This window comes from Momordica charantia (genome assembly GCF_013281855.1).
Source record: "Momordica charantia cultivar OHB3-1 chromosome 9 unlocalized genomic scaffold, Mcharantia_2.0 BLBB01000009.1, whole genome shotgun sequence".
Taxonomy (NCBI): domain Eukaryota; kingdom Viridiplantae; phylum Streptophyta; class Magnoliopsida; order Cucurbitales; family Cucurbitaceae; genus Momordica; species Momordica charantia.
The window spans coordinates 6,409,634-6,481,722 of NW_028275167.1; the positions used below are offsets into that span (position 1 = coordinate 6,409,634).

Sequence of the window (72,089 nt, forward strand, 5' to 3'; positions counted from 1 at the left end):
ATCTCATTGCTATGCTATCGCTCAGATCTTGTCGCTCTCCCTCCCTCACTCTTGCTCTCGCTTACTCAGCTCACTCTCTTTCTTCAATTCCCCCTCCCCTCTAGATGTGGACAAACTTATTTTGATCTAAGTAAAATTTGGATAAAACTTGACTCCTCACCGGTAAGGAGCAACCTTGTCCTTACCATCATTGATTATTTGACAACTCATTATATTTTAAAATAAAATTTTGCTTTTGCATTTCTCTCTCTTGATTGTCAAATATTTAAGGGTGGTAAGGACAATGTTGCTTACTAATGAGGAGCCAAGTTTTATCCGTAAAGTTTTATAATTTTTTTTTGGGTATTATGTGCATTAATACTTGAAAGCAAGTATGAAGAGAATTTTCATACTTGGCGCAAGAGATGTAATTTCATGTAATAAGTGACTCAGCAAAAGAGTAGAAAAACAAGATTCAAAAAATGGGACAAATCTACACAAAAAATTAGGCCCAATTTTCTAGTTTTAAAAGCTTGCCATGGGTCAGTTTCACAAAAAAGGTTTTAGGTTATTTTTCGCAATTCCCCGGTTATTTGCTCAAAAACCCCTTACAAGTTACAAGTTGCGATAGCTCGCCGTCGCCGACCCAAGAATCGCCGGAATCTCCGCCGTCGCAAAGTTCGCTTCCTCCTTCGAGGTATGCTCTTCACGCCCCGAACGCTCTTCTCTTATCTGCGCAGCTTCAGATCTGCTCAGTCGTCTTCCATAAGCCCAGAAATTATCTTCCAAATCAGATCAATTTCGAGTTTGAAGGTAGTTTGGCGTAAGGATCCCAGATTGGACGAAGCCATCGAGAGCGACAAGCGGTACAAACTATGCGCCCGGGTCGTGAGGGAGGTTCTCAACGAGCCAGGCCAAGTGATTCCACTCCGATATCTGGAAAAACGACGGCCGAGATTGCGCCTCAATGTGAAAATCGAGACGTTTATGAATCGGAATCCGGGTTTGTTTGATACTTACTATGATAGAATTAAACCTAAATCCGAACCCGTTTTGTTTATACGTGCGAGCGATCGGCTTAGGGAGTTTCTCGAAGAAGAGGAGAGGATTACGACCGAAAACGAAGCGTTGATCGTGTCGAAATTGTGTAAATTATTGATGATATCGAAGGATAAAGTGCTTAGCGTTGATAAATTGGTGCATGTGAAGAGGGAATTTGGGTTTCCGAATGATTTTCTGGTCAATCTGGTGCCGAAGTATCCGGAATATTTTCAGCTAGTTGGAAGTCCCGGAGAAGGCAAATCGTTTCTTCAATTGGTTTCGCGAAACCCTAATTTTTCGAAATCAGTAATCGAGACAAGAGCCGATGACGAATCCAGATTAACAGGCATTCGTGTTCGCCCCAATTTTGACTACAAGCTTCCTCCTGGATTCATCTTGAGGAAGGAAATGAGGGAATGGGTTAGAGATTGGCTAGAGCTAGACTACATATCACCATACGAGGACGTGACCCATTTGGCCCAAGCTTCGCCGGAGATGGAGAAGAGAACAGTTGCAGTTTTCCACGAATTGCTATCGCTTTCGCTACACAAGAGGATTCCGGTGCCGATATTGGGAAAATTTAGTGATGAGTATCGATTTTCAAACGCATTCTCCAGCATATTCACAAGGCATTCTGGGATATTCTATATGTCGTTGAAGGGTGGGATTGGGACGGGGATGCTCAGAGAAGCATATAAGGGTGACCAGCTGATTGATCGTGACCCATTGCTTGAGATAAAAGATAAGTTTGTGGAGTTGTTGGAGGAAGGATGGAGGGAGAGAGCTGAGTGGCGAAGGCAACAGACAAAACAACTCAAGATGGACATGGAATTGATGGCTGCAAGGGCTGTTCACCTGAAGGGCTGAAGTACAATGATGAGGATGACCCTGCCAGGTACATAAGATTTTGGGAAATTTTCATTTGTAATCCAATGAGGAACTTGAATAAGTTGTGAAATGAATGCTTTGCCTAGCTCTGTTTGTTTTTATGTTCTTGGTTAATGCAACTTCTGTTATAAGTGTTTGTATGGTATGCCTTGTGAATTTCTTGGGAAATATTAAGAGTGGCTTTTAAATAATTTGTTGTGTTTTCTCTTATCAAAAGAAAAAAAATTGTAGTGTTTGGCTACCAAGGGATGGCTCCATTGGCAAGAACTTAGGTCTCTTGGTCATACTGACATAGAGGTCTCAAGTTCAAACCTTCGAATGAGTTTAATACAAAGAATTTTTGATGTCTCCTGGGTCCGGGTCTTGGAGCTGGCGCGGGTGCCCTGGATTTAGGGGAGCAAAACTTGACTCCTAAAAAAAAAGAAAAGGTTGTAGTGTTTGGTTGCCGATTAAAGACTCTTTGATAACCAAAAGTTGTTTGAGAAATTCTAAAAATGGATAAAAAATATTTAAAGTGCTTCTAGAGAAAGCATTTAACTAATGTTACCTTACTTATATAATAAGTGCTTCACTTCAAAATACTTTCTTGAAAAGGCATTCTAAACACACTAAACCTTTCTATGGGGCTTTGGTACAAGGCTAAATTCTTGACCTAGAATTGGGTGGGTAGAGAACCTCTTAGCCCAGCACAAGTGCAACAAATTGGAGTCGAGAATTTAGGCTCCTCTTCTTCATAGATTAGACTATAACTCCTATGTCTTATTGGACATATCAATGTTATAATTTTGGACTTCAACTCAATCCTTATGATTTTGTAGGAAATTTAACCATAAAATTGTGTGGAGCCAGTTATTTGTTTATTTATTTTTGACATGGCACATTCTCATTGATGCCATTATAACAATATGCATGAGTCCCACTTTCATTTGAATTAGATTATTTTTAGCCAATGAAAATGTGATGGGTCTAAAATTAAGTGGGAGCTTTTGCTTAATGGTAAAGGGCTAAGGAGCTAAATTCCTTTTGTGTATATGGGGCATTGTGCATAAATGTTAATACTTTTGATACTCAAAATGTCTCCTTCTGATAGAGAAAATATATAAGAATGACCATGAGAACATTTTTCTGATAAAAAACAAACTGGGGGAGGAGAGCCTCAACCAAAGCTAAGAAGGAAGCTATGATTTTTCCCCCCAATTAGTATAATCTGAGGTCAAACAAAAAAGCTCTGACAATTTGGACCAAGGCATAGCAATACAAATAGCATGTTCCTAGGAAATGGAGAACGATCTTTATTTTTCCTATAAGAGTTTGTTGTTTCTCTTACCAAAAGGTCCAGAAAAAAAGCTCTGATGAAGTCAAACTACAAGGTTATGACTCTAACTCTTTAAGGATGCCTTTCAAAGCTGAGAAGAATTTTGGTCTTGTTAGGGAAAGTAGTGGATCAATTGGAATAGGTGCAGTCTGCCAAAATTGAGGGGCTGAAGATGATCTTGAACTTAATTGTTTGCTTTTTCGCAATGCACACTAGCTAGGGGATAAATAGCTTTTAGGGTTCCTTTCTCTGACTTTATTACTGGTGTGTATACTTATCATAAGGAGTTCCCTTGTAAATATTTACATTTCATTTGGGATAAGAGCCCTTCCAAATCGCACTTTCAGCATTTATTGGCAACTAAAGTTACTAGTTGAATTGTTAATATTGGCCACTTGTCTTTATTAGAGGTGAGAGTTGTGTTAAGAAGCAAATTTGTGATGGAGATCCATTTAAAGGTTTCCATATCACTGAGGAAACTCAACATCGTTGAAGCATCCATTAGAATCAAAAAACGCTAAGGATCTTACCTGTATAGGATCTACTTTATAGGTTGTACTACTTTGTCCTTTTGAGTTCTAGAAAGATCAAAAGCCACTATATGGCCCTCATTCCAATCAATTTCTTTTCCTAATCTGAGTCCTCTAGAAAGGGGTCCTTTCAGCCCCCTTCATAAGAACCACATAACTATACCAGAAAATTGTAAATTTCCAGATTATTCAAACACCACCTCCCCTCTTGAGGTAGTCTCCTAAGAAACTACCTTTTTAATTACTTACCAATTAGTCATATCATTATTATTATTTTGCTTCCAAAACTCATCTTGTTGTCAAGGTGTGTGGGTCAAGTGATGGTGCTTGAATAACGCCTAACTCCTCCCACCAACCTCTTCTCCCCCCAAAACTGTCCCACTACCAAAACCCAAGGACTCTGCTGAACAACCTATCACTGCTGACCCTTTGAACATAGACTTTGTTGACAGCAATATGGCTAAGGCCTTCTTCTCCCCTGACCGCTTCAAGCAATATCTCGACAATTGTTTGCAAGAGATGGGCCTTTGCATCACGACTATCCCCCCGACGATCCCACCGCACATACCACAACCAAAACCACATAAAAATAAAGCTGGTTCCAGGGAACTAAAGAACCTTTCTTCCACCATCAATTATGAGAAGAGGAAGACTATACTAGGGGGGCCATCTACTGTTAAATGAAGCTTCTCTCTTGGAATGTCAGAGGTTTGGGCTCATGGAAGAAAAGAGCCCTCATAAAGCAGTCCATCTCCCGTATTAATCCAAATCTTGTCATTTTACAAGAGACAAAACTCGCTTCTGTCGACCCCTTCATTATCAAGTCCCTTTGGAGCTCTCATGGGATTAACTGGTCCACCCTCAATGCTGTGGGATCTAGTGGAGGGATTCTTTTTCTTTGGAACGACCCTGACTTCACCGTAGCTGAGATCATTGAAGGTGTTTTCTCTCTCTCTCAATTAATTTTTGTCTTGCTGATGGCTTCTCGTTTTGGATCATAGGCATCTATGGTCCCTCTACCATAGAGACCCGCCATTGTTTATGGAAAGAGCTTCAAGATCTCTCCTTCCTCTGTGAGGAACAATGGATTTTAGCAGGGACTTCAATGTCTCCAGATGGTCTTGGGAAAAATCTCATGGTAGGCCCCTCACTAGAAGCATGAGGCTCTTCAACTCCTTCATTGAGACTACTGGTCTTTCGGATATCCCTTTGAGCAACGGGAAGTATACATGGTCCAACAACAGATCCTTCTCCCTTATTGATAGATTTCTTCTATTTCACGGATGCATCAACAGATTCGGTTTACCCTTGGCCAAAAGAATGGACAGAACCACCTCAGATCACTTCCCTATCCTCTTAGACTTTGGCCAAAACAATTGGGGTCCCACTCCTTTCAGATTTGAGAATATGTGGTTGTCTCATAAATCTTTCACTCCTTTTCTCGAAAGCTAGTGGAGCCACAACCCCTCAGTTGGGTGGCCTGGACATGGTTTGATGATGAAGCTCAAATCCCTCAAGTTTGCGTTAAAAGTTTGGAATGCAGAACATTTCGGCCGGCTGCAATCACATAAGGACAACCTCACAAAGGCCATTAGCTCATTTGACGAGTTGGAAGAAAACACCCCTCTTGCCCCAACACAAATCATGGATAGAAACAAGGCCGGAGAAGACCTCCTTGCACTTTTTTTTTTAGATAAGAAACATTTTATAGACAGAAGGCACAGAGCCACAAAAAAAACAGCCTAAGGGCAGGGGGAAGAGGGCTCCCCCTCCTACAAACTAATGAAGAAAAGCTTTCCAATCTTGCAAAATCGACGAGAGGCTGTAATTACAAAAGAGTTTTCTATGCCTATAACACCACCAAGAAGTGTGTAACTGAACTGTATTACAAAAGTTTTCAAAAGAAGAAGACTTGTCCTAAAAAATTCTATTGTTTCTTTCCATCCAAAGATTCCAAAAGAGGGCTCTAGCGGCACAATTCCACAAAATTTTGGCTTTTCCTTTGAACGGCCAACCCCGCATAGCTTCATTCATCCACCCTTCAACATTCTGAGGCATGCAACTGGAGTATCCAAAGATTTGAAGAAGAAAAGACCACCCTCGGAGAGCAAACTGACAGTGAAGGAATGTGTGATCTATGGATTCCTCGTTCTGTTTGCAAAGAACACAAACAGAAGGGGAAATAACCCAATTTGGACATCTTCTCTGGAGTCTGTCTGCTGTGTTAACCGCCCTGTTTGCTAGAGTCCAAAGGAGGACTTTTACTTTCTTAGGGACAGAGTATTTCCAAAGAAGAGAGGTAACAGACGGACTCAAATGTGGAGTGTCTTCAAACAGAATTTTTAAGCCTGATTTCACCGTGTAAGCACCAGAGGGGTCTAGAAACCAGCCCACTTTATCAGCACCTTCTCCTATCTGAGTAGTATCTAATCTACTCATAATATCTGCCCATCCTCCTACCTCTCTGTCAAAAAGACCCCTCCTTAGGCCAAGATCCCAGGCGAGTTGCTCATCATTCCAACAATCTGCAACCGTGGACCTCCTTGCACTTGTTGCACAAGAGGAGATATTTTGGCGTCAACGGTGCAAACAGTTATGGTTGAAGGAAGTGGATTAAAACACAAAGTTATTTCATAGATTTCTAGACAACAAAAGGAGAAGAAGTACCATTTCTGAAATTCTTTCCAGGGCAGGCATTAGCCTCACTCACATCAATGACATTGAATATGAGTTCATTGATTTCTACACTTCTCTCTATTCTAGAAAGGAAGGTTACAGGTGTTGTCCATCCAATTTACCATGGGACTCGATCTCCATTGAACATAGAGACATGTTAGAACAAGAACTCACAGAGGAAGAAATATGCAAGGCTGTCTTCTCCCTTGGATCCGACAAAGCCCCGGGACCGGACGGTTTCACTGCGAAATTTTTCAAAAGATCTTGGAACATCATCAAGTCCGACATTCTAGTCTTTTTCCAAGATTTTTTCAAAAATGGTGTCATCAATGCTGCCCTTAACGAGATCTACATCTCCCTGATCCCTAAGAAAAAAGGTGCTAAGACGGTCCATGACTTTCACCCTATCAGCCTTATTCCATGTGCAAAGTGATTGCTCAAGTCCTCTCCGAAAGGCTCAAGAAGGTGCTGCCTAGCACGATTACAGAGTACCAATCAGCCTTTGTTGAGGGACAACAGGTTCTTGACTCCTCTCTCATTGCCAACAAGATCGTGGATGAATGGAAAACCCAGAATTTCGAAGGTGCTGTGATTAAACTAGACCTTGAAAAGCCTTTGATATGGTTGATTGGGACTTCCTAGACACTGTGATGCTACACAAAGGCTTTGGGACAAAATGGAGAACCGTGCATGTATCTCCACAACGAGCTTCTCCATCATAATCAATGGCAAGCCTAGGGGCAAGTTCACAGCAACCAGAGGCCTAAGACAAGGGGATCCCCTTTCCCCTTTTCTCTTCATTATGGTCACTGATGTCCTAAGCTGCTTGCTCACTTTTGGAGAGAACAAAGGTCGGATTAAAGGATACGCCTCTAAATGTGGTTTAATTAAGATTAACCATCTCCTATTTTCAGATGATACTATCCTTTTTACGAGCAAGGACCCCACCAAGATTATAAATCTCCATAAAATCATCAAATCTTTTGAGATTGCCTCGAGCCTCAACATAAACTACAACAAGTCCAGTGTCCACGGTGTCTCCATTGATCCACAGATTACTTCTCTCATTGCTACAGCTTGGGGCTGCAAATCCGAAGCATGGCCTTGCACATACTTGGGTCTCCCTTTGAATGGTAATCCTAAAAAGGATACCTTTTGGCGCCCTATCATTGAAAAGATACAGAACTGATTGAGCAGATGGAGCAACCTTTATATCTCCAAAGGTGGGAGACATACCATTCTGCCATCAGTCCTATCCAACCTTCCTACTTACTATTTATCCCTTTTCAGTTTACCAAGGAAAGCCGAAGATCAGATCTGCAAGCTTTTTCGGGACTTCTTATGGGAAGGCTCATCCAACAATGGTAAGCCCCATCTTGTTAACTGGAAGCAAGTTCAATTGCCCTTAAAAGAGGGTGGTTTGGGAGTGGGTAACATCAAGCATAAGAATACTGCTCTCCTCTCCAAGTGGATTTGGCAGTTTATCAGTGAAAAACATCATCTATGGAGGACACTAATAGCAGTTAAATACATGAGAACTTCATCTAATACCTGGACCTTCTCTAGTAATACTAGACACAAAGGTCCTTGGTCTTCTATCCTTAATCATTCACATCTCATAAAAGACTTTGCTCTATGCAAGGTAGGGGAAAACAGCCACTGCTTATTTTGGAAGGATAGATGGCTTCCTCAAGGGACACTCAACAATCTCTACCCGAGACTCTACACTATCACCACTAATAAGGATGCTAGAATCATCGATCTTTGGTCTAAGACTTCCTCTTCTTGGGATTACAGCTTCCGCAGACCACTAAAAGATGATGAAATCGATGGTTGGTTGATACTTTCACAGATCCTTAAAGCTTTTTCCCCCTTCTCCACGAGAAGATTTGTGGACTTGGACACTGGAACTGAGCAAGTCATTCACCACCAGCTCTGTTTTCAAGCATCTGACCACTTGCAAAGGCACGCCCGCCCTCTACCCATCCCTTTGGCAAGGTAATTGCCCCAAGAAGGTGAAGTTCTTCTGCTGGGAACTAAGCCACAGGGCTTTGAATACATTCAATCGGATTCAGAAAAGGATGCCTCACATCATGCTCTCCCCAAACTGCTTTCATCTCTATTACAAGGCATCAGAATCTCCGGAACACCTTTTTATCAGCTGCAGTTTTGCTACAAATTTCTGGGGGATCCTTCTATCTACTTTTGGATGGGAAACAACACTCCACAACAAGCCATCCATTTTCCTAGATTGTCTTTTGGTGGGTCACCCTTTCACTAAGCACTGCGCAACTCTTTGGACACTCTTCATCAGAGCCTTTCTTTGGAGTTTATGGTTAGAGAGGAACAACCGAGTCTTTAACGACAAATCTCTTCCTTTTGATTTTTTTTTTGATAGAGTTACTGTTTTAGCTCTTGGTTGGTGTAAGAGCTTCCACTCCCTCTTCAATTGTTACACTCTAAACGACCTTATCTTAAATTGGAAGGTGTTTTTATAATTTTCGTTGTGACCTTTTTTATATTTCATACTATCGATGAAATACTCGTTTCATATAAAAAAAAAGAATAACCACCATTTACATTCATGGGCATAATTGATGATCTGTCCCTTTCCCGATCATTTCTGAATGAGAATAATTCCAAGATGTTGTTCAACAATGGAATCATCAATCAATCTCTCAGAAACACCTTTTGCCAATGGATCCTCGGCCAATAAGGAGTGCAAAAATTGAAACTTTCCTGGGTTTCTTCATGAGCACTCCAAGATGAAATGCACATCTCCATTTCATTAGTTCATGATGGTATAACTTCTTGATTACTGGAGCCAGTCTTGAGGAAATCACTAATATTTTCTTTCAGGCAATTCTTCCCATTCTAAATAGTCCAGAAGTGGAATGTTCAAATTAGCCTTCAGGCAAGTAGGATGTGAATGGCCTAGCATAACGAACTTTGAAATTCTGTAGCCCCTATTTATTCACCTCATACCCAACATCAGAAATGTGTTGTACTCTCAAACTACCTTCAGAAATGGCTTCGAGCTCTTTGGAAGAGGAGAAATCTACCTGGGTTTTACTCACATCTGCTACAATTGCTCCCAAATTATAACTATGAGCCTCAACAATTCATTGAGCCATACTGCTCCAGGTCGAATCTTGCACCCTAAACCATTCTGGGATGTAGTGTAGACCATGGTATCTATATTCTAGCCGATCTACAGAGTTCTGTGAACTATCGATTTAGAAGTCGTCTTCACTATGCCTATTATACATGATTTAATTGATGATATGAAGTACACGATGGATCATCCACCACTTTTTCCACATATTTAGCATGTTGCCAGGAAAATTATGGCCATAGTGTGTTTCTATGAGGTCGACACTTCAAGTAAACATTTAATCATTAAATGCAAAGCAAATGACTGAACACATTCATTTTCTGGTTTTATATTGTTCATGTTACAAGTGATGCAAGGAAAAAAGGTTTAAGTTTTCGGTTTTCCGTGGATGGAAAATCTTCTCATCTGATTACTAATAGAAAATTTCTTAAACTGGATTTGTAACCCCTCGAAATAGAGATCAGTTTTTATATGCTTGACTGCTTCATTTACTCTTTGAAGCTAAAAAATAACTACTTTCTTTCCTCTAAGAGTTCAATATTTTGCTTGCAGGAATGAACTCAACAAGATTTTGATGAAGGTTATTCACACATCCATGGGATTTATTTCAATTCTCGTGTGCCACCTACCAAACTGGTCTCAAAATGAATGAGGCCATAACAAAATACCAACCAAACAAAACCTAAAACCTGATCTGTTGGTAACTGGCTTCACTCCCACAAGAGAAAAAAAAATGCAAAACAAACACTGACCCTGTGATCTTATGAATTCTGTACTGTATAAATACAATGGGTATCAGTCTGCTACAGCTAGAAAGCCTTCCCAGGTACCTGTGTTCTTGCTTTGACAAGGAAAAGCTAGATAGGCTGCTTGAATGGCGAGGTCCGGGATCCTCGTACTGGTATTAGCGCTGTTCTTGGTGCTGGTTACCAACACAGAGAGTCAATGGCAGCCGCCAGAGGTGCCAGAGGTTGCTCCCCCTCCGCTCTGCGCCTCCCAGATAGCGCTAGTAAACTATGCCTGCGGAATGCTGCCTTACACCCCAGTGCTGCCAACTCCGCCTTCACCACCATCACTCTTTGATAACCATGAAACCCAATGCCCTCAGCCCAGCATCCGCCCCCGCCCCCACCCCCGCCCTCGCCCCCACCACAGGCACCGGCACAGACACGAGCAGAGTCACCAGCTCAAGCTCCCGATGTCACCAATGGAGGAGAATTGTTGCAAGTGGGTGCAGCAGTTGGATAGTGTATGCGTATGCGGGCTGCTATCCCGCTTGCCCGCCTTCCTCGAGAGGCCTCAGCATAACTTTTCTATTACTGTTGGCGGTTCTTGTGATGCTACATACTCATGTGGAGGAGGGATCAAAATCTAAGAAACATTCTTCTGCTCATTCTTGAGTCAAGAAGCATTGTTTATCCTTCTTAGTGTTGGATTTTCCTGCCACAACTTTTTAAACTAGAAATTTTCTTATGTTGTTTTGATGGATTTTAGTATAAAGATATGGTACATGGAAATCAAACAGTTCAAAAAAATACTTTTCCAATGGGGGAAGTGCCCTTTTTACCATAGGATATAGACCACAATAGTTAGAATGATATGTTGGTTCTAGTAAAGTTGAAAACCAAAGATGTATGAGGAGATAATCATATTTCCATGTTAAAGTTCCTTTATCATATCTTGTTTTTCAATGTATTGCCCTAATTTTATTGCCCCAAGTGAGCCATGAGCAAGTCTTTTGACACTCTATGAAACAACTCTTCAACTATCATATATATATATATATATAGTACACCAAAAATAGTAGTACAATATTGGATTTATTTATAGGAATGGACTAATAATTGATATGTACTTTCCAAAATTTTAAAATAAGAAGTTATAAGTAGATGATTTGGCTGAGCTATGGTAGTGTTGTTGTTGCTTGTGCAATTGACGAAAGTGGGAGGTGCAGAAGTGAAAGAGGTGAAGGTAGCTATTAGTGCTTCCAGAGCAATCAATCTCGAAAAATAAGAGCACAATCGATGAAACATAATCTTGGTCAGACAAAATTTGTTTCACATGTCAGTTGTGATTCACATTTTGGGAATCAAAAGACGAAAGAAAAAAAAAGTCAAATGCAAAGAACAATTAAAGTGAGAAATAAACAAAGCTTTGTTAAGTTCTAACTCTTATACCAATTTTCTTTGAAAAATAAAAAGGCTAAATTGAAAACTAAGACTAATAGAAGACTTTTCACACAAATATGTCTCCATTAAATTCATAATCCAACTTATCTATAAAAAAATAACAAAAATTACAATGAATATAATTGATTGAACACATAATCAAAACTATTATATATCTCCCAAGAATTTTCCAATGATTGTTGGATGTTGACAAGCTCACTTACTATGTAAATAATATATATATCTTTTGTGCATGATATAAGTGGTATTGGTATAATGATATTTGTGAAATTAGGCACAAATCCGTCCTATGATTTGTAAAACTTTGAAGTTGTAAAATCTAGAAATCTTTTTTTCTCAAAAAAAAAAAAAAAAATCTAGAACATTTTGGTTCATCTAGCTCGTTTGCATAGTTTAGGTTGATCTACCTACAACTTTATTTTTCATTTTCATATTCATATTGATACAACGATAAATTCTATGTTTTGTAACCTATTTAAAAAACATAAAAAAATATAACCAAAATTAAGATTTAAGAACCCTTCTTTGTTTTCAAAATTGTCAATGACTTCAAAAGAGATTTTTGAAAATGAAAAATTTAGATGAGATATCCTTGCAAACAAGGATTGACATTTATAAATAAAAAAAAAATAAAACTATTATCAAACATCATCCTACTTTTTTTTTTTTTTTTACCAACCCACGAAATAAAATTAGTTGATTAATAAAACAAACCTACCTAACAATATTGAAATATATGATTTTTATCAACTTGTAAATTTTGTTCTTTCTATTTTTTTATATATATTAAGGGTTGGAAAATATAGAGAAAACTTAAAAATCTTAACAATTTAATATATTTGTTTTAAATTTAAGATGAACTAAGAGTGAGACAACTAGTTCTTCACTCCATTTTCTATGTCATTGACTTGTTTAACCAAAAAAGAAACATGATTTATTTCCTTTTTTTTAGGCTTGCAATCTCGAGAGTTTGAAGTTTTTCAGCAATATTTTCTTTCAAACTTACAAGTTAGAGCTATATTCACGTGGACAATTTTACATACATATGGATGGTTATTTTCTATTAATTCTTAATTCATTATATTGTTTAAAGTTAAAAGACTAAATTGAGGTGTTAAAGGAAGATTTTAAAGATTAATATACCCTCAACTTTTGTTAGCTAAATAGTGGTATTTGAGTTTTTTTGTTTTTTTTTTCTAATTTTGTCCCTTTTATTTTTAAAACTTCAATTACTCTCATATATTTTTAAAAATTCTCAATCTAAATAGTTTATTCTCAAACATCACCATGGACAAGGCTTTCTTTGCCCTCCCATTTTCATGGTTTTGTGTCAGGTTTTTATCTCTCTCACTTTCAATAAATTATTTTTTAAAATGTAATTATTTATTTTATTTCATTAACATAAATTAAAATTAGTCAAAATATTTAAATTAAATTTATAATTAATAAAACAACATTAAAAATTTACCTAAATTAATGATTCTATTGTAATAGTTTATTAAAATATATTTTTATTTTTTTAATAAAAAATGTAATAAATTGATGCTATTGATAAAATAGAAATGATTAATTTTGTTAAACACATTTCTTTAATGATAATTATTAAGAATGATTGTTAAATAAAATCAACTAATAAATTTAGATATATTGTTTATAATATATTTATGATGAGTGAAACTTAAAATAATTTTAATATTTTAACTTAATAAATATATATTAATTAATGTAAATTAATTTGATTAATTCTGAAGCATTATACACCTATATTATTTTGCTAAATGTGTATATATTGAATTTTACACAAATAACATTTACTATTAATTGTTCAATTCATCATTATACTAAATTGTCAATATAGCTAAATTGTCAATTTAAAATTTAGAATGCTAATATAAAATAATTTATAACTTAAAATTATTAAATTTATATAATTTATTTTTACTTAAATATTATTAATTATTAATTAATGTTTACAATGACATAAAATGCATATTTCTAAAGTAATCACACAAAATAAATAAATAAATAAATAAATAAAAATATATATATATATATAATTTATTTTCTAATCATACAAAATAAACATATATATAATTTATTTTCAAACATCTCTTCGGCATCTTAATCTCGGACATATATACAACCAAACACAGTTATCTTCGATTCTCAAGCATCTTATTCACAGATAAATTAGTCTCAGACATCTTAATCTCAGGCTATCTTTTGAAACCTTCAACCAAACGGCTACTCAATCAATTGATAGAAATCTAGAAAAGAAAAAAAAAAGGTCTATCAAAAGAAGAAAACTGAAAATTTATACTAATTTTTGAGAAATTTGGTGGAAGGGTTGGTAACTTTCATCTTCTAGACGATCCTTTTCCTCCTTGGTAAGTTTGGTCAATTTATTAAATATTATAAGGTAAATTTATAATCATAATTTTAACCTATACTGACCGTGAATAATTAAATTAAAAAATGTTAAAATATAAAAGACTAAATTGAAACATTTTAAATTATGAGAACTGAGAAACTGAATTAAAAAACGGAAAATATAAGGGACTGAATTGAAATTTTTTAGAAAACAAAAGTCTAAATTGGAAAAAGATATTAGGACTAAAACACAGCTTTAGCAAACTTTTAAAAATTTAAAAAAAACCAATTTAAAAGTAATAATAAAAAATTAAAATCTAGAGATAAAAATTACTATTTAAAGCTTTTAAAGAGAGAAAATTGGGGAATGCCTTGAGTTGGGGTAGGATGATGGGACAATTGAAAGATGGTTTTGATTGATTGAAAAAGGATTCATTACAAATCTCTATCCTTAGTGCAACATGAGTCAAAGCTTTGAGCAACTTGGTTTAATTTGTACCATAATTATATATGGTGAGTGTCCAAATTTTCCAACTCCATCACCTTTAATTTTCCTTTTTCTTTTAATACATTCTTCAATAAAATATGATAAATAAATGCAAAATCACACAACCTCTACACATTGAATTCTAAGATCAATGTAGAATTGTCAAATTTAAAAGAGTTGAGAATCCTTTTTGAAATTGATTTAGAATTTCAAATAGTAAATGAGGGGTTTCACGGTTTCTATCCTTTAGAAGTAAGAGGTGTCCTTTAAGATTGTCGGTATATTTAATTAGGGGTTATCTAATAAAGGCTTAATCAACCAGAAATATAGTAAGGATTTTGCTTAAAAGAATTTTGTCCGAACAATGGTCTAAATTGTGATGAATACCCAAATTCGATGAGATTTACCGAGAAAAAGAAATCATTCCTCACATTAAGAACATATATTTCAAGTATCATGAATCAATTGATAGAAGAGATACACAACTTTTAACATGGATTATGAAAACGATGAAATTAAGGTAGAAGTTATCAATTTGATGTAACTTGATGCACTCCGTATTAGTTATATGAAGTATATCACTGATTGATATATTTTATATACGAAAAACTAATATACCTTAATATACTTCATACTACGTATATCGATTAGTTATAACTGATATGCTTTATATGAAATACATTAGTATAAGGTAAATGAACTATAATTAATACACCTAGTATATAGTACATCAAGGTAAATCAGTAATTTACATACCTTGTATTTGAAGTATATCACTAATATCATATGTTTGAAGTATATCAGTGATATGTTTGATATATCGTATATGAAGAATATCAAGGTATATCATATCTACATTGATATGCTTCATATAAGATATATCAAATATATTCCTTGGCATTATACAAAGTATATCAATAATATACTTCAAACTGCTATAATTGAACGTACCACATGCTAGCTAATATCAATCAGAACTGATTTACCTCCTATGAAGTGCCTTAATCATAGCCGATATGTCTAGTATGAAATTGATATACCTCACACAAGGGTATAATTGGAATAAAAAAAACGAAAAATAAGATTTGATATAGTTTAACTTATTTACAAAATCCAAAAACTATTGCTATATTTACAAATATGGCTAAATAATTAGCTACTCATTACAAATCTCCATAGAGAGGTAGTATAAGTTGTTTAATGAAAGAGAATCTCCATCCACTAATTTCTCATATGAGTTGAGTTGCATTGCATTACCTCAAAATCTACAAGAAATGAGCATCTAAGATTTGCCCACTAATAATGACAAAAGAGGATATTGCTTTTGAAAAATCTTTCAATCTTTTCCCACATAAAAAGCCATTGATTAAGAGCACAAAGCATGATGATCCATCTTTTCTCTTTTACTTATTCAAATCAAATTACGCCACGTTCCTCACTCTTCCTCCACATATATTTCTATTTCATTTTTCTCTAAAATACCTAAAATTGTTATATATATATATCTTTACAGGATCTATTTCAATCAAAATGTTAAATTTTTTTGGACATGTTGGTGTTTTCTACTACCATATTTGCATGAGAGGTGAGTTGAAATTTCTACAAAAGTGTCGGGCAACGTATACAAATAATATCAACAAAATATCATTAATATGGACATAATATTAATACTAATAATTTTAAACTTATTTGAAAAGAGTAAAATGTTTATTTTTCATGAATTTCTTATTTTTATAGTTTTTCCAGAAATATTCATAGTATTTACATTTACTTTGATTTTTTCATAAAATTGAGACATCGATATCTACATTTACAACTTTGATCTCAACGTTGTAAAGATATTAATATATTTTTCTTTGTATGTATGGTAGATCTATAATTTTATGTTAGAACTTAAATAATTTGATTAAGTTGCAATTATGATAATTTCTTGAAATTATTATTATTGTTGGATAAATTCAAATTTATAAAAGAAAACGAATTTTCAACCTTTACTAAAGAAAATTAACCACTTTTTAATTTCATTCCTAGTCTTAAAAAAAATCAATCAAATTCCTAATGATGTAACAAGAGCTAATATTTTTTTTAATATTCAATATCCACACTTTACCCCGATCTAATTTAAAACACAATTGACCGTGTTCAAATTCAAAGTTCACAATCCAATGACTAAAAGAAAACATACCTTGAACATAGTCGATAAGTCGATAAGACTTTTGTTATCAACTTGAAAATTAATGATTGGTCCTTCAATAATTTTATTTAAAGTACAATATGTAGAGATGGAGATCCGAACACACAAAGTTTAGTACCTTAATTTGTTCGTTCAGGTTGACCCTGAGTTTCATAGGGAGAAAAAAACATAAAAGACCGGTTTCATTATTTAGAATATCATTTAGATATATTGCATTTTTCTTTTCTAGTAACATGGGAGAGAGATTTGGTTGAAATTTTTTTTAAGGTCATCTATTATTCAATTTCAACAACATAACTAATTAAAGGAAGAGAAAAATTTTAGTACCGTCGTAGCAACTAAAATAATTGAAATGGTGGATCTCACGCAAGAAAATAGTTTCAAAATAAATACTTTTGGTCCCTAAAATTTGAAAATGTGTTCTATATAATAGTCCCCAAGTATTCTTGGACCGTTAGTTGACTTAAAGGAAAAATGATGTGGCAATTTAACAGGTGGCAGGACATTTATAAATTACTTTTTTTTAATGATTTGTAAAAAATATTAATTTTTAAATAATTTTGTTTTGTGAGGTGGCATTTTTTAATTTATTTTTTTATTCTTTGGTCTCTTCATCTTCTGGCTACCATCACTACTATCCATCGTCGTCTCTGTTGTCGTCCACTGCCGTTACCACCCACCGTCGTGCCACTGTTGCTGCCCACGGGAGAGAAGGAAAGCTCCTCCCTCTCTTCCTTGTTCCCTCTCTCTCCGATGGACTGCGAATATGGGCGACAGCAGGCAATGGCTGCGGTGGATGGTAGAAGGAGATGAATAGATCAAAAGAAGAGAGAAGGGGATAAAAAATAATAAAATTGTTTAAAAATTAATATATTTTTACAACTTGTTAAAAAAACAAGTTAAAAAAGTCCGGTCACCGCCATGTCATTTTTCCCTAAGTCAACTACTTAGGGACCAAAAGTGTTTATTTTGAAACTTAAGGGTCACGTTGACACATACTCTAAATCTTAAGGACAAAAAATGTTCATTTTGGAATTTCGGGGACCAAATTAACACCTTCACAGGACCAAAAATGTATTTTTCCTTTTGGCATTGAGGCAAGGATAAAATAACTTGAGAACTTTAAGATAAAATTACAGTGTTTGTTGACAACCATATGTTATATAGTCCTGCAGTTGTCAGATTAGTTGATGCACGGAAATTGGGAAGGACACTCACTAATATTAAAAGAAGAATAAACATTTTTCTTAGGTAGAGATTGAAGAACCAAATTTAATAAGTGTATAATGGTTAAACATTTTTTCACCTTCTTCCATGCAGTAGAGTTGGGGGTATTTAGTGCGGTTGTCACGGTAGATTTTTTGGAATACTGCCAAAAACTAGACACCAGTTTGGCGCCAATCAAAGTTTCTCCAAAGCTTTAAGTTAGTATTGAAGTAGCTCAAATAGAATTTTAGTGGGTAGCTATATTGGTTACTTTTTACTGAACATTGCTCCAATATTTATAAGAGTAATTCCTCCTTTCGACTGCTATTTTTCATGCTAGACCACATGTGGCCTTAGTGAGTAGCACACCTGTAGCAGCCATGGTGATTTATGATCGTCCTCTAAACTTTACCATGTGTTGTTATTACTGCATAAGTGAACACGTGAGAGTTATGCAGACAAGCTATATTCTTACCTTGACGCTATCTATCCCACGACGGCATGTCACGAGCGTACTTCTAAACATGTCATTGGCATACCACATGTTTCCACCAACTTACTGTTGGGATTAGTGGAGCCAAATCGACGTCGTAACGAGTCAGGGGCGAGTCGAATGAAAAATGGAAGAGGGACGTTGCAGGGTCATTAAAGTTGAGAGCACGGCGCCACGACGCTTTAACGAATAATAAAAAAAAATAAGCACATTTTGGTATTCACTCTGCCATGTTTGCAGCGTTGAGACGCTACATTGCTTAAGTTTTTTCTTTAGCTGTGGGGAACAAAACATTGCAGCCGATTTTGAGAGGTTTTGTGTAGCAAATCAGAGGCAACGGCTAGGTTGCTTTTTGTTGGGACCTCTAGAGAGTGAATATCTATAGGGATTGTTTGTATCCAATCTCATTTCAATAAAATTTGCATCTGATCGGAAGACTGAGCGTAACCCTTAACTACTGTGATTGGCTTAGATAACTGAATATAACTGTGGAAGGAAAAATTGTTTGGAATGTTTAATTTTTCCTACTATACCTTGAGGTGGAAGTTGGAATCAACCTACTAAGACAGATTCAAAATGGGTAGTGAGAATTTTTTGGCAAACGAGAATACCTTCAACCGTCTAACTGTAAACAGCGCCGCCCACTAGATTGTTGATAAAGTGTGGTCTCCCACGGCCGGTTGTGCGCGAGCCATGCGCGCTGCGTCATGTGGTTGACTGGATCCTCCTGCCGCACCGCCGCACGCCACGCACCAATAACACACTACTGCCCTTGCTTCATGCTTGATACATCCAAGAATCTCTTTTTGGATCTAAAAATAATAATAATAATAATAATAAAGATTTTTGATCTTCTCTCCATTCAATTATTTATACCACTTTTTTTTTCTTCTATAGAATAGAAAGTCAGAACTTTATTTCTCTATATCCCAAAGGCACTTGTACCTGTCCAAAGCTCGGATCGTAAGACATCAAAGACTTTTGATATTAAGCTTACCAAAAGATTAGAATTTCAAACCTCTAAGTCAGTATAACCAAGAGCTCCGAGCTCCAAGTCCTTGCCAATTGGACTATCTCTTGGGGCGTTTCATTTGTTTTGATGTAAATGCAATGCATTATGTTATTTTTTTTTTAAGATTGGAGTCATAATGAGATTAGTACAACTCATCAGTTAAGACATCTTACTATTTTTCTTCATGTCGAATGTTCAAATTCCACTTCACGTTTTTCTGTACTAAAAAACTATAAATTTAGTTGTAAATTGAGCATAGTTCAGTGGTTAAGATATATTGATAATTTTGTTAAAGGTAGAAAGTTCCTAATTCCCACTCAACGCTATGTTCTCCAAAAAGAAAAAAGGCTTTAATAGTTGTTATGTTTATTTTGACCCTAAACTTTAATAAATTTTGATTTACCATATTGAACTTTCTATTCTGATTTTATTAAGTCTATACTTTCAACATTATTATCTAAATGTGTTGATATGACATGTTAATTGGACTACAATGAGTGATAATTTGGAGTCTTGGATTTTGACTACATCCTTGAACTTTTGAGATTGATTTTAATTAGTCTATATACTTTTAATATTGTTACTTGAATATTGACATACGTGCTGATTAATTGGATAAATAAGTGATGACTTCATATAATGTAATAATGAGGGATACAAAAATGTAGGCTAGATGGAAAAATGGAGGGATTACTAAATTTTATGATTTGACCACCTATATTATAAAATAGATACATAAAAAAAATTGGATTGATTAGATTGAAAGAAGGGCATGTTGCAATTTAAGTAGACTAGGTTGTAGTTTAACTTTTTGGATCTTAAGTTTGTGATGTGCAACGAGACAACGTGTTATCGGTAGATTCTTGCATTTTTGAAATACAAGAAAAATCTAAGAGTTTGGATTTAATGGTTAATTTTAAATTGATTGAAAGGTGATTGACTCGCTCATATTGAAACGTAATTTCAGATTGTTTCGAATTGATATTGAAAGAGATATTTGCTATTTGTTAATGCAATGAATTTGCTTCGAATGTGTTTATTCATACATTTTCTTTTATTAATATTACAAAATTAGAGTAAAATTTGTCGAGGGTACAAGGTGTGTAAACAAAGTCCCACATTGATTAGGGAAGAGAGTGATCCATGGTATTATAGACGAGGATAATTATCTCCATTAGTATTGTGAGGTCTTTCGGGTGAAACCAAAAAATCGTGAGGGTTATGTCCAAAACGGACAATATCACAGTTAACTAACATTTAGACAAAAGAAAAATATCAAAAAAAGAAAAAAAAAAAGTAAACCTTGAAAACATGTTCCTCTCTAGAAAAGATATAGATCCCTTCATTGTATGTAGAATGAAATCCACTTTTTAAAATCCATAATTTTCCTTATATTTCAAAAGGATCCAAATAATTCTTTAAAAATGACATAATTAATTTTCATAAATAATTAAAAATTAGTCAATTAATAACATCTAGTTGATGCTTGATTCATAGGGTGCATTTGTATTTTTTGTCCCAAAAGATGCAATAATTGATAAAGTTTAATCTATATGTCATTTTCACATTGATCTCATAATCACTAGACTCCTATGTGACATCAAAGATTAAAACTATTGCTTCCTTAACTTTGTACAAGAGAGCCAAAAATCATAGGGGATCACTTAGAGACACATAGGTGTCGAATCAATAATTATGATGGTACGACGAACAAATTTTTTTTTTTACAAAGGCAATTGGAGGTGGAGAATCGTACATACCTAATGGGACATTCAAACCAACTCATTATTGTCAAACGTGACGCTGATGTCATGGGACTTGCATTAATAAATTGAATAATAGTTACTAAACATGTCAGTCTGAGTTTTGTTCAATGAGTTAAATCTTCTATCTCCAAATAAAAAAAAAGTTATGAGTTTGAATTTCTACTTCCATATGTTTTTGTATTAAAAAAAATAATCACTAAACCTGATAACAGGTTCGAGAGCTTATTGGAAAACTCTTTTTTCAAAAAATTAATTGAAATTTGTTTTTTTTTTAGATTGGTAGTAATGTTTTATGGTATATTGCCAATACTATTCACGAACTTATAGTTTTGAAAGATAAATACATTGGTGAGAATATATAAAAAGGAAAATAAGGGTAAATTTAATAATTTTCTTTTTATTACTTTTACATACAAATCTAACTTTTTTCTATTCATTAGTTAATTAAATAGCATTCCGTGTCTTGAGTTTGAATAAAAATTTCGACTTTTTAGTTCAACAACTAATACGTGGGGTAGAGATTCAAACTTCTGATATTTTCGTAGATAGTATACGCTTCAGTTGAGCTATGCTCATATTAATAATATTAATTTTGAATTAAATGGTCAAATATATATATAAATGATAATATGATGAAGAATGAAACTAACATTATGCAAAGTCGACTAAACATAATTCAATTATTAAAACTTATATTTTCAACCAAAAGATAATGTCAGAGGTTCGAAGCTGCACCCTACATGAAGTACTGAAAAAGTATTATGCAATCATTTGAACTCAAATCCTTCTGCTCTAATATATATATATCAACCCATCATTAGACTCAAAAGAATAACTTCTTAGAGTAGATAATTTTTTTTTGTGATCCTTTTAGTTAGTCATCAAAATGGGTAAGAAACAAGAAGCAAGAGAGTTCTAAAATTGAGTCAATAATGTCTAATATTGTTAGTAACAAAAAAAAAAGTAGATTTAGGATGAGAACAACCAAACAAGTAAGTTACCTTTAGGAAAGTGTAGATTAGGGCAAGGTTTTAAATATCGATGGAAATGTTGAAATCTCAATTTCATGAAAATATCGATAAAATGTATGAATATTTCTGTAAAAGTTATAGAAATTAAAAACTTTTAAAAAATATTTAAATTGACAAATAAACATTTTCATATTTATAAATAATTTAAAAAATAATTAATATTAATATTATGTATATATAGTGACATTTTGTTGATATTTTTCATATTTTATCGATTTTTTTATACTAGGATGGTAATATCGATTTACCTCTTATGTCGATGTTGAACTCATGAAAACATTGACAGATCGATAGATATGTCGACGGATGTTTAGAACCATTGATTAGGATGAAGATATATATATATTTTTTTTTTCACTTTTTTTTTAAGTACAAAAAGTTAATTAAAAAAGAGATTTGATAATTCTGGAACCATCTTGAAAAGTTAATTTGAGAAAGAAGAAGCATATCTAGACGTGTTTGTTTATTTGTTTATTATAGGAATCTTTTGTGATAGGAAGAGTGATAATAATTATGAGCTAATCATTCTTATGGAGCAATAAAATAAAATATATTGTTTCGTCAAAATAAAATAAAATATATTGTGGCTATTACTCATATGATATTCTTAAATCTATATTTGATTAAAAAATATTTTCTATCTTTTGTATTTTTAACTTTGTGATTATTACATTTTTAAGGTAGCAGTTTAGACCTATTCATCTCCAAAGTTCATCAAAATTTCCCACTGTACTAAAAAAAAAATAGAAATTTACCCAAATCATGCATTGTCCTGCAAACAAAATTTCATTAAAATGAAAGTTACACATATATATAGAACCATATCTTATAGTTGTAACCATTTACAAATGGTAAAATATAACTAAATTAAACCATTTTCACTCACCCCTTCACCTAGTTATTTGGTTTTAACTCAATGAATTACATTTGTCAAACATGTAAAACACTTTTAATTTGCAAACTGATATATTTGGAATGTATATATATAATAAATTCCTCTCTTGGTACCTTTTTTTTTCACTCAAAATTATGCTTTTTCTTGAATCTTTTACCATCCAATTTATATTTGATCTTGTGACATTAGAACTCCCTTCCTTTTTATTTGTTTGTCCCACACCCTCTTAATAAATCTAATATAGCCAAAAAGTTTTCTTCCATTGCACACCATTCTTGCTTTTCCTTCAAGGAGTTGCAGCTGCAATGGCTGCACTTCTCTTCCTCGGTATGCCGATGAGGGACGCCAAGGTCGTCGGGGCTTTCACCGTGAAGACGTTTTGGTGAAGAAATTTTTCGATTATCGCCATGCTCGGTGCCGCCACAAGCTTGTTCCATGCTTCCTCTGATTCTTTCCCTTGCTTTGTAAAGGCCTCTGTTGCATCCAATTGGTGTATCTTCCATCCCTTGACGTTTTTGAGCCGTTGGATTTTCCCTAATTGTCTCAATGCTAGCCTGCATGTGTGGTCCTTCACTTTTGATATTGCATCTTGGAGAAGTTTATCTTGAGTTTCTTCGTCTAGCAATGATTTGTATCGAAAATACGAGTCGAATTCAGGAACCCCGATTGCCCTTTTGATCCCACGAGAATAATCTCTGGCAGGATCAAAGAACTTTTCAGCCTCGTCGACCATTCCGTTCGCTACCATCTTGTCTACTCGTTTGGATACAAAGGAACACAATACAGGCATTGACACATCCACCCAAAGGAAACAACATTCGTATCTCGATTGAAAGTTTGGGTCGATTAAGGCTTCTATGTAAGAATTAGAGCCCCCAGCGATGATCGGGAGGCGATCGCGGGCGGCGATAGCGTCCAAGGAAAGCCCGGCCATGTCGGAGAAGTCGGTCGCCGAGAAATCATAGAAGGGATTGATTGTTCCGAGCAAGTGATGGGGCACTCCCTGTTGTTCTTGCTTGGTGACCTTGTTGGTTACTACGTCGAGACCCTCGTAGACTTGCATTTTGTCGGAGTTGATGACTTCCGATGAGAACCGGGTGGCGATGTCGATCGATAGTCGGGACTTGCCCGTGCCGGTGGCGCCGATCACAATCACCACCTTCTCTTTTTGCAGCTTCTTCTTCCAGAAATTAGGGTTGGTGTTTAGTCTTCCAGGGGGAAGATTTATCGAGGGTTGCTGAGTGATGAGCTGTTTGCTCATGAACATGGTGGCCATATTCATGCTTAAATCTAATATTTGATCATGAAAAAGTAAACCAAAATTAGCCAATCAAATTAAAGAAAAAAGTGAAGAATACGAAGAGAGAGAGAGAGAACTCTAACCTTTTGAGAGAGTTTGGAAATGAGTAACTTTGAATTTGAATTGTTGTCTTTTGAGTGATGAAATGTAAGAAGCAAAAATATTTGTTTTCTTGGAGGCAAAAGTGAAATGTTTAATACTCTCTAATTTCCTCTCCAAAAGTTTTGAAGTAAAATGATTACAATTGCAATGTCTTGTGGGTTATGGCTTTTATAGGCATATGATTTTGAAATGGGTCAAGATCTCTCTCTGTCTCCTCTCCTCTCTCTCTCTCTTATTGATATTCTTTTGGAGGCTTTCATTATATCTTTACACAAGAGCCTAGTTTAATAATAAATTAAATTAAACAAAAAAGAAAAATGTGTTCCTTTCCCAAATTTTACGTTTTAACTTTTCATATTCATGATATTTTCATTCGAAAAAATTAGGGAAAATAAATTAGAAATAATCAGCAAAATTTTTTGAGTATTTTATATATATTTTTTGAATTACGACAAAGTAAGCGGAGCATGTCCTTCATTTTTTCTTCCTTTCGTCTTTGAGTGATACGAGTTTTATAATAATATATGTTAAATAATCTAATAGAAAAATTGAAAATGGGTTGAAAATAAAGGTTCTTGGTGTGATTGATTTGATATGGCTATATGTGGTAGAGTAGTAGCAAATTGCATAAGAATATATGACTTTTTGGCCTTCACTAACTTGGGAATATTGAGTTTTAAAATGCCCAAAGATATAATTCAAAAACCCCTCATGGACTTGAAACCCATTTTGAAGTGCTTTACACTTTCCATTCTTTGATGTGATGTGATTGCCAAACTAATACCAACTTATTTCTTTTTAATTTTCCCCTCAATGAAATTACTAAAATAACCACAAAAACTTTCTGCACTCTACTTTCTAATATTGTTTTTGTTTGAACAAGAAAATGATCGAGTCTTTAGTGAAGTTCGTACGGATGATACCGACGAACAAAAGGATTAAAGTAAAGTTAGCACTCTAACACTCATCCGATCTATTCTCAAGAGAGAATATATTTTTGTGTAATTTGGGCAGAAGGTGAGGATCTCTATTTATAGCGGTGAGCTTTTGACAGGGTTTTCAACAATGTTCCAATGGCTCTCCGACCGCCCCAATAATTATGACGTATTTTATGAGATTATATTTGGTGCTTGCACCTGCCGACGCTCTTCAAGGTCGACTCGTCCTTTGAGAATACATCGGTCGAGATGCGAGATATAGTCTGACTTGGCATGAGTTGTAGAGCAACTTCAAATATACTAAACGATATGCCTCGTCCAGTTTTTCACTTCATCTAAGTGGATAGCAACTTTCGATATTGACACCTGGTAGGCAATTATTCAGCTCCAATAGTTCTACTTATACCAAGCTAAATTTAGAACCCTTTTAGGATTTTCTCTTTTATGATCATATGTCATATTGATTGGTACATTAATTTCAAACAGCTATATACCACACTAAAAAGTGCAAAAAGATATATATTTGATTTCGATACACTTAGGATCGAACGATCATAAGTAAAAGTCACTTCCTTCTTTTAGAGGTACTAGATTTAACAACTTGATGTGAAACATACATATATCAAAATTGAAACCGGATAATTTGAACCGCATAATCGTGATAATTGAGGAAAATTTCAGTCCTTTCGAGGTACAATACTTTTGTGCTTGAATATTTTTAGATGAAGTATAACGTTATTGCAGGTGCTGTGTGACAATCTTGAGATTCTTGGTTTATAAAAATGGCATAAATGAGATATGGACTCAAAAAGGGAATTTTTTTTTCTCTCTTTTAAGAGGAAAACCATTTGATTCCCTCCTCCAAGTTGTGACTTTGACAGAACCCCATGCCTATTCTAGATATGGTTCTGCCATAACATATTAAAAAGGGCAATTTAAAGGTGTATTAAAAAAAAAAAGGCACTGTTTAAAATTATTGTTTATCTAGTAATAAAATATTCTAAAGACATACAATTGTTTAAGCTGAAAATTAATTGGATTTTTTTTTAGTACAGCAAGTGGGATGGGGTCGAACTCATAACCTCTTAATTGGAGATATATATATATATGCAAATTCTCGCTGAGCTATGTTCTAGCTAGTACATAACAATTTTGGAGATATGGGGGATCGAACCTTTGACTTCATGGAAAAGAGGTATATGTCGATTACCGTGGAACTATGCTCGCAGTTTCAAAATTTAAATTAAGGAATAATTAAGCTCAATCAAACAAAATATTAAATGTGATTGATTAGAAGCTAAGTATTTGGTTAAAAGGGTTGAAAGATGCCATATGAGTACGACGGTAATAGACACTTACTCTTTCTCTTGAAGTCAGAGGTTGGAACTTCATACTCTAATATGTTGTACTAAAAAAAGGGCTGAGATTAGAAAAGGGAAAAGTTTCAATTTCCTATATTTCTTTCGCCAAACTCAATTTATATGACAAACTTAATGTCATCATATTTCTTTACCACTATTGTTATATGGAAACTAATGTTTAAATCAACTATTGAAATAAACAAATATATAATCGTGATATGAATCGATCAAATAAATTAAGGTTTAGTTTCGTTCACATAGGGTCAAAGTTCATTCCCTAAAAGAAAAAGAGAAGAAAAAGAAACTTTTCATACACGAACAATTTCTTTCTTTTTTTTTTCTTCTTCTCTTTTTCTCTTTTACTTTGTGGCTCGATTAGCCACAAAACGCTAGAGAAAAGAAGGTTCCACAACTCTAGATAAGCAATAAAAGTGGGAAAGATTGAGATTAAGATCTTAAATTTATCCCTTTTTTTTCCAAAGTGAAAACTTTTGAGTGGTTTCCAATCTATCATATTTCATGCCTACTTTCTTTAGGATTATCATTGCCTTTTCAATCAAATCTAATAACAAGCTTATGAGCATGAAATCACTAAGCTTGAAAGTATATTTTTTAAAAAAAATCATATGCCAAATGATTGCAATACCAATTATTTATATATTTGGAACCCTAAAAAGATAGGAAAGAAGAATTCAATGATGAACAAAAGAAGATGAAGTAATTTCCCATTTTGAATAAATTTAATTGCATTGGCTTTCAAATCAATCACTATCCAATAAAGTGCCCATTGATTGCTCATGATTACAAAATCAATGGGAAGAGAAAAAACATGCCTAGAAAACTTTGGCAAACCCACAAAGTAAAAGGGCTAGGCATGGGCATAAGAGTGATGAATTGACCATAATGGATAAGGGTCATAGCCTTATTTTGGAATAGGAGCAATGTGTGAATCTTTCTTTATTGTATCATATTTTTCTAGGTCACTTTTCATATAGTAGCCATGAATAAAACAATGATTTTAGGGGGAAAAAGCACCATTTTTTTTAGTTTAGATCAATTTCATTTTATGCAAATTTAACCCTACGCTTGAATTAATGATGAAACTTACAATGTGTTAGTTCGTGGCTAGCTATAAGGGAAATTATGTGAGGAGGTTATGTTTGGAGTTTTTAACGATATAGGGTAACACATGTAATGTGTTTTTGCTATTTAATTAGATCGAGATGAGGGATCTAATTATGTTTAAGTTTTGGTGTACAGAGTAATTATAAAATGACTATAGACAAAATGTATAGATAATATAAAATAGTTTCCAATTTGATAAAGGGCCAAATTGGAAATATCAAAATCTTGTAATCGCCCGTAGTGTTTTTGGTCAGAATTACATAGGGGTTATGGTCCCCAAGTTACTATAATCATCACGTCAGTTTCTTTATCCTTCCACAGAGAATCTGATTCTTCTTCTACGAATATACAAAGTAGAAACCAGAGAAAAATCATAATTCATCTAGACTTGGAAGATCAAATACATCAATTGACATTCAATAATGGATTAAGGTACCGCTTCCGCTTCTTTGGTATTAATTCTCTTAAATTGAAATGGAAAATCGATCTATTGCTCTTAAGTTTTGGGTTTTAATTTTTCCAACATGCTAGAACAATGTGACTGATAATTCCATTAACATTTAATATGGTTCTAGTATATCGGGAAAATCCCGAGGTCATCAGTATAAGATCATCAAGATACATTCTCCTTATATATCTTCTCATATCTTCTAACCATCAAAATATCATCTCCTTATGAATTCCCCACAAATTCGAAAATGGGAGAAAATAAGGATCTTTCCCATTCATAATAATATAGGAGATATTAACTTCACCATTTATTCAAATCTAGGATTTCATGGGATAAAATTGGAAGTTTTAAGTTAAAACTAATTCATTGAGCTAAGTGGAAGAGTATCGAAAAATTTTATACATGTGAATGCATATATTTTTCTCCCTTCTAAAGGATACACTTAAATATTTAGGAAAGATTTTAGTCTAAATTAAAATGAGAACTTTAAATTTAATTAAAAAAAAAATGAACTATGTGTGACAAGAAACTCCAAATTTCAACCTACCAACCTCCACATTTAATGAAACTTGAATTTATAAATTTGGGAAAGTGTTTGTACTAAAAAAAATCTTTCAAACATTAGATGAATGAAATTAACTTTCCAAACCAATTAACAAAAGGATTTTTTTGACCCTAATTAGTATTTACATATGTACATACATGAGAATTAGTAAAGTTATAAAGCTCCCCTTCATTCTTATGGCAACCTTTATTTTTTATTACATTGTAAAATCCATAGGGTCAGAAAAGGTAGAAAGGAATTGCAATTGTCTCTTTCAGGAAAAAAAAAATCCCTAATTCTATCTTTTTTTTTCTTTTAGTTATTTTCTCATTTTCGAACAACATTTCTATAGGACTCGTTGATGTTGATATGGTTGATAAATGAATGGGAGTATTATTCAATATATTACTTTGAGATTTTGAGATTTTGATATTATTTTATTAAATTCATATCAAATCAATATTTCTTTAATATATCTTTTACTTTTTTCCAAACGACCTTCCCTCTTCTTTGTGTCCACATTCTCTCGTCTTCCCCTTTTCTGTGACGCATTTCTTCCACTGTTCGTATCCAAGTTATAGAATAACAATTTACATCTGTATAATAATTTTTTGCTTTTTATTTTCCTTATCATTTATCATTCTTCCTCATGTTTTAAATGAAATACTACATATTCTCAACAGTTTGATTAAATTGGGAGGCATATGGCAACAATGTAAGAAACACATCAACAACTTCTAATAATTGAGAATAAAGAACGACTGATTCTGAACAAGTGAGTTAGTTTTTTTTAGTTCTCTTGTAGGGAGGAGGGAAAACAAAATGATATTTGGTTAAGTGTGGAAAGAGTATATTTTTGAAAAAAACCATATTCGAAAAAGAAATAGCAAATAGAAATATAAATTGGAAGGAGTAATTTTACCAATTTCTCCCATCACTCCAATTTTTTAAATCAATAAATACGTGATGCATGAGATATTTAACGTATTTGTGATTCTTAGTTAGATTTTTTTGTTTATTATAAAATCAGTCAAATAAAAATGGAGAAAAATTGGAGGTGAGAAATTGCAGGGAGAGAAAAAAAGTGAAAGAGATTGAGAAAACAGATGGAGGTGAGAGATTGTAGTGAGAGAAACGCCGACAAAGAGATATTGATAAGATATGAATTTTAATAAAATAATAGAAATATCTCAAAGTTGTTAACTTACTATTGGCCTGTGGTCCTCAATCTCTCGGAGTCAAATTTATTCCGAAGTTCTTCCCATTTTTAAAGAGAATTATTTTGGTTTTTGAATTTTTAAATTTTAGCCCATAAATATTTGTTTAAATAAATGAAATTCATTTTCTTTAACTAATTAAAGAAGAAATATTTGTCTAACTCAAGTATAACTCAATTGATTAAGACGTATCATTAACCAAAAAATAAGAGGGGTTTGCATCAGATTAAGGTAATAGTTTACTAAGACGATAATCAGGTAGTTGGTCCGAGACACGATCCAGACTCTTACAAAAGCCAGCAGTGTGAAATTTTCCACAATGGACAAAAGTCTGACGGAGCAACCCGACCCTACTCAAACTCGAAAATTTAATGGGGAAAAAAATAAAGAGAGAGAAAGAAAAAGTTACCTATGTCCACAAATAAGGAAATATAAGAATAAACTCCATTCATATGGCAGACTTTCTTTATTGTAATGTAAAATCCCTGTCTAAAGAATTAAAAGAAAATGAGAACCCTTGAAAGAAAATTACTTCTCATGAATACTTTTCAATAAAGCACAAAATATGTAACTCTTTTATCCATTTGTTACTTTTTTATTAATCATTTTTTAAAATATGAATCTGTTTAGGCATATGAAATTAACTTAATCTGGAGTACGTGACTTCAAATATTTGTCCACATAATCACTTTACTCATTAGGTTAATGAAATAAAATGTCTATATATGTCCAATTTTTGTTAAATAGATTTATAAAAAAAAAAAATTTAATGACAATTACTAAAATAGTTTTTCTTAAATGAAAAGTTCAAAGTATAGTGTTTAAAAGTTTGAAAGCTAAAATGGAATAAGTATTAAAGCTTATTGACATTAAATCCAAAAATATATTGCTTTTCGAACTAAAAAAATTGAAGTTAAATTATTGTTATATCCAACTTTACCAATTCAACTAAGTTTATTTTCTTACAATTCACCTAAATTTCTTAACAATTGTAGTCAGACATGACACTTCATATTTAATATTTTAAATTTCTATGTAAAAAAAAATTAAATTTCAAACGTAGTTGTTTTGTTTTGTTTATTCCGTTACTTTTATCGAAATTAAAATAATATTTATATTATAAAATTGAAAGAAATAATTTTAATCAGAATTTAAAATTAAATAATAATTTCAAAACCTTAGGTTTTATTTTATAAATTGCAAAAATTTCAAAAATCAAATTTTCACAGTATAAACCGTCATCACAATTTTATAAATAAATAAAAAAAAAGAAAAAAAAAGGTAGTGGAACCTGGATGAGCTGGATCCGTGTTGGAGATCGGGTCGGGCCTACCAGTCACCGTCTGAAGGATATTTTTGTCATTTCACGAAGCGGTCTCGGTGGCGGTGGACGGCGGAGAAAGATTTGTGAAAGAATATTCTTCCGCATCTAAATCCCTCATCTGTTCCTCTTTCAATTTCTAAGGCCACGTTCGTTGGATTTGGATTTCGCCCCATTTTCAGATCTTTGTCATCTTCATTTTCATCCTCCGCCGATTACCGCTTTTCGTTTGCTCAGCCAGCTCAAATCAGCCTTCGATCAAGAGTTGAATCCCATCGACAAACCTCAAGAACCACTCTGTTTCCAAATTTCCGTCCCCAGTCATGGCGTCCACTGATGTTCTCAAGCGAGTAGAGAATCGTCTCACGTTTTCCCCTCTCCTCGATCCCATCAAAGGTACTTCTTCTTCTTCTTCTCTCTTGCTAATCATGTCCGCTGCTTAATTTGTTTCTGGTTTCCCTTTTACGGAATCTACACTTGGGCGAACCCTACCAGAGCGAATTCTTTCCCGAACTCCAAATCAATCTTGTGGGGTTCTATTATATTTGTTCAATTTTCTCTCTCCGTTGTCTTATTGGGTTGATTTCACAGGTGATGCGGATTCTCGTGGCATGTCGATCGAGAAGAAGATAGAATTTTTGGAGAGCTTGGCTGGGAAGGTAGTGATAACTTGTCTTGGTTGTATTTTTGTTAATGCAACATAATGGTTTTGCAACGTGCTTTGGATGAAATGGAAGTGTACTTCTCAATCGGGGTATTGGTAGTCTATTACATGGTTTACCTGAAGATGGAATAATTACCAAAATTTATGGATGTCAATCTAGTGTTTTTTTTTTTTTTTTTTTTTTTTTTTTTTTTTTTTTTAACTATTATTGGCTCTGTTTTAAAGAGAAACTAGCATAGTTATCTCTCAGTTTATTTTTTCAATGGTGACCTTTGCAGTTTTGTTTGGAGTATTTTTAATGTGTCTAAGTTGTCTCTATTCTCTTAATTTAAAATTGGGATTCCATTGAAAATATTTATCTCAATGCTAAATGACTCCTATTATATAAAGTGCAACAGGGCATTTGTGGTATATTATTCTTGAGATTGTTTGCTTGTGTTCTTATGGTTCTCACTCCCCAAAATTTTACTAAAATGCTATAAGTTTAAACAAATTAACCTACCTGGACATAAATAGACGCTGTACTTTCATTATTTAATATATGCTAGTTTTTGTCCATAACACTACACTTTTTTTTTTCTTTTTTTATTAACTTTTTTTTTTCTCCCGCTCTTCTCAGGTTACTAATAGGAAGTCTCGCCGATGGTTAAATGATCGTCTTCTAATGGAGCTTGTTCCTCGTTTGAATGCTGAAGAAGTTAGAGGCTTGTTTGCTCCACCACCTTGGGGTATAATACATTACACATCCAAAGAATCTGTCCATTTTTAATTGTGCAAGATGTGATATGATCAGAGTTATTTCAGAGTGATATAGATGCTAAACGTATTAGAAATTAGAGCCTTCTTTTGTTTGTCACTCTATGGTATGTTACACTATAGGATTCGAAGTAAGAAATCGAAGTAGCTGATTGTTCATAAGCCCTGTAGCTGATCGTTCATAAGCCCTTAGGCAACTAGTTACAACCAAGGTGAATAGTTACAACCAAGGTGAATTCGAGAGCTCATCCTTCTCTCTCAAAAGACCAGAAGAGCCTTCCTATATTCCCATCCATCCCTAACACATTGTCTATACTACTAACTTTGATACTTAGAAAAGTTTTTAGGGAGATTGGTTATAAATAGAGTGAGGGTAAGGAATGAAGGCAGACACTGATTTAGTTGGGTTTAGACTTGGGTGTTATCTCAAGAGAGGGGAGGTTCAAGTACCTTGAATTACTTGGGGAATAATGTAGTTCTAATACCTTTTCCATTTTAATATATTTCTAGTTGTTCGGGTTCTATCATAATCATTTTGTTTTTTTTTTTTTAACTTAGGCTTAGAAATACTATTTCCACCTTCGTATGTTTTTGTTTTGTTATCTACCGTTTAAAACATCCTCAAAATCTAAGTCAAATTTTGAAAACTAAAAACATACATACGTATATATATATATATAATATTTTTTTTCGAAATTGATTCCATTTTTTGTTTTTAAACATTAGGCTTAGAAATACTATTTCCACCGTCGTATGTTTTTGTTTTGTTATCTACCCTTTAAAACATCCTCAAAATCTAAGTCAAATTTTGAAAACTAAAAACATATATACATATTATATATATATAATTTTTTTTTTCGAAATCGATTCCGTGTAGCTTACGCTAGTGGATCCTTATAACTTGAGCTCGTTACCTGAGTTGAGCAACACTGTGATCAACGTGGGCTTGAACTTGAGACTCGAATTTGAGACCTCAAGGTAGGTGGCACCTAAAGGTCCCAAGCGCTTGCCACTCCACCCTCCCAGGGGACCAAAAAAAAGTTTTAAAAAACTTTAAAAAAAAATCTAATGAAGATTACCAATGCGTTTCTAAAGAAAGATGATAAACATGCCACAGAAATAGGGGAAAACATGCATAGTTTTAGGAAACAAAAAACTACATATGAAATTGTTATTGAATCGGGTCATAGTAATTAAAGTTTTTGCATTTGCGATTGTATTCATTTCACTGTTTTTTAATGTTTCCTTTTTGGTGTTATTCTGGCCATGCTCGAGCTGATTTGTGCAAGAGATTTTTTTCTTAGAGGGAAAGGCTATATCTGCTCATCTCTCCTATTCTAATTTTTATCAATCCTTTCACTCGAGCCTAGAAATTCCTCACACTGGTGAAAGGATGCATCATGGTCTGAGGTTAATTTTCAGGTGATGATGTACGGCCCACAACATTCTCCATGACTAATGCAGAAGACTGGGACAAGTTCAGGAGTATAGACATGGATAAAGAGGTCTTTTTTTTTTTCACTTTCATGTTTCCTTTTTTTTTTTAATCTTCAGTGCAGTTGAATGTTTCTGAAGTTAAAGAATCGCAAAGCTAGATGTGTAATTTAAGAGCATAATCCATTTATGTGATTTTCTTGTTAGGCTAAGATCATCGGAGTCTTGGAGAACTCATCTGCTAAGAGAAAAGGTCATATTGATGCTGACAAAATGGCTTTCTTGAATGCCTGGCGCAGAATTGAATGTCGAACTAGAGAGGCACTTCGCCGAAGTTTTCTTCCAGAACTTGTTGAGGGTTTTGAGGTATGCATGTGTAGATAAATTCATATTCCTTCAGCTCATTTCCTGAATGTCTTTTAATTATGTTATGAGTCTCGACTCTCTTCATTATAACCCAGTCACAGGTTTTAAATCACTCGTGAATATATGAATATATGTTTGTTTACAACCTCCCCTAACCTCCCCTTTACAACCAAATTGGGCTCAGCTGACTGCAACTTCTGCTCCATCTTAATCTCAAGGCTGTCTGTAGTTGGAGAGAGTGGCAAGCCATCAATCAACTCAACTAATAACTTGACAACAAGTTACATTTTTGGCTTTTTCAGGGGTGCATAAGATCATTCATTTCAGACACTAGTAAAGATGTTCTGACGTTGCGAGTTCAAGATCCATTCCACAGATTACTGCTTCATGGAGTTTGTGAGGTATTTCCACTGACAAAATAAACATGTTCAACCGTGAGATAAAAAATATACCTACCCTGGATTCATTGTAACTTATCCGACCTGAAATGATTTACAGTTATAAGAATTGGACCTATTGAAAATGTTAGTATACTAACCACCGACAAACTCATAGAGGAAGAAAAACGCTCTTATATACATCAATACATAAAGTATGAAATACATTTCAAAATTCAATATATGAAGGACGAAATCGAGAATGGCATGGGGAATTGTATATTTAACTAAACTTGATCCCAGAAGTAGCTGATCTATATACGTCTCCTAAACAATGTTTTAAAAGGCTAAAGGCGGCCTCGAGGCTTTTTCTCTTGAAAAGGCGAGGCGGCCTCAATTTTAATTAAAAGAATTAAACAAATCCTAAATTTGTGTGGTCAAGTATTACCAAACATAATAGTTATATAAAATTATCAAAATATCCACCTATTACTTGTCACTCAACAAAAATTCTAAAAAAAATCATAACATCACTACTATTATCACCAATAGAACTTACTTATTCTATAAATTGTTGTCTTCAATATTTTTAAAGTATAGGTAGTAAAAGTAGTAATAGATTGAATTGTTACAACTCCTGCATAGGATTCCATACAGAAAAAATCTTGATATGTTTTAAGAATTGGAAAAATTAATAGTATTCTTGTAATCATTACACGAGGCGTATACTTTAAGCTTCAGTGCGTTTTCAAAGAGGCGTAAGCCTCTTCTATGCGAGGCGTAAGCCTCTTATAGTCCAAATAACGCGTAAGACTTGAGGCTAAAAGTTAGAGCCTTGCCTCGAGGCGGGCCTCAAGGCGTAAGCCTCAAAAGCCTTTCAAAACATTGCTCCTAAAGATGAACTTTTCCATAGTTAGACTATTCAAGTCTATTTGGCTTTCTTTTTTTGGCATCATATGAATTGTTTCTGTGATAGTTCTACAATTTGGACTCTGTAACTGTTCCCGAGTCGAAGGGTGGTGGCTCGACAAAGGTGACCAGGATATCGAGAAAAAAAAAGGCCATGGTTGAGATCCCAAGCATAACTCTATCCCATTTTCTTAAGATGTCCAAAGAAGGAACATGGTAACATCAATTCATTAGATAAAGAAACTTGTTAGGTCTTTTCATTAATATTTATTACAATAATATCAAGGATTCAATGTAGGGTATTTAGATTCTTAGGTACATTTGTTGCTCAACCCTGCTTTTCTACGCTGATGTTCTACTGTAAATTATGTCTTCTTTTTCCTTTTCAGCATCAATTGTACCATTTGTATCATTTGAACAGGGGAATGCCTTGTTTCCATTATTGAACAGTTGCCTTCCTTTTCTAAATTTGATCTAGACCGAATATTATCTTGTCGATTGTCACGTCTCTGACCGATCTACTCGATCTGAAATGTCACAGAGAGTGTTGGCAAATGATGACAGTTTGTAGTATGTGGATGAATGAATGCAAGAGGAGCTTAATTATTCAAAGACTGACTGATCAAATTACCTCTTATAAGGGTAGAGATTTGAATTTTCGACTTTTTGATCGAGGATAGGATATGTGATTTATTTACAAAATAGGGCGAGATCCTTTTACAAAGGAATAAATATGATCATGATGTGGTAAATGATATTTTTATTTGCTGTCATTGGGCGTCTGGACTAATTAATGTATATTGATCTTAGGGGATAATTTCTTTACCTACTTTACCACATTTTGGTTGTTAAAGAAACTTAAAAGTTCAATATCTTGATATATTTTAAGAAGCTGTTCAATTTCATTCTCTTAAAGTCTTTGTAATAAATTTTAAGTAGCTGTTGGTTTAAATTCATTATACTTAATTGTTTCCTAAATTAAGTGGCTGGTCAAACTCATTTTCTTAGTCTTCTAAAGTAAGGCTGCTCAAATTCATTTTCTTAAAGTCTTTGTAATATATATATTTCAAGTGGCTGTTTAAGCTCATTTTCCTATAGTCTGTAATTTTTTCACTTGTTTCAATAATCATTCAGCCAAACCATAATTTAATCTTTCTAAAATTATAATTCAAAATTTTATAACGAAATCTTTTAACGTTGTTTGAATATACACTCGTCAAATTTTAACGAAATTTACAATTTAATTTTCTCTATATTTCATTAACATTTTTACAATATCGTGAAACGTTGATAATTGGATTAAAATATTTGTCACAATATATCTATAAATTAAAGAGTTAGACGATTCCTAGAAAAAAAAAAGTTAGACATCAATTTAAATATGAATACTAATAAAAGATAAAAAAAATAATATCATCTATTAGTCACTTAATATGAATAGAAATACTATTAATAATATTTATGACATTCTTATTAATAACTTATTTAAGCAGTGGGAGAAACTTATTTAATAATTAAAACATTATTTATAAGTTTCTTCATTTATAAAATATTTGTAGATACTAATATTTTATCTACATTTTTAGTCCTTGATAGGGGAAATATTTATAATTGAGATCTCGACATTTTCATTGCTTTGAGAAAGTGAAATTACACTTTTAATCCCTAAAATTTGAGTTTGTATCTTTTTTTTAGTTATTGATAAGGGGACATTTTTAGTCTCTGTGGTTTGAAAAATGGTTCTAAAGAATTCCAAACTTCATTGGACTATGAAAATATGATTGACACTTAAATAGTTCATGCTTGCTAACTTGAAAATATATTAAACTAATATTGTTTTTTTTTGGCCTTCCTCTCTCTTTCCTATTTTCCTTTCTTTGCACATCTCTCATTGGCAAACCTCGCTAGCACCGTTTGCTGTCACTTTCCTCACAAGACATCGTTGTCGTTGTCGTTGTTGACCCATTAGAATAGTTCACCTTATTTGAGATAGATCTAGTGAAGGGCTTAGGCCTTAGTTCTAGACCTCTGATCCTTGGTTAAAAAATCTAGATCTTGAATGAAAAACTTCACGACATGATGGCAAATCCTCTCAAGCGTCTCTTTCTAACGCGACATATTTTCCTCAATACTTCGGTGAGTTCGAGCATTTATACGTTCAATGACATTCATGTTTCCCTTTTCCTATTTCCTATTTCCTATATGTTTTTCCTTTAGAAATAAACATGAATATGTTTGATAACCAATATTTCTATTTCTATTTCTTTTTCTTAGAAAAAAAACAAAAATATGATATGGGAAAGAAAATTATATAATATAAAAAAATATATGTAACATGCACTAAAACAAAATAATAATTATAAAGAATTTCTAGTATGTAATAAGTTTCAAGTCCCAAAACAAAATTTGAAATAATAATATAAATAGTATTTTTATCTCTAAAATGTTGCTCAAACTTGATCTACAATATCGTCTCTCACTCGAGTCATCGCCTTAAATGATGTCAAACTTACATCTAGCTCAATTATACTACCCCGTAAATTATACAACAATTTTGTAAAAATCTTCAACGATCATAAATTCATCGACATAGTCAAGAGATCATCTTGATGAGTTATTCAATTTAATGCGTGATTCTGAACAAGAAAACATGATATTTGTATATATTGTTGTGCGTCGATTGAATATAGAGACATTTGTTTACGAATAGGTAATTAAGTTGACCCACGTTTTCTTTAATTCAATAATAAACTTTTCTTTCCCTAAAAATGCATCTATTATTTGTTAGCTAATTAAATCCACAAGAAAAACCAGAAAAGAGAGAGAAGAAATAGTTTTTTTTCTTTGGAAATGTCAAACATAAAATACCAAAATAGTTTCTTTATTTAGTAAAAAGAAAAATTAAATCCTACCAAAATTGAGAGAAAGTAATAGGATTAAAATATAAATAGAAAAATAATGGTCAATGAGGTAGAAAAAAGAGCAATATTATTTTGAAATTTTCTCTAAGCTTGACGTCAGTGCATACGATAGAAATTCTTTCACAATAAGCAATTTCGATCTAAAAAAACATCAATATCATCAGATTTTTTTAGTACATTGAGAATTTAAGCTCGTGACATTCCGTTCCTTGTCTCGATTCTAATTTTTTAAAGAAATCTAGACGTTTCACGACTAATTTTATTTTTTTGGGGGATATTTTCAAAATTGTATAGAAATTTTGGAAACAACAAAATAAGTTTCTCTTTTCTTGTTCCTATTTCCAACTTGTTCTTAAATTCTTGGGAGTTAGAACTATGCAATACTTTTTTCTTCCAACGTTACCAAACGGTCCCTTAATTTCCAATTTTTAGCAATTGAACGAAATTTTTTAATTGAACATATATTGACTGCAGGTCATATTTTTCTTTAGTCTACAATAAATTCGGTGATTATTTAGAATTATTTTTCAAACTTTAAAATTAAAAATGTCCATTTTTATACTAAATCAAATTTTAAAAACAAAAAATGGCCCAGAACTCTTTTGATTTATAAACAAAAATTGTTGGGAACGAGATCAAAGTTCGAATGTCAAAATTGACAATAAATTATGTATTTGGCTATCAACTCGAGCACATGATTGCCTATCTGAGTATATATCAACCATACCATTTTTTTCTTATTGAAATATCGTGAATTTGAATTTCCCATCAAAATTCGAGCACATGGTGAAAGATTCGAATGTTCACCCAGTACCAACGGCCAAGAGGAGAAGTTGGCGGCTTTTCCCGATAATTTATTATTTATTTTTGGATTTTGGAAGCAGAGTGGAAATGGAGGCGGCTCTTGACTTCTCTCCCTCTTTTTCCATCGCCATTACAAATTCTTCGTCTCTTCTGACTGCAGCAAGCGCAGTTCTCTCTGTTCTTCTCCATCTTCCTCGACAATGGCTGCGAAACCCGTCAAGTATTTTGTGGTATTTTACCTAATCTCTTTCTATTGAACGAAATCTGGTTGATTAACTTGAGAACAATTCCGATTGATTTCGATTTTTGGAATCGAACAGGTGGATGCGTTCACCGACTCCGCCTTCAAGGGAAATCCGGCGGCCGTTTGTCTATTAGAGGAAGAAAGAGGGGAGAAATGGCTGCAGGCTTTGGCCGCCGAGTTCAACATCTCCGAGACGTGTTTTTTGATTCGCATTAACGAGGAAGAAGAAACCGATGGAAACTTGTCGCCCAAGTTTCGCCTCCGGTGGTTCACTCCTGTTGCCGAGGTTTTTTTTTTTTTTTTTTTCCTTTTTCTCTTCCCCCTTCGTTTTTTTATGAACTGGTCTGAACGAATGGCTGATTGTGTTTGATTAAAGTTGTGAGACGTATAATTGGGTCTGCTGCCTTAGTTTTAGATGGAAATTGACCTTGAAGCCTTAGGCATGTATCAACAATCGGCAAACTAATTGTAAAATTCAGAGCAGAGAAACACCTGAAGTTTAAAACTAATTTGAATTTCTATTGGCGTCAACAATGATTATGTTTTTGCCAAGCTACTGCTTTTTCAGACAGATCCTATCCAGTTCAAGGTCAACTTCTAAAGTTTGTTTATTAGTACTTTTATTTTAAGAAGTTTTTAATGGATGTTTAAATTTTTAGGGTGTGTTTAATGACTCTATTCAATTTTTAAACTTTTATTTCTGTGTTTAATAAGTTTTGTCTACTTAAATACTGTGTCATATAAGTGCTAAACTGATGGATATCTATTAGATGCAAAATTAAAACTGGTTAGAAAAATTTCCCACCATCATAGATACCACCTCAGGGACCAAACTTGTAATTTAACCTATCTCTAAATCTTGTCTACATGGGTATGATATTCTATAAATTATTTCCTTTTTTCTTATTAAATATCTCTTGTTTTTGATGGGCGTGGGTGCCCCTAGATATAGGGGAGCAAAAGTTCCCACTCTCGGTTATCAAAAAAGGGAAAAAAAAATGTATCTCTTGTTTCCTTATATCACATAGCAAGTACTAGTTGCTTTACTTTCCATTTTTTTTCATTGTTTGGTTTGGCTGTGTAATTGATTGAAGGTAATGTAATATTGTTGTCACTGATTAAGACAACTTTTTCCAGGTTGACCTTTGTGGTCATGCAACATTGGCGGCTGCACACACCCTCTTCTCATCTGGTTTAGTGAATTCAAATATTATTGAGTTTTCCACACTTTCAGGAATTCTAACTGCTAAGAAGGTTCCAGATGTGCATAACGGTGAAGCACAAGAGAGTTACTTGATTGAATTGGATTTCCCAGCTATCTCATCGGCTGAAGTCAATTCTGCTGACGTTTCTTCAATCTCCAAAGCGTTGAATGTTGCTTCTATACTTGACATAAAGATAACTACCACAGATAATCCCAAGAATTTCTTGGTAAGCCCTTCAAATGTCTTTGATCTGTTACCAACGCTACTTTTCATTCTTATGAGATGAGAAAATTGGTGAATACTTTCCGACCATGAGATTTCTTATGTTTTCAAGTGAGGATTTGCATTTAGAGAACCTGTTTCACATCGATATGTAAAATATGGTGAGAACACAACTCCTTTAAAAGCTCTTCGAGAGAGACGTAGACTCTCCTTTAGAGACATCTCTCAGCCAAAATTATAATAATCCTTTTATCGTTTTCCAATCCTTCTATATATTCCCTGCCCTCCCTTGTAACAAGTTACTATTTTGTCTATTACTTACAAAATGAGCCTCACTTGCACAAGCTTGGACACGCTTCTTATTTTACAAAAGAGCCAACACTCTAGAGAACACTAACCTAGGAGCATGAAACAGAACTTCCTCTATCATGAGCCAACAATTCATGTTACAAGCCAAACAAATCCCAAAACTAAACAACATTTGAGATTTTTTTTGATAGAGTTATTGTCTTAGCTCTTGGATGGGGTTAATGCTTCTACCCACCCTTCAATAGTTACAATCTAAATGATCTTCTTTATATCTAGTAAGAAGGCGTTCTTGTAACTTGCCCATATGGCCTCTTGTATATTTCTAATCATCAATGAAATATCGTGTTTCATACCAAAAAAAATCCCAAAGGCCTCCAAAACAAAGAGTCCCAAATTCTACTAATTAAACTTAGCTAAAATTTCTCCTAGTAAATGTAAACCGGATTGGAGGCTTTGCTTTCCTATCACCACTTAAGTAGTATATATGTAGGAATGGCAGTTCATCCCGTTAACTAATGCAACATTTTTCAGGTTGTTCTTCCATCAGGAAAAGACGTAGTAGATTATCAACCTAACATTGATGAGCTACTAAAGTGTCCCGGAAATGGGGGGGTAATCATAACTGGAGTTCCCCCTGCTGAGTCTGAATTCGATTTTTACAGTCGATTCTTCTGCCCCAAATTTGGGATCGACGAGGTACTGAACGAATCTTCCCTGAATGATTTAATGTTAAAGAATAGAGATTGTTTATGCATGAACTGTGAAGGCAATACATGGAACTAGCTAATACTAATCCTCTCTTCCATGTTTATAACTTATTATGTGAACTGGGTATCATCAACTATGGGTAAAACTGAGGTATGTGAATCTCAAATGCAAATAATGATGTTCTCCCAAGTAGTTCAGCTCCTAAGCCCAGAGTTGATTTAGGAAGTTTCTTTGGTTCAGAACTGGCTTTGATTAGAAATTCTTAAAACCTTTGTTGCATTTTCAGGATCCTGTGTGTGGTAGTGCACACTGTGCCTTGGCTGTCTACTGGGCCAAAAAGTTGGGGAAGTCTGATTTTGTTGCTTATGCGGTACTCTCTCTCTCTCTCCACTTAGTTCTGAAAATGTTTGCGCTTTATCTACCTATTTACTTATTTTCAAACATAAATTAGAATTAATAACTAATGTCTAGTTGTACCTCAAGTAAAATAGATATTTTTAATGAATAATAAGTGTGGGTGATGGTCTTGTTCAAACCCAAATTAATTTTAGAACATATGGCCAACTAAACTTAGAAAGCTTCAATTTTTTTAACTCATCCGGACTCAATTCAACCCAACTTACCTAGTCTCTATAATTTCTTTAATTTACTTTGGTTATTGTATTTTCAAAACTTTCATTTTAGACCATATACTTTCAAATTTTTTTTATTTTGGTCTTTGTACTCTTGAAATGTTAATTTTGATCTGTATACTTTTAAAAAAGTTACCATTTTGACAATTCATTTCCATTTTTATCTCATTTATTTCGATGATAATTTTAGCATGACACTTCACTTACTAAATTTCTTTAAATGTAGTTATAAGTTTATACTAAATGAATTCCATTGTGTATCAAATTTATGTTAAAATTTTGTAAATATGGACCAAATTGATCATTTTTTAAAATTACATGGACAAAAATGGACATTTTAAAATTATAAGGACCAAAATGAACAAATATTAGAGTACATGAATCAAAATAAACGTTCTGTAAGCACAGGGACCAAAATGAACCAAAGTCAAAAGCACAAGGATCAAAATAGTATTTAAACCTAAAATGAATTTGCAAAATGGTTTGTTTCAACTTAAACTAATTTTAGTACATACGAATTGTTGAGATAGTCATAAATAAATTAAATTTACCCAACCCATTAGCTTAAACTTTTGGGTTGGGCAGTGGTTTTATTTATCCTTAACACAATCAAATTCATCGATTTCAACTCATTTGAACTCAACCCAACTCAAATAAGCTTACAACTCAATTCAACCGTTGGATTTTTAAGGTCATCAAGTTCTTTTCTTCTTGTTCATCCCTTACATCTTATGTTTTTGGCTTTGTTTCTTTGTGGTTAGGCATCACCTAGAAGTGGAATATTGAACATCCATCTGGACGAGCAGAAACAGAGGGTTCTATTGCGAGGGAAAGCTGTTACTACAATGGAAGGGGTAATTTTAGTTTAGACTCTCGAATCAATCAAATCAATTTAAGTCGTATCTCCCTTTAGCATAATCCAAAAATGGCAATGATTAGGTGGACAACTCCCAAGAAATAGAAACTTTGAATGAACTGTACCATAATATTGTGCTATAATATGGCCTTTATGAAGGTAAATGCTCTATTTGAACACCTTTGTTTCAGCTTGTATATGAATCCTGGATCCTTTTAATTGATGCTACTTGAATTTGGCATGCTGTTGATTTGGCATGCTTATCGAGTAAACATTAGTTGATTTTGTAAGATAAATAAAGTTACACGAATGACGTACTATTATACTAAGCTAGAATTTATGGAGCCTTGGTACTATTTCTGGTCTCATTGCTGTGGTGAATGGAATAATAGGGTAGTTTACTTGTGCTTGTTTATTTCAAAACTTTCTTCTTAAAATTCTCAAGTTGGATGCTAGTTTGGTTTTAATTCTAAAAATGTTGGAATTAGTGGAAATTGCACACCGCAAGAGGTGGACTCAAAGAGTATGAATTTCTAAAAAAAAAAATTTTAAAATAGACTAAAGCATCGCAAGATTAGATCAAGAATAGCAAAAATAGACTAGGATCAATCTACAGAAATGAAAAAACGAAAAGGGGGAGGGGGTGGAAACCCTAATTTAGGAGAGAGTCGGTCGGTCGGTTTTATATAGGTTTGTAGTGACCAATCGACCACGGTCGATTAGGTCAGTTTCGTTTGATCGGTTTGATTCTTTTGGCATGCTTGTACACCCTTAGTTCTTTTCTTTAGATTTATGCATGTGTGATGAATCACACGTGCTTATGTACTTTTTTCTTAGGACATCAAGAATAGCTGGAGTGATGATCGAATCTTTGACCTTGAATAAGGTTGTCTTAATCAATTGAACCATGCTCAGATTAGTCCTATGCTTATGTACTTAAATTCAATGTTTAGTTTTTAAAGTTTCACAAAATCTTAGAGGGAACAAAATACATTTTTGATCCTTGAGACTTGATTTAGTATTTATTTAGTCTCTCTAGTTTCAAAAGAGACCGTTTATGAGTTCTTAAGGCTTAGAAGATGATTCTAAATGATTAATGAGCTTATATTACCGTTAGTTGATTATTGAAAAAATGATTAGATGCTAATTGTACTTTGTTGAAGTCGCAAAGTTCATTAATTTAATATTATTTTTGGTGACTAGATTATGAAGTAGTAATATGTTCTTTCTCCTTCCCTCTTATACTTCCTTTTATCACTTGTAGCACACCACAAATGTCTTAACAAGTTTGCGACTAACAACAACGTTCGTGATCTACGACAAGGGTTATTTCCATATTGAACGAGGAATTTTTGTTCCTCATTCCTCATTCTAGATCATACAAGAAACACTTGTTCCTCAATCCTCATCAAACAAGAAATGCTCGTTTCTCAATCATCATTCCAAATCAAACAAGAAATGTTTGTTCCTCAATCATTATTTCAAATCAGACAAGAAGCACTCGTTCCTCAATCCTCATTCCAAACTAGACAAGAAACACTTGTCCTTTGATCCTCATTCCAAATCAGACAAGGAACACTCATTTGGTCATCAATCCCCATTCCAAATCAAACAAGTAACTTTCATTTTTCAATCCATATCAATCTAGAACAGAAGTAATATGGGATTTTGTTCCTTTTTAGAACGATCTTTCTTTTTAAGATCTAACATGACGACGAAGGGATACAAATACAACAATCGACGAGAAGGTGACTCGACGACGACAAAGTTCACCAAAGGAGGGGAGAAAAAGAGAGGACAAAAGGAGGACAAACAGAGGAATAGTCCCATCATTAAAAAAATTATTAAATTAATCTATTTTGCCAAAAATGTAAAATTAAAACTGCCTTGAAAATTCATGGAGCAAAAATATATTTTACCATCTTTTATATATATATTTCTAAAAAGACAAATTGTCTACCAAAACTGAAAATGGGTGATCCGACAGTTGATAAAATGACCACTATCACCACTTAATTCTTTTCTTTCTTTTTATCCAAACAGCACTTGTTGGACCTATTAAAAAAGATCATAATTGGAAAAATTAGTTGAAAAATGGGCCATTTTTGTTCCAAAAAGGGAAATAATAATAACCAAATTCGTTTTCTAAAATGTCAATGACTCCTTTTTCATCCAACAATATCTATCTAAAGCTCTATTATTAAAAAAATATATGTATTTCACTCGACTCGTCTCTCTAACTTCTTTAATGAAAAATATGATAAACAAAAAGAAAATTTAGACAATATTACAAATAGCCCATGAGCTGTATTCCACATGTAATATTATTTGATTTCCTATAAATATGCTACAAAGTGCAAGTTTTGAGTGAGTCAATCTTTACTCTTCAAAAATGCCTCTCTTCTCTTGTTCTTGTTCTTTTTTTCTTTTCCGTTTCTTTCTCTCCAAACAGCCTTTGTTGCTCCCATTCACAAAGACCACAACTCCCTTCTCTACTCCATCTCCGTCTTCATGAAAACTCCCCTCCGCCCTACCAAGCTCCACCTCGACCTCGGTGGTGCCTTCTCCTGGATCGACTGCTACAATCATTACAATTCTTCCTCTTATCGCCTCGTCGACTCCGAATCCGCTCTTTGCAATTCTATGCATCCTAATATTGCTGGCCCTTGCGTTGACGCACCAACTCCATTTTGCTCCAATAATGGCACTACTCTCTTTTGCTATGTTTACCCTGAGAAACCACCGTCGATTAGAGACTCTGTTGATTACGACCACGTAAAGCTCACAGATTCCGAGAATCTGATCGTCGACGTTCTCGCTTTGTCAACCACTGATGGTTCCAACCCAGGCCCGCTTCGTCAAATTCCTCACCTTCCAATTTCCTGCTCGATGTGATTGGCCTAGTGGCACTCGGCCCGCAAATGAGTCGATTCCTTCGATGGTCAGCACTACATTTGGAAGGTAATAAACTTTTGTTAACATGTCAAAGTTTTCATTCCCACTCAGTGTATTACAACGATACTTAGGTGGTTATTCGAAAGTTAGATAAGCTGAATTTTTCTTCATTTTATCGATATTTTTTCTATCAAATATTATTGTAAAATTGAGACATCAACATTTCTCTCATAGATCCAAGTACTTCGCGGTGTGCTTACCGGGAGCGAGATCGGGTCCAGGCGTGGCGTTCTTCGGATCGAAAGGACCCTACAAATTTTCCCCAAATGTGGACCTCTCCAAATCCCTAATTTACACTCCATTGCTCTTCAATCCGGTGAGCGCCTCCATCTACACCTATTGGTTACCCTCCTACGAATACTACATCGCCCTCTCCGCCATCAGAATCAACGCCAAAACGGTGCCGTTCAACACTTCTCTGCTGCCGTTCGAGCCGATCCACGGCGGCGGCGGGACGAAGATCAGCACCTCCGCCACCTACGCCCTGCTCCAGACCTCCATTTACAGAGCATTCGCGGCGGCGTTCGCGAAGGAATCGGCAGCACTCAATTTCACGGCGACAGATCCGGTGAAGCCGTTCGGCTTGTGCTACGCGGCGGAGAGCGTGGCGATGACGGCGGCCGGACCGGCGGCGCCGGCGGTGGATCTGGTGATGGAGGGAGGGAAATCGGCGTGGAGATTGGGAGGGAGGAATTCGATGGTGAGGATGAAGAAGGTGGGAGTGGATGCGTGGTGCTTGGGATTCATCGACGGCGTGGAGAATCCGAGGACGCCGATCGTAATCGGAGGGCTGCAAATGGAGGATCAATTGCTGCAATTTGATCTTGAGAATTCTCGATTTGGATTCGGTTCTTCGGTGTTGCTCCAAGGGACTTCTTGCTCCAAGTTTAACTTCACTTCCCTCGACAATTTCATATGAGACGTTGATCAAAGATCACAAGCCCAGAAGACTTTTGGTCCTGTGCTTAATTTAGTCTTTAAACTTTAATTATATAGTAATTTAAAGTTTTGTCAAAATGCGCATAGTTCAATGGTAATTGACATATATAGTCAAGAGGTCATGAGTTCGATCCCCCACCACACATATTGTACTAAAAAAAGAAAATTGTTATATAATAAAATTTGATAGGTAATTTTAATAAAAAAATTTCTTATGATAAAGATTAAATTGTTATAAATTTTATACTACATAGATTAAATTGTTACAGACTAAAATATGTGGAAAATTTTTCCTCCACCCGACTCCGTGGTGGGAATTTTTTGCTCCATTTGAGGTGAGTCTTCAGAGGCCCAATTCGGCATATGTAGCTCGGGAATATCAAGTCTGAACTAGATTGAGGGGGTGTTATGATGCCTAGAATGGGGAAGCTTATGACCTGTGTAGCACAGCTTGTGACCTATAAAAGGGATGTAGGAATGTTAGCTGAGGTTTGCTGTGTTTTTTTAAAACCATTTTTTTACCTTTGTTTCTTTTTAAACTAGCTATTTACCCCTTTACAATGTTGGTATTTCATTTTTTGTTTTTTATAATTTATGTATTCCGTACTTCAATTTGTTTATTTTCTTTTATTCATCGATTGTTACGTATTCTACAATTTAAATTTAATCAAACTGTTCACAATAAATTTATGACAAAATATTTTTATTTGAATTAACTTAAAACAAAATATATTATCTAGATTATTGTGAAACAGTTAAAACTTTATTTTTATATATATTTATAATGTTTTAATATGTCTACGTTAAAAATGAATACTATACTTTTTTTTCCGCAGGAATGAATACTATACTTTGAATGTGGTAAATTTGAAAATAAAATAACTTTTTAATATGGATAAATATTATTTAATTTCAAAAGTAAGAAAATAAAATACCATTTACTTTTTTTAGTTTAAATATAACTAATTTGAAAATTGATTATTTTTTTTTACTTTTAATATGATAAATGCAAATTAAATATATATTTTTAATTATTAATATTAATAAGTCCAAATTAAACTAATAGTCTTTTATCTTAAAATCACTTATTAAAATTTACGTGGCAATTTTTGATTCGCCGAAATTTATCAGGGACCCTTGTGAAAATTATCGAACTACCCATATTCATATATTCTTAAGAAATAAATAAAACTCTAAACTTTAAATCCTAAATCCTAGACCTCGTGGAGACACACGTGAAACGTTGATAATTTACTTACTTTCCATTTGAATAAATGAGAAATTATCGCTGAGCTATCCTTAGTGGCAATTTTTTTTTTTTTTTGTATTTATATATAAAGAGACGTGGATAACATGTAGTGATCCAATATTTATTAGTTTCGAATTTAAAGTCTTTAAATTCTAATATATATAAAATATGCCGGTCAAATTTACTTAATTTTATGTTTTTTTTTAACGTTTCAATGTTTCATAAAGTATGTCATTTATATTAAAATTTCACCATAGTTTATGTGTCGCAACGTCATCGCGACGCGGAGTGGCCGACGTCATCCCTTGAAGGGTCTCTTTCGAGATAAGGGTTTGGAGTCGCCACCAATCATCTACGAGGTGTGATTGGTCACCTAAAAATAAAAACAAGGTCTGCAAAAACAGATCATTGGTTCGGGAGTCGACTGAACGTAGGGAAGGTGTTAGCACCCTACGACACCCGTTTGAAAACAATACCACATTTTGTCAAAAATTATCCCATTATGTTATTTGGTCCAAAAAAAAAATACTTTTCTTATTTTAAATGTCTCATATTATATTAATTCACATTTTATTATAAAATATGAATTAATAGATATGAGTGGCACGAAAGCCATTAGAAAAATTTTGACACCTCGAGAATATTGGAAAGATCCAATTTCTGTCATTGGGATTTTCGAAATAATTATTTAGTAAGAAAACAATGATAAATAAAAAAAAGAAATAAAACGAAATCAAGGCACACATAAAGACTTGAACTTTTAATATGGTTGTTAATACCCAAAGCTCTTGTCAGTGTGCAAAGACCTTAGTATGCAATTTAAAATCGTTTTTTATAATATAAAATTTTTATTTTTTAATTTTGTTTAAAAAAAAATAAACGAAAAAATTTATTGAAGAAGAAAAAAAAACTTTTATTTAATAAAAACAATGATAAAAAATGAGGCAATCAAAGACTTGAACTTGTGTCATGTATGTCAATACCCTAGTGCATTGCCAATGTGATATTGCTTTAGGATACACATTATGCTCTTTTTTAAAATACAAACTTTGTATTTTTTAATTTTATTTAAAAAAAAGGAAAACAAAAGTATAAACGAAAATTTAAATAAAAAGAAAACTCTTTATTTTGTATTCCTATAAAAGTGTTTTATACAAAAAAAAATAAAAATGAAAATAAAAAATCTTATTTAAACAAACTTATTTAAAATATCTTATTCAAAATTTTCAAATCTTAAATAACAAATCTTCTAAAAACAAACTTTACATACCTATGATTTTAGATTTATTAACTTTAAAACAAAATTTATTTAAAAAAAAAGAATCAATATTCTTTTATTTAAAAATAAAGGGAGAAACCGATTAAAAAAAAATGCAAGAGGAAATGGAAAGAGACAGAGAGGACGTGAATTGAGACTGCCATTAGACCATCACGGAGAATTTCTATTTCTCTGTTAAACGGGGTGAAAACTCAATAATTCGTCCCACTATAAAACTTGTCTATTCTATTGCCAAAATCAGGGATTCATGCTCTCCCCCATCCTCGTTTATCATCCACTTGGGACAAGAGAAAAGACAGGAAAAAAAAAACTTTCATAGTTGACTGATGTAATCGAAATAGGGTGAGATGATTGAACTTACCATGTATGAATTGGGATTTGAGGAGATTTCGACAATGAGAGTGAAGTAAAGTCAGATTTGACGCCCAGGCAAATTCTCAAACTTGTGTGATGTGCAAGAAATTTGAATTTTTAAAGCCAAACTCTATGAAATTTGTGCTGCCCCTGCTCTCACGTTGTCTTCTCTGTGTGTCAGTTCCCTTTCCCCTCCTTAAATAAGCAAAAATGTAACGGTAACAATGGGGAGGGTCAAAATTGAAGAGAGAAAAAAAGGAGGAAGATAACGAAGAAAAGGTCACGTTATAGTAGTTTTGACGAGTAAAACAGAATCGGTTTTATTAAAAAAAAAACTTTTTTTTTTAAATTTAAACAAATCTTTTTATTTACTTAAAATCAAATCTTATTTATTTATTTATTTTAATAATAAATCAAATTCTTTTAAAACAAAATCTATTTTTAAATTTAATTAAAACCTTACATTAAAAATAATAACGTAAAATATGTTATTTTTAATGAAAACAAATAAAATTTTATAATATAAAATATTAATATTAATGTTAATAATAAATAAATAAAATAATAAAATTTGAGCCGGACCAAATACGGTGTCAACAGCTTGCCCCCCTTTGTGTATCCTTGCAGAACTAAAAGGGTAGACAAAAGAAAAAAGACAAAGTATTTGGGAGGCAAAAATTTTTTATTAAAGAAACAGACCCAGCTTGACATTAGGCGGGATCTCGAACATGCAAAAGACCTGTACTTGATATAAGCCTTAACCTCGATCTTGGATCGGGTTTAATTTAAACAGTGCAACGGACCTGGCTTTAACAACAGGCTTCGACCTCGACTTGGATCGGGTTCGATTTAACCAAAGGATAAAATGCAACGGACCTGGCTTTAACAACAGGCTTCGACCTCGACTTGGATCGAGTTCGATTTAACCGAAGGATAAAATGCAACGGACCTGGCTTTAACAACAGGCTTCGACCTCGACTTGGATCGGGTTCGATTTAACCGAAGGATAAAATGCAACAGACCTGACTTTAACAACAAGCTTCGACCTCGACTTGGATCGGGTTCGATTTAACCGAAGGATAAAATGCAACGGACCTGGCTTTAACAACAGGCTTCGACCTCGACTTGGATCGGGTTCGATTTAACCGAATGATAAAATGCAACGGACCTGGCTTTAACAACAGGCTTCGACATCGACTTAGATCGGGTTCGATTTAACCGAACGATAAAATGCAACGGACCTGGCTATAACAACAGGCTTTGACCTCGACTTGGATCGGGTTCGATTTAACCGAATGATAAAATGCAACGGATCTGGCTATAACAACAGGCTTCGACCTCGACTTGGATCGGGTTCGATTTAACCGAATGATAAAATGCAACGGACCTGGCTATAACAACAGGCTTCGACCTCGACTTGGATCGGGTTCGATTTAACCAAATGATAAAATGCAATGGACCTGGCTTTAACAACAGGCTTCGACCTCGACTTGGATCGGGTTCGATTTAACCGAATGAAAAAATGCAACGGACCTGGCTTTAACAACAGGCTTCGACCTCGACTTGGATCGGGTTCGATTTAACCAAATAATAAAATGCGACGGACCTGGCTTTAACAACAGGCTTCGACCTCGACTTGGATCGGGTTCAATTGAACCGAATGATAAAATGCAACGGACCTGGCTTTAACAACAGGCTTCGACCTCGACTTGGATCGGGTTCAATTTAACCGAATGATAAAATGCAACGGACCTGGCTTTAACAACAGGCTTCGACCTCGACTTGGATCGGGTTCAAGTTAACCGAATGATAAAATGCAACGGACCTGGCTTTAACAACAGGCTTCGACCTCGACTTGGATCGGGTTCGATTTAACCGAATGATAAAATGCAAACGGACCTGGCTTAACAACGGCTTCGACCTCGACTTGGATCGGGTTCGATTTAACCGAATAATAAAATGCAACAGACCTTGCGTTAACAACAGGCTTCGACCTCGACTTGGATCGGGTTCAATTTAACCGAATGATAAAATGCAATGGACCTGGCTTTAACAACAGGCTTCGACCTCGACTTGGATCGGGTTCGATTTAACCGAAGATAAATATTTGATCACAAAAGATTACCAAGCTTACAAGCTCGGCTTGGACGGAATTATGACCTTAAGGATGAGCTGAAATGTGTTGAGCAAGAGACCTGCAAAAGAATATACTCCGACGCTCAAGTCAAAAAGAATCCGAGTTGTATTTGAGAGAAAATACAACGTTTGCGTACTTGGGATAGAGGTTTCTATATATCGACAAGGTCTCCGATAGGATTCTCGACAAGGTCTCCGACGGCTCTTTAAGGTAAGCGTGAATCACGACATGCTATCGTGGAGTTTGTCGGAATATGAGGCTAAGCGAGACACATCTAGGTGAGTTCAAACAAATAATGGGAACGAGACCAAAGGAGATCTTTGTTGGCTCGGCCATAACAAGCGTTGGCTCGGTAGACAGTGGAAGTACCGAGGTGGTAAAACTTTTCTCTTCTAATAAGGATATGCCACCTAAGTGTAGGGTTTAAAGTTTCTTTTAAACTTGCTAAGTGCATGAGATATGCACTTGACGCATGACAATAAGACTAACACCACGTGTTCATGCTAATGCGAACTTCCAATGGCAATATGGAGTACTTATCGTAGCGAAATTCTGACTTCCGAGTGAGAGGTTAGACAATCCAATTCATCCTAACAAACCAATACTACACTAAGTAAGTACCTGTGCAGGTGAGGCGCTGGTCGGTCCTAGAAACGCTCGTAGCGACGTGAGGAGTCAATGACTAGAATGCCTAAAGATCATAAAGTATGGGATAGGAATGGATGCGGTGGAAAATTGTACTTATATTAAATTGCATCCCTTTGTATAAAGAGCTCCTGCCAAAGTAGCTAATGAAGATTGGGTACCCTGTCGCTGACAATTGAGTGTGACCTATCAACTAGCTCTAACTCTCCCTGGGAAGCTGTTGCGCGACCTCTAATGTGACTATCTTATGATGGATGGGTGTATCTACAACTGTGTATTGCCCCAATGTCATGAATAATGCTCCATTTTATTTTACATTTATTTTGATCACTTGAAAAGGTGTGACATCATATGATCTGTTTTTTATTTAGCTTAACCAATGATTTGATCTTCAATGCATGATGCCATCATGTATATGCTTATTGAAATCTAGAATGCAACATGTATGCATGATACTAATTTTTGTTTTGAGAATGAAATGTGATTATGAATGCACAATGCATGATACTTAAAATTTCATAATCTAACCATGATATGAAAACTTTTTTTTTTTTAAAGAATATGTATGCAAGTGATGTGAATGCATGATTTGTGAAAATATGGTTGAGAGAACAAGAAGTTTTTCCATATTTTGCAAAGATATTACTTTTTTGTATACTCTCATCCTTCTTATTAGCAATGATTTAGCAAAGAATCAAAAGAGAAAAGGTAATGTCAAAATGGAAGAAACCTGCCAACTCTTTTTCATTTTTCATTTTTCTTTTTCTTTTGTTCCTTTTTTTTTATGAATGCCTTAACCTGATAAAAGATATACACATAAAGGTAATTTCTCAACCATATCAGGTTTGGTAGGGATGATTTTGTAAAGGTATCTCATGTGCCAATTTAGAGAACAATCAAAGGTAACTCATAGCATTGTACATCTTGTTTGATTAAACTGTTTCATAAACTCAACCTTATAATTGACAAGAAAAAGATCGGTTACAAAAAATATTAATTTAACATTAGGAGTAATGGAGGATAGAAATCATGATTTTGCAACAAAGCTTGACAATGAATAAAAGTTAGCAGACTTCTTTTTTAAAGAAAAGGAAACCAAGAATTCATGGATATTTTGTCATATCTCTGGAACAATAAGAGATTGAAATATATTTTTAAAAGCTTTGGTAAGAGATTAGAGTAGGATCAAATGAATAGAAGAGTAGAAATGACCCAATTTCTTTGGACAAATAACTTTGAGAATTGGTTGCGTAACTCCCCAAGAGTTTATCTCATGTACCTCACTCCTTCTTTGAGCTTAGCTGGAAAAATTTGATGAAATCATCTTTCTAACCACATGTTATTCTTCACGGAAATGTTTTTGTGGTCCACTTTGAAGGTAAAAATCTTTTTAGCCTTAGCTCTGAAGTGTCGTTCTTCAAGGCAATATTGTTGCAGTCTACTTATTGAATGTAAATGACTGCTTCTTTTAGCCTTCAATTTAAAAATGAAGTTCTGTATGGAATGTTGTATAACAACCCACTTTGTGCAGTGAAGAACCTTCAAAATTGAAAGATTTCCTGCGAGAGAAATGAGATCTCCTCAGTCTGAAGATGGCCTTTGTCTCATGACCCTGCCCCAGCTTGCAAATGATAGTTTTGCCCCAGTGTAGTAGATGACGGCTTTTGCCCCAATATAGTAATGATTAAATTTGCCCTAACGTGGAGATTTGCAAAAAAAAAACCTTGAAACCTTTGAAATTGTTGTTGTAGATTTCTGTTGATTGCCCCAGTCATTGAACTAAAATAGAGTGCAATCATGCATAAAAATGCATAGTCGCCTCTACTGCTATTCCAAATTATGTCTTTGCTACTGCTCTAGTAAAAATTGCTCTCAGACGAAACTCATCAAAGGAGACTCAGATCTTGAGACTATTTGTCAGGTCGCTAACTTCCCAATTCTCAAAATCACTATCCTCGGGAATCACTTTTTACTCAAAAGAAGAAAGTAGACGAAGGATTAAGATAGGAGAACAATAGAAAGGGAAAGAAGGAAGTCAGAGTAGGGAAATTTTGAGCAACTTCAAGTACAAATTCATGAAGCGGTCAATCATAAGAGCCCAATGTTATTTTATTACTTTCAAAGTTCTCAGGGCAACAATAGGAGGATAATTTTTACATTTGCCACGCAATTAGATGTGGCAGGCTTAGTAAAAAGCTTTTATGGTGAATTGGATAAAATGGTATGTGACGAACTGAGCAAATGATCTTTTGCAGTAAATGGTCAACTCTCAATGTTGATCTTATTTATCATATATCGGTAGGCTAGGCTCAAGGTATATTAGGCTTAAAACAGACTAAACTCAAGGTTTTATAGGGGGTGAGTAATTTTGGATTCTCACCTGAAGAAAGGCATCATTGCCCCAGTATGATGGTTTACTGGTTTGCACATGAGAAGAAATACGGAGGCTAACATAAAGCTGCTTTGGGTTAAGATTTAGCCCGAGAACGAAGCTTGAGTTTTGAAAAAAAAATTATATCTCGTTGAAAACTTTGATTTTTCATTTTTTTTTTAATTTCCGTTTTTCACCTTTATTATTTTTTTTTGTCTTTTTTTGTTTTGTTTCCTCCAAGTGACTTACTATGGTTGGTTTATGATTCTTGCTAAGGTCTCCACTAACAAGAATTATAAGAGTAGACCATATAAAAAAAATATCATTGAAAATCTCAAATCATGTAGTTTTTATTGAGAGCATTTTCAAAGAAAACTATTTTTTTCCACCAATGATATGATATGAGTGATGCATGAGTGAATGTATGACTTTGAATTTTTTTTTTTTTTAAGAAAAATAGCTCAATTTCCACATACTCACATTCTTTTTTACAAGTACTTAGCTAAATCATGGGTGACTAAAGCTTCATTGTCGTTTTAACACTAGCAAGCAATCTCAAAGATGACTTCAAATAAGAAATAGACTTTATTGATAGTGGGAAAATATTAAATCCACATTGATAGTTTCGTGAACTCATGATTCTAATGCTTCATGTGTGAACCATCTTCCTTTGAAAACTTTAGCCATCCCACCTTCATTAGAACCTGCACTTTATGCTTTAGTGAAGTACAGTTTTCAGTTGAATGACCTACAACTCCTGCATGGTAATCACAACGGACTTGCGGGTCGTACCACTTTGGATAAGGTGGTCGTAATGGCTCTACGGGTACGGGAGCTAATAGATTACCTTGAAATAATTGGGATAACAACTCGGTATAGGATATTGGGATCGAATGAAAGCTCTCTCGCTTTAGTTGTCTCCGACTACTATGATTGTCAGGTAATGTTTGTGGATCATCCTACAGAGTCAATGAGTTTATGGGTACCGTAGAAGGACTGTATGCCACGAATCCTTGTTGGTACTTCCCCTTGCGCTTCGAAACTACTGCCTGAACTTTATTTTTCCTTTTAAAAGAGCTTCTAATCGTTTCAAGGTGTGGCTCTTTATTAATTAAAGGCATTGGCGGTTGTTCTGTTGTTTTTCCCCATCAAACATATTCTTTCCCTGTAGTTTCTTCAGCATTTCTATTGGTAGCATTTTCTTTTTCTTTACCTTTTAAATTAGCCTTTGATGTTTGAGCATCTTGGAATGCAAACTCAACCTGAGCGTCATGTGACGAACTGTGTTGGGGGAATCCATCTGTTGATTGACAAAGAGGTGGGTCGACCCTAGGTGATGAATTATTACGAGGTTCGACTAAATTGTTAGGTTGAGAAGTATCCCCAACTGTAACAATATTCTTTAAGACATTTAAAATTTTCATGATTTGCTCTTGAATATTATCGATGTCTTGTCTCATCTTCTTTAGCTCTACATTATGCACCTCCATGACTTGTTCTTGAATCTCGTCTCTTATTTTCTTTAGTTCAATATTCAATTCTTCCATGACTCGATCGTGGATTTCGTCTCTAATTTTCTTTAGCTCAGCATTAAATTCTTCAATGTTATGCTGCTTTATGTACCTTGTATATAAAGAATAGTAAATATGTGGTTCTTGAGCTATTTTTCTAAGAGTTCGTGTTAATTATGATGTAATGGAGAATGCACAGATTTTGATTTTTTAAGATATAAATTGATATGCATGTGACGATTTTATGCAAATGTTGGATATAAATTAGGGGAAAATTTTGAAATGATTATGAACATGTGAAATGATGCATGCATAAGATGATATAGAGGTTTTTTAGTGATGCGTGAGAACGATGGACATGTAAAATGATAAATGCGAGATATATTCTTTTAATTTTTTGACCTATGAGACATGATGCATGCGAAAGACATAGAGTTTTTTTTTTGTTTAATTTCCTTACGGGGAAAAAAACTTATTTAAATGTGCTACAAATTGCTCCAAGAATATGATAAATGCTTAATGCAATTATTAATACATTATAAATGCATGCAAATGTAATGGTAGACTCTAACTCATCCTAAGAGAGAGAGACATAAATATATACATAAAATTAAAGTCTAGGGTTAAAAAACCAAACTCCTAAGTTTTGGATAGAAGCGAATAAATTTAAAAGTTTTTTTTGTGGGCCTACATAGGGACATTTAAAATCCCTTTGAAAGGCAACACTTCTAACCAAAACTTAAACAAATAGCTAGGAAGAAGTAAGGTAAATTATTTTTTATTCTTTTCCTTTATTTTTTTAAAAAAGTGGTTCATTTAAAGCTTTATGGTTAAAACTTCAAATCAACCCTAAATTTTTTATTAAAACAAACAAAATGCTATGAATAACATAACAACCGACATAAATATAATATGAATATGGCGTGAAATTATGTACTAATGCATCCTAAAGGATAATGGCCCCCAAATTTTCCATATGCTTTGGCAGTATGGTCGACTTGAGTGGAGAATTTCATGCGCCTGCACGGGAACCGCAATTCCACGAAGGTTGCACTACTCAGTCTCCGATCTAATCCTAAGAGGTAAAGCCCGGGTAGGAGGCTTGTGAATGTGTGTGAGATGCATGACGATGCAAAATAAAATAATAATACAATTAAATGAAGAAAAAAAACAAACAAAAAATGGACCCAAAAACATATTACAATAGGATAATAAATGACAAAATAAATGGCTTGACTCTCAAATGTCCCCAGTGGAGTCGCCAAGCTGTCGCAACGACGCGGAGTGGCCGACGTCATCCCTTGAAGGGTCTCTTTCGAGATAAGGGTTTGGAGTCGCCACCAATCATCTACGAGGTGTGATTGGTCACCTAAAAATAAAAACAAGGTCTGCAAAAACAGATCATTGGTTCGGGAGTCGACTGAGCGTAGGGAAGGTGTTAGCACCCTACGACACCCGTTTGAAAACGGTACCACATTTTGTCAAAAATTATCCCATTATGTTATTTGGTCCAAAAAAAAATACTTTTCTTATTTTAAATGTCTCATATTATATTAATTCACATTTTATTATAAAATATGAATTAATAGATATGAGTGGCACGAAAGTCATTAGAAAAATTTTGACACCTCGAGAATATTGGAAAGATTCAATTTCTGTCATTGGGATTTTCGAAATAATTATTTAGTAAGAAAACAATGATAAATAAAAAAAAGAAATAAAACGAAATTAAGGCACACATAAAGACTTGAACTTTTAATATGGTTGTTAATACCCAAAGCTCTTGTCAGTGTGCAAAGACCTTAGTATGCAATTTAAAATCGTTTTTTATAATATAAAATTTTTATTTTTTAATTTTGTTTAAAAAAAATTAAACGAAAAAATTTATTTAAAAAGAAAAAAAAACTTTTATTTAATAAAAATAATGATAAAAAATGAGGCAATCAAAGACTTAAACTTGTGTCATGTATGTCAATACCCTAGTGCATTGCCAATGTGATATTGCCTTAGGATACACATTATGCTCTTTTTTAAAATACAAACCTTTTTATTTTTTAATTTTATTTAAAAAAAAAGGAAAACAAAAGTATAAACGAAAATTTAAATAAAAAGAAAACTCTTTATTTTGTATTCCTATAAAACTGTTTTGTACAAAAAAAATAAAAATAAAAATAAAAAATTTTATTTAAACAAACTTATTTAAAATATCTTATTCAAAATTTTCAAATCTTAAATAACAAATCTTCTAAAAACAAACTTTACATAATTTTAGATTTATTAACTTTAAAACAAAATTTATTTTAAAAAAAAGAATCAATATTCTTTTATTTAAAAATAAAGGGAGAAACCGATTAAAAAAAATGCAAGAAGAAATGGAAAGAGACAGAGAGGACGTGAATTGAGACTGCCATTAGACCATCACGGAGAATCTCTATTTCTCTGTTAAACGGGGTGAAAACTCAATAATTCGTCCCACTATAAAACTTGTCTATTCTATTGCCAAAATCAGGGATTCATGCTCTCCCCCATCCCCGTTTATCATCCACTTGGGACAAGAGAAAAGAAAGGAAAAAAAAAAAACTTTCATAGTTGACTAATGTAATCGAAATAGGGTGAGATGATTGAACTTACCATGTATGAATTGGAATTTGAGGAGATTTCGACAATGAGAGTGAAGTAAAGTCAGATTTGACGCCTAGGCAAATTTTCAAACTTGTGTGATGCGCAAGGAAATTTGAATTTTTAAAGCCAATTTCTATGAGATTTGTGCTGCCCTGCTCTCACGTTGTCTTCTCTGTGTGTCAGTTCCCTTTCCCCTCCTTAAGCAAAAATGTAACGGTAACAATGGGAGGGTCAAAATTGAAGAGAGAAAAAAAAGAGGAAGATAACGGAGAAAATGCCACGTTATGGTAGTTTTGACGAGTAAAACAGAATCAGTTTTATTAAAAAAAAAAAAATTTTAATTTAAACAAATCTTTCTATTTACTTAAAATCAAATCTTATTTATTTATTTATTTTAATAATAAATCAAATTCTTTTAAAACAAAATCTATTTTTAAATTTAATTAAAACCTTACCTTAAAAATAATAACGTAAAATATGTTATTTTTAATGAAAACAAATAAAATTTTATAATATAAAATATTAATATTAATGTTAATAATAAATAAATAAAATAATAAAATTTGAGCCGGACCAAATAGGGTGTCAACATTATGCATATCATGTATTATTGTTTTGAACTTAATTTTTATATTTGAATTGAGTTGATAATTATCTTTTATTGAGATTTTGGCTAAAATTTTCTATAAATACCACCTCACACGTTCTAAGAAATTCCCTCAAACGTTTTTCCTACACCAACTTTGGCCATTATTTTTAGCAAAGTAATCGCAAAGGTATTTTCTTAATATTTTTTTCTAAATATACTTTATTGTCAATCCAAACTTTCTAAATTGTTAGAAATCAAAATTCTATCGAGAAAGCTTTAAATTTTATTTAGATATAATAGTTTTGGATGATAATTTTTTCGTATATGTGATGCATGTAATCTGCAAAATTATTGTTAGGGTTTTATGTAAATTCTCTTTCTCGAATTCTAAACTCACTCAAAATATATATGTTTTGAATTTATAATTTTGAATTTTAAGTCTTTAATTTTTAGGATGTGTCAAAATAATTTTGCTTACTTTATTTAATTATATATATTGATGTATGTTTTTTTTAATATAAGGTATGTCTTTTGGATTAAAATCTCACTATGAATTATGTATATCTGATATCATGTATTATTATTTTACATATAATTGTTATATTTAGAATAATGGATGATGATTATTTGTTTCAAATTTCAAATGGTTAAAATTTTGAAAATAGAAAATCAATTAATTAATTAGGTATGATTAAAGCTTATAGTCGGTAGATCATAAAAATATTGGTGAATCAACTTCATTCAAAGAAAACTAAATTTGAAAGGTTCAAATTCATTATATGTATTGGATGATCAAATATTTATTTGAATGATATTCATATAATTTAAATGAATTTTAATATATGAGATATAAGAATTTTAATGGTATAAAATTTGAATATTCCTAATCGATCATATTTGTTTGTTTTTTCCGATTTTAAATGGTATAAAATTTGATTTTTTTAATATTTAATATGTGAATTAAGTGGATAATTATCTTTTATATTTCTAAGTCTGATTTTGATTTTTTTTAAGATATATAAAATTTGAATTAAGTTGATAATTATCTTTCATATTTCTAGTATGATTTCTATTTTGCTAGATTTTCTTTTAAATGCACAAAATTTGAATTGAGTCGATAATTATCTTTTATATATTGAGATTTGGCTAAAACTTTCAGGAAATTACACCTTCTATTAAGTTCTTTCCATAGTTTTTTTTTTCTCTAAATATATTTGTGGTCAATCAAAGCTTTCTAAATTATTTAGAAATCAAAATTTTGTCAAGAGACCTTTGAATTTTATTCAGGTAATTTTATTATATAAGTGATGAACAATAGATCAATTATATTAGACAGACTAAAGTTTTAGGTTTTATTCAAATTCTCCTTTTCAAATTTCTTGTAAAAATAATAATAATAACATTAAGAAACTATTTTTTTATATGGAAGAACTTATTTAACGAAAAATCCAATCATGAGGTTGTAAGTTCGATCTCCACCCCACATGTTATACTAAGAATAAATATATGAGATATGTACAATATTCTATTAAAATTTTATTTTATGAATTTTTAACGTTATAATATTACATAAAGTCATTTATATTTAATCTAAAAAAAGAAGTCATTTATATTAAAATCTCACTATAGCCTACGGGTTGACCTGTGTGTGTCTATATATATATTTGATACCTTATTATTATTTTGAATATAATTCTTAGATTTGAAATAATATATGATGGATTCCTGATTGATAATTGATTTATTTCAAATTTTAAATGGCATAAAATTTGAATTTTTTTTAAATATATGAAATTTCGCAATTTTTCTTTTTTGGGATATATAAAATTTGAATTGAGTTGATAATTGTCTTTCATGAGATTTGACTAAAATTTTATAAAAATAGGACATTTGAGTAATCTAAATTCACACATTCCAAGAAATTCTCTCAATAGTTTATGTCTTTCATCAACCTTGGTCCATTATTTAGTTTTCTTAATTTTATTTATAAATATATTTGGTTAGGCATTAGATTTTATAGTTTTGAATAGATGAATTATAAAACTCGTAATTGTTAGGGTTGTATGAAAATTATCTATTTCGAATTTCTTGCAATCGAAGAATTTTTTTAATCTCTCCTGCAAGTCGTATAGTATATATCATGTATAAAATATGTCGTTTAGATTAAAATCTTATTATAAATTACGCATGTATCATGTATTATTATTTTAAATATAATTGTTTATTTTGAATAATAGATGATATGATTCTCAATAAATAAAAAAAAAACATGTACAAACTCTAAATCAATTAAAATTTTGAATTTGAGTTGATAATTACGTTTTATTATCTAAATAGAATTAGAGAGATTAAGTCTAGGATTTTTATTTCAAATTTAAAGAGTATAAAATTTTAGTAGTGATAAAAAATTATTTTTTCATATTACTAAACAAATCAAAATATAAATATATTTTATTTCAGAATTTGAGTGGAGTTATAAATTAATCTTTCTATGTTTCTAATAAGATTAGAATTTTGTTTTAAAAAAATTAGGATAATCAATTATTCAGGTTTAAATTTTGATTATAAATTGAGATTATTTTAAATGAATCAGCTTTTAATACTATTAAAAGCAAGTCCTAAATAGTTAATTAAAGATTATTAACTTGAATAATAATTGACTATAAGAGAGTTGAGGTATTTAAGGTGGTCGAAAGTAAACCCCTTTAGGAATGATTGAGATTGTCTCAATTAAGCAGAGGCTAGTACCATAACATTAAATATTATTTATATGATTATTTTATCAAATTGTTTGATTTTTATGCTAAAAATTTTAGTGGATGGTGTTTGCATTTATGCAAAAGTTTTAATGGTAGCATTTTCACTTTTTAAATATTACTATTTTATATTTCAGTAAAAATGTCTACCTTGATTTCAATATTGGTCGGGGAGAGATTGATCGGTGAAAATTATACCACATGGAAAAATAGAGAGGAAATGTCGAATGGTGAAGAATCCAACCAAGTTAATTTTGTTCAAGAAGCTCTCCCTATCATGAACAAAATTGCTTGTATTCTCACTACCCTTCTAAATAAACTGCAAACCGATGAGTCTATGATGAAAAATAAAGGCAAAAATGAAGAGGCAAATGTTACCAACTCAAGCAAGTTAAAGTGCGCAATTTCGATCTTGAGAACTGAGTCTATAGCTTCAAACTCAGTTTCGATCTTGAGAACTGAGTCTATAGCTTCAAACTCAAATTCGATCTTGAAAAATGAGTCTGTAGCTTCAAACTCAGAGACTAAGAATTGGAAGAGGAAAAGTAGGGAGGAGCAAGATACAACTAAAGTTGCTCCAAAAAGAAAGAGAGCCAAGGTAGAAAAAGCTGCAAAAGGAGAGTGTTTTTATTGCAACGAGAAAGAGCACTGGAAAAGAAACTGTCCAAAATACCTAGAAGAAAAGAAAAGAAAAATTCAGAGACTAAGAATAGTGATGAGCATAATACAACTAAAGCTGAAGAGAAACTGTGCAAAGTACCTAGAAGAAAAGAAAAAATCAAAAGAAGGTAAATATGATTTATTGGTACTTGAAATATTGATTAGTGGAGGATGTTAGGTCCATCTAGATAATTGCATTCATGAGCGGGCCACTAATCATGGTATGTTCTTTCTTTTCAAGAAAATGATTCACATAAGCAACTAGAAGACAGACAAATGACCATGCAAGAAATAGTGTCTTTAATACCAAAAGAAATTGATTTCCATTTCTTGTTTAGTTGAACAATCTCGTTCTTTGAATTTTATCAATAATACTAATTGTTATTTCAAAAAATGATTTTAAAAACTGTTCTGTAAATGAAAACAATTTGTATGTGCAAATATGGCGAGCATGTAAAACAGTTCTAACATTTTAGCGTTTGTTAGATTGAGTAGAGACTAAATCATGATTTTTTCTTTCTTACAGAAGTTCTAGTAGGCAAGGGATTTAAATTTTAGAGCTATTTAAACCGTTAATTGAAACTTGTCACACTACTAGAAAATGTGGGCTTCTATGATAGTTACAAAGAGTAAAAAAGTTTGGAGAAAAAAAAAGCTGTCACAAATTGTGGGGCGCGTTTTTTATGGGAAAAAACGTAACTTTCTAGATTTTTCAATTTTTATGGCAGTTAAAAACTTTACGAAAACTGATATTTTTTTTATTCAATGACAGTGAAAAATTGTCACGAAATGGAAAAAATACAATATTCTATGACAGTTAGTTTTATCATCCCGAGAATCAATGACATGAAAAAAAATGTCACAAATGGTTGTGAGCATAAATGTTTTAAATGTCGACGTCTCGATTTCATAGAAATATTAATAAAATGTCGATATCGATAGTTATTTAAAATTTTTAGGAAAGGTATACATCTTCGGACTATTTTAAAAGACTGTTGGACAATATTGTTCTTTAATATTTTTTCAAATAATATAATGCCTGACTATTTTTAAAAATAGTCTAGAGAAGTTACTCTTACGGACGTTTATAAATAATATTTGGGTAGAATTAAATTTGTCCGAATATTTTATCAAATTGTCGGTCTATATTATTCCTTTTTTTATATATATAACAACTTCGGGCATTGTCTAGAAATAACCGAGAGAGGTTAATATTCTCTATTATTGTAATATACAGACAATATTGTTTTTAATTTGTTTTTAAATATTCCAACTCCCGAAAATTGTTATGGTGGGAAGGTTTAAACTTTTATATTTTATATTCTATGTTTTCTTTTTAAATACAATCAATGTAAGGGTCAAGAACTGAATTTTGGATCTAAAAAAAGTAATTGTTACTGTATTTATTGAGATATGTTTGTGCATAATTTCAATGCTTCCAAAAATTTATTATCATTTTCTTAAAATTAAATTATTTTCTTTGCTTTTTTGTTAATCCTTACCAATGATATATTAAAACTTGCAATCACATTATAATAATTACTTCTTTTAATTCAAGATCTAAATCGATGCAGTTCTAAAAATTTCAAAGGTCAAATTTAAAAAACCGAAACTTATTTAGAAATGAGACTCCAATTATAAATAGAAATTAGAGATATAATAATATATTAAAATTTGTAATTACTTTAATTTCCAACTATTTATAATTAATCATTTATCAAACATATAGCCCTCCATTATCTCTTTAATCACTTAAAATATTTTAATGATGATTACAAATTTAATTAACTCAATTTTTTTAAGGGTGTAGATTTGAACTCATGACCTCTTGATTAGAGACAAGTATCAATTATCATTGAGTTAAGTTCATGCTGACAATTAACTCAGATTCAGTTACTTAAATTTATACATATATGTTCCATTTGAATAAATGTAGGAGTGTTGGCTTCTCCCATGCAAGTCATCCTCACTTAATGAACCTTCAAGATCGACCCAGTACCCAATCTTCGAAAATTTCGAATTAGATAAAAATCTAGTATGATATATTTCTAAATTAAAAGCATTTATCTAAAATATATTTTAACTATGTTTACAAATTTAATTAACACAGACTTTTTATTAACACAATAAGCAGGAGTGAAAATTAGAACTGATGACCTCCTAATCAAAGACAAATGACAGTTGACTCATGTTAGCGATTAAATTAGATTTAGTTGTTAAAATTTATAAATATATTTTCTATTTGAATAAATGATTGGCTGAGAGTGGGAGCTGGTTCCGTCCAAAGTAGAAATTGCTTAGTTTTTTTTTTTTTCTTATAAAGAAAGTTTTTTAGTTTTGAGTTCATATGATTTTATATATATTATATAAAATATATGACATGTCCTCTGCAGGAAACTTTTTGTTGACGTGTCTTTAACATCCAGTCCAGCGAATTTACGAGGAATAAAATGCAAATAAAATAATTTAATTTGTTTATTTTGAAATTCTATTTTCTTATTTTATAGCTTATTTAATTATAATTGATATTTTACCTTTCCGTCCTACACGCTTGCAAGTTTTTCTTTTAATTATTAATTTGAGAATTGATCTAAATTATCCGAGAATAAAAATAGTTGTCCAACATGGAGAACGAAAGTTTGGAAAATAAGATCTTCCTCTAAAAATTGAAAACGTTGTGAGGGCCGACCATCATACTTAACCAAAAAAGTAAACTCATAAACTTCATTTAGTTAAACTTGTAAACTTTAACCTTGTGCACTCGACAAGCTAACCTGTGGTAACAAATTTTCTACACACACAATCGACAGTCAGAAGGTCATATTGAACCTTACCATATATAAGGCTATAGAGAATGTCATCTTGACATCAGGTGGATAATATAAACTCGACTTTATACCTAAAGTCGAATTCCTGTTGACTTGAGCGTCAAAGTGTTTACCTCTCCTAAGTAAGTCGTCCTCATTTGGTGAACCATCAAGCTCGACTTTGTACCCAATCTTCGAATATTCCAAGCTAGATCAAAATCCAGCATGATCTTTACAAATTAAAAGCATTTATCTAAAAAATACTTAAAATTTTAGAATAAATATTAAATCACATCAATAGAATATCCCAAAAATGTGGGACTCACAAAAGTTGACCTTGCTGGCAAAAGTCGCTACTACCGAAAATAAAATTTGCCATAGTTTTCTTAAAGCAATCAATATCAAAATTTTATATTTTCATGGTACAAATCAGTTCTAATAATTCAAAAAATAAATAATAGCTACTTAACAAGTCAATATAATTATTTTTGGAGTGTTATCCTATCTACATTCCTTAGTCGTGCTCCCATTTCATTTCTTATTCTCACGATATTTTCGATGAAAATTTTCAAGAATTAGTACCCAGAAGAGTGCAGTAAACTAGAGTAAAATTTTGATTTCTTAACAATTTCTCATACTTTATTAAAAAATAAATCTTAAAAATTAAATTTCATATGACAAATTCGGTACAATAAACTCCATAAAAAATAAACATGGTCACAAGGATATAGATTCAATAAATTTCACATACAAATATTTAGTTTTATGATTATATATATAAATATAAAGAGGGTGGAAAACATAATTTTCCTTGTCCCCATTGCCACGAAAAGAAAATTTCTCCCATTCCACGTTTTGTGTGCTTAAATTGGAATTCTTCATGTGTTATTTTGTTAGGACTAAATCTCTCTGGTTAGTTAGTCACTCATTTATCTCCTCCCGTTGAAGGGCAAGGTGTATAAATACTTGTATTTGTTGCACTCAACAAATCATAAGAGAAATACACTTTTTTGACTCATCTTTCTCATCTTTTATTTTCTGTTTATACACACATGGTATCAGAGCTCATTGTATGTTGATCATGGCCTCTTCTTCATATGGAGACAATTCTGGTCTTTCTTTATCAAACCAGAATATACAAAATCGATCAATCCTGGGAACAAGGTTTCAAGTTCTTGCAGCACTCGAAGGACATGGTCTTGAAAGCTATGTCGATGAGGATTCTAAATCACCACCAAAGACAAGACGAATTACAAAAGGAGAAACATCAAGAGAAGAGATAAATCCTGACTGCACTCCATGGAAAAGGCAAGATCATCTTATTACTTCTTGGCTACTCGGCTCGATGTTAGAGGAGATTCTTTCTTAAATGCTTCATTGCACAACTGTAAAGGAAATATGGATCAATTTGCAACAAATGTTCTCTACTAGAAATTTGGCAAAGGTCGTGGAAATAAAAACTAAACTTCAGAACTTACGAAAAGGTAATCTTTCTCTGAAAGACTACCTTCGACAGGTAAAAAAATGGTGTATTCATTGACTGCTGCAAGAAAATATGTCCCAATTGAAGACCATATCATGCATATTCTATCTGGTCTTAGTCCAGATTTTGAATCCATCATCTTTGTTATTTCCTCCATCAAAGCACATTTATCAATACAAGTGAAAATGTGCATTAAAATGGCAAAATATGTCGGTTTTAGGTCATAATTAGTATGAATAGTGTTCAAGTCAAAATTCTTAGCTAAATATCCTTAGTCTTGAGAACTTTGGCCAAAAATAGCATAAACTCTCATATTCGTAGTTCATTTGCACAGGTTTTTAAAGAGGAGCTAAGAAGAGAACGAAGTGCTGAACCAGAGCAGAGAAGTCAAGACATTTTCAAGACAGACCATATAAATGTTGGAGCATTGCAATGCCAGAGCATGAGTGTCCGTACAGTTAATTCAAAAACATGGGATTCACTTTATGTCTATACAATCTCCAGTCGGGGAGATTTACATGCTGCAACTGACTTGAGACCGAACCTCTAGCTGCTACATTTATTTTTAAGCAAATCTGATTTATTTCTTAATCTTCGCATTACTGTTGGTCAATGTTTCATGTATGCTAGCTGCTATATTGACCTGAAATGGCTTATGGGTGTTGATTTGTTTTGCTTGTGGTTAGCGTTTTTCTATAGCTATATAAATTCTCAGGAATAGGGTCCCCTAATCATGCCTATAGCTTGAGTTTATTGCTTAGGTATTTAGCAACGGGAGTTGTACTTACTCATGTTTGGGGTGTCTCGGAAGGGAACCGAGTCGAGTTGGACACTAATAAATGTTAGCTACGTTAGATGGTAGGTTGATAACTTGTGACGGTATGTTGAATCTCCCCCACCTTTTCCATATCTGTTAATCCCCCGTTATCACTTTCTATGCTGCTACTTTCTTGTGTTGACAACTTCGAAACTACTGTCTCTCGCAAAGTTCTGTCGTCCTGTTATTACTTTATTTTATTTCTCCTAGATAATATACATACTCAAAGTCTGTACATTTTTATTTGTTGGTATCTACTTTTATCGTTAAAATATAAACTAAAAATCTATGTGGATACGACCTCGTTACGTACTACAACTGGCGATTTGTGTATACTTGCATATGTTGTCAACACAGTTGTGTGGACTTACCCTTGGAAAAGGAGCAGATGCTGTTGAGTGTACTCAAGGCACATTAGAGAGCAATTGGATGAACTATTGCTGATATCAAGGGGATAAGCCCCAACTTTTGTATGCATAAGATTATGCTAGAGGAGAACGGCAAGAACTCTATAGAGCCCCAGCATAGACTTAATCCGGCTATGAAGGAGGTTGTAAAGAAAGAAATTATCAAGTGGTTAGATGCAGGAATCATATATCCAATTTCAGATAGCGAGTGGATAAGTCCAGTGCAATGTGTGTCTAAGAAAGAAGGCATGACTGTAGTAGAGAACGCAAAGAATGAGTTGATACCCACGAGGACAGTATCTGGATGGCGTATATGTATGGATTACCGCAAGCTGAACAAAGCCACAAAGAAGGGCCACTTTCCTCTCCCCTTTATTGATCAAATGCTGGACAGGGCTGGCAGGTCAAGAGTATTACTGCTTTTTAGACGGCTACAGTGGTTATAATCATTTTACAATTGCTCCTCAAGATCAATAGAAGACGACTTTTACATGTCCCTATGGAACATTCGCTTTCAGAAGGATGCTCTTCGGGCTCTGTAATGCTCCAGCAACGTTCCAGAGGTGCATGATGGCTATCTTTTCTGACTTAGTAGAATCAGTGGTAGAGGTGTTTATGGACGATTTTTCAGTGTTTGGAAACTCATATGTAGAATGTTTGGACAACCTGAGGAAGGTGTTGGAAAGATGTGAAGAAACAAACTTAGTCCTGAATCGGGGGAAGTGTCACTTTATGGTGCAAAAAGGAATTGTGCTAGGGCACAGAGTCTCCATCAAGGGCATAGAAGTGGACGAAGCAAAGATCGAGGCATTCGAAAAATTGCCCCCACCCATGAATGTCAAAGGCATTCGCAGTTTCCTAGGGCATACTGGTTTTTATAGTAGATTTATTAAAGATTTTTCAAAAATCTCTAAACCTCTTTATTCTTTACTTGAGATTGATTAAGAATTTAACTTCATCTGAATGTTTACAGGCTTTTAATACGTTGAAGTATGCTCTCACCCATGCTTTCAATCTCTAAACCTTAAAATACATTTCATTAAACCCAGCAAACAAAATATGCAAGAAGATAAAGGAAAATTAATTGATACTTTTTTCTGAGAAGTAAACAAATAAGAAGCTAAAAGCAACAATTCACATTGAAGCACTTCAACGATTGGCCAAATTGGAAAATTTTGGTTCCAAACCATATGTCCCCGTCGTCTTCCCCATCGCCAGGGTGTAGGCAAACCTTATTTTTCTCCATTTTGATAAGGAAAATTAATTAATTACTCTAATCGATGTTTGTTCGATTTCTAACGATGATTCCGACTGGTGAGGCGCCCTGACGCCGGCCAGACAAGCTGTAGAATCTTCCTTTTGAGGTAGAAGAGAAGCCTTCCGGCGGAGGTTGTTTAATTTGAGGGTGAATTTTAAAGTAGAGTCAATATTTTTTTTTTTTGATTTGAGAGTTTAATTTTTACCAATTAAAAGTTTATGGGTCCATTTTTTTCCATTTTTTAAATTTAAGGGTTTAATTTTTACTATTAAAAGTTTTTTGGTATAATCTTTTCCTTTTTAAAAGTTTACGGGTTTAATTTTTACAATTGAAAGTTTACGGGTAAAATTATAACATATATCATAGTTTAGGGTGATTTTTGCAATTTACCCTTTATTTAATTCAAATTTTTAGATGGTATAAAATTTAAATTTTTTTAAAATATTATAAAATTTGAATTGAATGATGATCACCTTTTATATTTCTAGTATGCTTTTGGATTGGGCTAGACTTTTTTTTCTTTTTTTTTAGATATATAAAATTTGAATTGAGTTGATAATTATCTTTTTATGAGATTTAGGTAAAATTTTCTATAAATACTACCTCACATATTCTAAGAAATTCTCTCAAACGTTTTTCCTACACCAGCTTCGGCCATTGTTCTTAGCATAGAAATCGCAAAGGTATTTTCTTAATTTTGTTTCTAAATATATTTGCTATCAATCCAAATTTTCTAAATTGTTCAGAAATCAAAATTCTATCGGAAAAAAAAGCTTTGAATTTTATTTAAAAATAAAGTTTTGTGATGGTAATTTTTTCGTATATGTGATGCATGCAAAGATTATTGTTTACGCATTAGATTTTATAGTTTTAAATAGATCAATTAGAAAACCCCTAATTGGTGTTAAAGAGTTTTATGTAAATTCTCTTTTACAATTTTCTTGTAATCGAAGCCGTCTAGACATGCATCAAAATATATTCTCAAGAAAAAAGGAAAAAAAAAAACTCACTCAAAATATATATATGTTTTGAATTTATAATTTTGAATTTGAAGTCTTTAATTTTTAGGATATGTCAAAATAATTTTGCTTAATTTATTTAATTATATACGTTGATGTATGTTTTTTTTTTTTAATCAGGTATGCCATTTAGATTAAAATCTTTCTATAAATTCTGCATATCTGATATCATGCCTTATTATTTTACATATAATTGTTATATTTACATTTATATTTAGAATAATAGATGATGATGATTCTTGATAAATAATTTATTTATTTGAAATTCTAAATGGTTA

At 33.0% G+C, this 72,089-nt stretch overlaps 5 protein-coding genes and 1 long non-coding RNA gene across 8 annotated transcripts; 4 read left to right on the forward strand and 2 right to left on the reverse strand.

Annotated features, from left to right (window-relative positions):
• Positions 1-554: 554 nt before the first annotated feature.
• LOC111018487 (Ubiquitin carboxyl-terminal hydrolase family protein) lies at positions 555-10,236 on the forward strand. Its single transcript, XM_022294593.2, has 2 exons — positions 555-1,915; positions 10,097-10,236. The coding sequence occupies exon 1, from the start codon at positions 679-681 to the stop codon at positions 1,885-1,887; it is 1,209 nt and encodes a 402-aa protein (XP_022150285.2). The 5' UTR covers positions 555-678; the 3' UTR covers positions 1,888-1,915; positions 10,097-10,236.
• A 176-nt stretch (positions 10,237-10,412) lies between these two features.
• On the forward strand, positions 10,413-11,262 carry LOC148208886 (uncharacterized). Its single transcript, XM_088117724.1, has one exon. The coding sequence runs from the start codon at positions 10,419-10,421 to the stop codon at positions 10,917-10,919; it is 501 nt and encodes a 166-aa protein (XP_087973850.1). The 5' UTR covers positions 10,413-10,418; the 3' UTR covers positions 10,920-11,262.
• An 11,956-nt stretch (positions 11,263-23,218) lies between these two features.
• LOC111018461 (adenylate isopentenyltransferase 3, chloroplastic) lies at positions 23,219-24,731 on the reverse strand. The gene is made up of 2 exons (XM_022294556.2): positions 24,571-24,731; positions 23,219-24,477 (listed from the first exon to the last, which is right to left on the reverse strand). The coding sequence occupies exon 2, from the start codon at positions 24,467-24,469 to the stop codon at positions 23,474-23,476; it is 996 nt and encodes a 331-aa protein (XP_022150248.1). The 5' UTR covers positions 24,470-24,477; positions 24,571-24,731; the 3' UTR covers positions 23,219-23,473.
• Positions 24,732-30,394: 5,663 nt separating this feature from the next.
• LOC148208887 (uncharacterized) lies at positions 30,395-31,655 on the reverse strand. Its single transcript, XR_015787043.1, has 2 exons — positions 31,517-31,655; positions 30,395-30,714 (listed from the first exon to the last, which is right to left on the reverse strand). It is a non-coding gene; the product is annotated as an uncharacterized LOC148208887 (long non-coding RNA).
• Positions 31,656-31,700: 45 nt separating this feature from the next.
• Positions 31,701-44,289, forward strand: LOC111018421 (uncharacterized). Of its 3 annotated transcripts, XM_088116891.1 has the most exons (11): positions 31,701-31,942; positions 32,138-32,205; positions 32,830-32,938; positions 34,389-34,471; positions 34,608-34,766; positions 35,069-35,167; positions 40,098-40,307; positions 41,159-41,452; positions 42,289-42,453; positions 42,752-42,835; positions 43,859-44,289. In XM_088116891.1, exons 1-11 carry the CDS (start codon positions 31,870-31,872, stop codon positions 43,964-43,966), a joined length of 1,452 nt encoding a protein of 483 aa, XP_087973017.1. In that variant the 5' UTR covers positions 31,701-31,869; the 3' UTR covers positions 43,967-44,289. The 3 variants fall into 3 exon arrangements, with proteins under 3 accessions (XP_087973017.1, XP_022150187.1, XP_087973016.1); XM_022294495.2 differs by lacking the exons at positions 40,098-40,307; positions 41,159-41,452; positions 42,289-42,453; positions 42,752-42,835; positions 43,859-44,289 and adding an exon at positions 36,120-36,520 and having other exon boundaries at positions 31,704-31,942; XM_088116890.1 differs by lacking the exons at positions 31,701-31,942; positions 32,138-32,205; positions 32,830-32,938; ... (1 more) ...; positions 34,608-34,766; positions 35,069-35,167 and adding an exon at positions 39,849-40,007.
• A 1,372-nt stretch (positions 44,290-45,661) lies between these two features.
• Positions 45,662-48,056, forward strand: LOC111018418 (putative aspartic proteinase GIP1). Its single transcript, XM_022294483.2, is given in 5 exon segments — positions 45,662-45,701; positions 46,322-46,837; positions 46,840-46,866; positions 46,869-46,914; positions 47,083-48,056. Coding segments are annotated over 5 exon segments (1,374 nt in total). The 3' UTR covers positions 47,828-48,056.
• Positions 48,057-72,089: the final 24,033 nt, after the last annotated feature.

Excerpts from the sequence above, each read along its gene's own strand:
- LOC111018487 (XM_022294593.2), top strand. The coding sequence starts at position 679 with ATGCTCTTCACGCCCCGAACGCTCTTCTCTTATCTGCGCAGCTTCAGA.
- LOC148208886 (XM_088117724.1), top strand. The coding sequence starts at position 10,419 with ATGGCGAGGTCCGGGATCCTCGTACTGGTATTAGCGCTGTTCTTGGTG.
- LOC111018461 (XM_022294556.2), bottom strand. The coding sequence starts at position 24,469 with ATGAATATGGCCACCATGTTCATGAGCAAACAGCTCATCACTCAGCAA.
- LOC111018421 (XM_088116891.1), top strand. The coding sequence starts at position 31,870 with ATGGCGTCCACTGATGTTCTCAAGCGAGTAGAGAATCGTCTCACGTTT. Across the intron at positions 34,767-35,068 it reads AACTTGTTGAGGGTTTTGAG|GGGTGCATAAGATCATTCAT; the intron begins GTATGCATGTGT and ends TGGCTTTTTCAG. Across the intron at positions 42,836-43,858 it reads CTGATTTTGTTGCTTATGCG|GCATCACCTAGAAGTGGAAT; the intron begins GTACTCTCTCTC and ends CTTTGTGGTTAG.